At 40.9% G+C, this 72,089-nt stretch overlaps 1 pseudogene across 1 annotated transcript; it reads right to left on the bottom strand.

Moving 5' to 3' along the window:
- Window positions 1-20,251: 20,251 nt before the first annotated feature.
- On the bottom strand, window positions 20,252-65,345 carry LOC308496041 (transcription initiation factor TFIID subunit 8-like; annotated as a pseudogene). The gene is made up of 2 exons: window positions 65,220-65,345; window positions 20,252-20,931 (listed from the first exon to the last, which is right to left on the bottom strand). The product of its transcript is annotated as a transcription initiation factor TFIID subunit 8-like (transcript).
- Window positions 65,346-72,089: the final 6,744 nt, after the last annotated feature.

The raw sequence follows: 72,089 nt of genomic DNA, 5'->3' as shown, positions 1-72,089 counted from the left end.
AGAGAAAATACAATGAAATAACTTCAAGCACTTTGGGTCTCATTCTACACGGGGGTAGGAGGTGTGTATATCCCTGGGGAGGGGAAGGTGGGATGGTCAAGATGGAGAACATTTGCTCTTGGAAGTAATGTTTCTTTCAAGTAATTTCTCTGAAAATCCCCTTCTCCCATTGGCAATCACTTCATTTCAGGAGGAAATACACAGAACTCTGCAAGGACTTAAGTTGAAGGAGCCAGGTCTACTTTTAAGTTCTGTTGAACAGATTCCATGCTGCTGTTGGTGAGTTTTAAGGAAGAAACCAAGTCTCTGTAACTTGCTCATTATAACATTTAATGGTTAAGAGTCACCAAGGCAATAGGACTCTCGAATGGCTAAAACTGCCTCACAATATTGTAGTCAACAAGTAGCTGGTTTTCTTAGGGTGCTGTAGACATTCCTCAATTAACCAAGGCTATTGACCCCTATCCTCATGGGTCCCTCCCAACAGAGATTCTAGGGATTATAAATTATCTGATAAAAATAATCTTGAGATTATTGCTATTGTGTGAATGAATGGAGTCATTCTGTTGAACTGTCAGTGTAGTTGATTCAAGACTAAACTGGAGTGTTTCATAATCACAGAAAACGTTATATCCGTAGACAGTATTAATCAAGGTGCATAAACATGAACAGAAAAGCATGTCAGTGATTAAAATGGAAATCATAAGTGAGAATGTGAAACGACCCAGAACAAAATTTTTCTCAAACCCATAAAATAATTCTAAGTTCAATGATATGGCAAGAATAGTAAATGGGAACAAATTTTGCTGGTAAAATAACCATATTGAGTTGGTTTTATTTCCATTATCCATTTAGCTTTTACAGTAACTTGGGTTGTATTTGATTTACACAATTACAAATGTAAGGGAAATACATTTAACTTGAAATTATCTTACTTCATCTAAAATGCAACCACTATTCTATAAAAGGTATATATTTATGATGAATTAGAATTCTAAAGATACTTCAGGTTTTGGCAAAACATTTAAAGGTATGAAAATATCGTGTGTGTGTGTGTGTGTCTATGTGTATACCCTAACTACTGTAGATACAAATATTTTTACTGATAAAACCTTAGACATGAGTGGCATCAAGATCCAAGAAACTCCATTTGAGATATCAAGATTATTAAAATGGGTTCCTACTGACATATAGCTAAAATCCATGTTATTTAACATTCTAATACAAAAAAATCCCAAGCTAAAAAAAGTACCCATGTAAATGAATAAGCCAAAAGGGAAACTGAGCCTCATTGATGAGGTTCATCTTAAGAATGTCAAGGTTATTGGTTGGCTTTTGTCAAGAATATCAAGACCTTAGACAGAACATAGTTTAATTCCTACCTAGAGCTGGCCTCTCTTCTCTATCATGAGCAGCACCTTTGGTTCCACTATTTTCGGTGGTAGACGCCTCACTCTGTGTGATGAGGACCGTCTCATCTCAACTCCATAGATCATGTACACATTGACCCAACCATATACACTCAGTTCTGGGTGTGGGATACAAAGAGGATGCAGTAGACATATAGCTTTGTCTATGGTGAGCTCTGATGGTCGGAGGACACGTCATTGTGTAGAACCAAACTTACTTTCTTGAATTGCCAATATGTGCAGCTCATTTGCCAGGCCCTGGTTATGAGACACAAAAAGCAAAGGTGACCAAGACCTAATGTCAGCTCCCTAAGTGGCCTCCAGTCCAACGGGACATGCAAGAGTGCATTCTCTGTTTTAGTATAAAGTACCATCAATCAAGAGCTGCCCAAGTGAGAAAGTGGGACATCATCTCTTCTAGACCCTCACAGCCCACAGCCTTCCAGGTCATAAAATTCATCCATTTTCCTATCCTGTTCTGACCATCTAGTTCAGCTCCTCAGCCTCTCTCCCCTGGATGACTGCAGCATCCCCCCAGCCTTATCCACACAGCTCATCTTCTTCACTGCAATCAGTGATTTCCATATCGTTGCTCTCCTAACGCAGTCTGCATTTTGATGCACCGGACAGATGTAAGGGTGTTTACAATTTCATCAACAGACATGAAAGTAAAACGTGGCCTCCAAGGAGCGCAGTGTGTAATCGCTGCTTTAAAAGCTCGTTTACACTACCAGTGTTTTGACCTGTGAACTGACCTGCTGTATCTTCCACAGAAGTTCTGTTTCTACCTTAATGCCATGTGTGTCTAACTAAAAATGGGTGTTATTAATTCAATGGTTTAAGAGAAACCGTTTTCAAGTACTTTTTCCATAATTTTAAGGGTGGAACCCTCCCCTACGATCCCACATTCCATAACAGTCTCTTACTATCAAAGGATGCAAAAGTAAAAGACGATCATGATATTGTTAAAACGCAATCGCTGAGAATGCATAAGTACCGGTAAAAATATAACTAAAAGTCTGCCATAATTGACACACTTTTAGAACATTATTCCCACTGAACTTACTTATCTCAAAATTACAGTCTGCGTTTCCTAAACACAGTGGGAGAACACACAAAATAATTTGTCCTGTTACATTATCAAAATACCATGCTAAAGATAAACCTCCAATCAAAAAGTTAATTAAGACCTACATGTAAGTATATTCAATTACCTCTCAACACTGTTTTTGTAATTCTGGGAATTCTGCCCTAAGAATGAGCTAAAGTTCAGTTCAGATTTTCTCTAAAACATTGACATAGGAGAGAGGGATGTTGCTATTAATATGCATGCTCTCATTTTCTTCCAAACCCTTCTCCTGGGCATTGCTGCAGCCAGATCCCACAACTCCCAGAGAAGAGGAGGGGTGACGGGCACGCCTACATGTATACAGGCAGATGTACACAGGACCCTTCCGGGGTCTGCTCGGGTGATGATTGTGTTAAGTGGAAAACAATTACAGCGTCTACATCCCTAATGTGGAAAACTAATGACAAGGAAAGACAGCAGGCATTTGGGCATTATGTCTGTCGGAAGGGACAGACAGATTGTTCTGTGATTCTTAGATCATAACAAAATTAATGAGGGGTAAACCTCCTAAGAGTTGGCACGATGAAACTGCAAGCTAGGAGCTCTAAATACCATTTTAAGTTATGCTTCCGATGTTTGCACTTTCAACCTTATACCCATCAAATAGAGAGAACAGTAGCTGTGGCTCTTTAAAAAATACCATGAAAAATAAATTTGAAGACAGCTCCAAATACTTCTTAAATATAAATTTCAACCATTCTGTTAGGTTACTAAGAGAGACAGCAAACAATTTCCTGAAAGGGAGATATCAGATCCATGTTTCTTCATCATTAATAAACGATGAGGATGTAAATGACATTAGCTCATTTTAAAGCTCATAATGGAAGGATGCAAGGATTACAAGCCAACACAGGCCTATGTTTTGTGAGCACTGTCTCTCCATCTGCATCCCAGGGGCAAGGCATCATGTGAGGTCTCAATCCAGACTTGAACACTTTCTGGGTCTTTCTCATGCATTCCCTCCTATTTTGAGTATATTCACCCACCCATCCTTCAAAGCCTAGCTCAATTTAAAATGCTTTCAAAAGGCGCTGTCCCCAATATGTCCCTATGGCAATAGCATCTATTATACCCCCCTCAATGGTGTATTTGCTGAGGTCAATTGCACAGTACCCCAGATGAACTGGATCAGACAGATTGACAGAGTACGAAGAATAATAATGATAATTACTACACGTTTTCCGAAATGTGAAAGGCTAGATTCCAAACACAGACAAACAGATGAAAGAAACACATGAAACACCGATAATTCACATTCTCATTAATTAAAATTCTTTAATTCAGAACATAGTCTCCAGACTCAAATGGTGGTCAAAGGAAAACAATTTGCTTTCATTGAATTACTTGAGAAAAATAAGTCAAATTGTCGTTTACTCCAAGAGCTATTTTTTAAAGGTTGACAAAAAAAAACATTGTATCAAGTAGTGAGTTTCAATTTTAAATTGGAGAAGGTTGTTAATCTAAAAAGAAAAATAGTTCTCAGTGGCATAAAATAATTTATTAGGAAAAATTCTATTTATGTAGTAGAAGAAATATTTCAGTGAAAATACATTACTTTTATTATATTAGTTATAAAATACTGTCATTTTAGGATTATCAAAATACTAAATCTGTTTTTTTCCAAAGGTTAAAGAGAATTGTCATCATTTAATGGAAAATAACAACCAAAAGCTATTTCTATATTATCTATGTTTGAAGTGGGATTTTACATAAATTGTTTCCTTCAATCTTCAAAAATAAGCTTGTAATTTAGCCCCTGTGTGTATTTTTAAATTTAAAGCTCTTCCTATATGTCATTCATTCTTCAAGAACAGCAATTTGAAAGGAATTCAGAATAATCACAATAGGAACTGTTGTTTCCAGCCTTACTTACAGCTCAGATTACTCTGAGTTAGTGACACTAACTACATTTTTGAATGTACATGTGTTGATCTACACATATTTGACTTGATCTGCATGACTTCCAGGTAAAAGATCACACCACAGCCACAGTCGTGCCATCTCCAGGGAGAAGTGGGCCGTGCAATGAGAATCAGGACCTTCCTATAACCCCAATGTTGTCACGGGGATAAAATGACATCCCCATGAGCACGTGCGATTGACATCTTTGTATGTACATCAACTGTCCTCTCTTAGGGTATGTCAGAGAATGTACATAAATTAAACGATTTAGATTTACTTGATGTTCTATGGTTGACTTTGAAGTTTCAGATTGCTGCCTCAATTTAATCTGTGTTGAAATATAAGGAAATGTGATTTACACAGACTAAGATACCAGGATTCAAAATTATGACTGATAAAATAATGCAGAAACCAAGATGGCATTTCGAAAGGAACCCATATAGTGTCACCTGTGAACCTCCCTTCAGCCTTATCCAAAATCAAATAAACAGCACAGTATCTGTAATGGAACACTATTTTTTATTTCATTGTAACTTATTGATAGGAGGCCTGAAGTAAAGTAGTTTTCTTTTTTTTTGTCTACTGCATCATCATATAAAATCATAACTATTGACTAAAGTCAGCTGACTTTGGTTCCAGACAAGATGGAGCAGCCCCACTCTTCTTATAACAAACCCTCCCTATAGCAAACCAACAAACAACAAAAAAATTCAAGTAATGTCAAACTGACCCTAAATGTTCTCTATGATTTATCTCATTCAAGAAGCCTAACTCAGTCCCTGGTGATTTCCATTTTACTAATTTTCTGATCATCTCTGTACAGTTTGTAAGACATGACCTTTAACTTGAATGCACATTCCCACAGTCGTTTGCATTTCTTTGCTTTTCGAACTTGACCATTATGCATTAAAAAAAAATCTACCATAAATTCACTTACTTCTTTTACAGATAATTACTCTTAACTATTCTGTGCAACTTATATTTACCAGATTATGCAAAAGTTTGAAAAAAGGTGTAAACTAAATGGATAATTTTTAGGACTTTAAAATAATCTATTTGGGATGTCATAGGAATGGCGGCAGAGGGGCGCACTTTCTGTGTTCTCCTCCGTATCTTATTACAAACGGGACATATAACCCATCAAAGAACTCTTTGCTCATCACGCAGAACAGCTAAGAGACTCGTGGAAGGATTACTTGAAGGTGCGCAAATTGGGCGAGCAGGGGAAGAAGGAAGGGAGAGGAGTGGAAACACGCGGCCCCGAGGTGGAATCCTGGCCAGCGGCCCGCAGCTCTAAAGACGCAGGGTCCCCAGGGCAGAACAGAGAATACAAAAGCAAGGAGGTGGGCTCTTTCCCTGCGTCCCACTGATGATTGCTCCCGGGGGAGGGAGGGCAGCTTGGTGGGCCCTAGGGCGGACAAAGAATACAGACTCCATACCTGGGCCTCTCACCCTCTCCCCACTCCTCCAATGCTACCCCCACCCTTCCAGACTTAAACTGGACTTAAACTTCCGGACTTAAGTCTGGACTTAAACTTCCGGACTTAAACTGGCCCCTGAACTGAGGAGTAGTGTCAGATTACAGAAAGGCCGTAGTGCTCAGGCTCTGGGAAGACTGACAGGCAACTCTGACCCAGGGAAGAGGCTAGGAAGAGAGTGATTTTGGCTGGACGAGGAGAGAAGAGACACCTCCACCCCCAGCCCCCACCCTTTCTGGCCTGCCTAGGGCGGGGCAACTGCAACTGCGGAGGCACTCCCGGAGATCAGCAGTAAGGGGCAGAGGCAGCTCCCTGCTTTCAGCAGCTCAGAAGTCTCCCGCCTGCCCCCCCACCCACCCACACACACAAACGGAAGAAGTGCCCTAAGACTCAGGAGTACTGGACACAGGGCTGGTGGTGCTACTCTCAGTGCGCATATGTGCAGGCAAGGGCAGAAACTGCACTGACTTTGTAAAAACTATCATCCAGACCCCCCAGCCCCACGCATTTAAATCTACAGTCCCAAAGTCACCCTGGGAACCAGGTGACCGGTTCTGCCTGCACAATAGGCAGGGGACTCTCTGGTACAGCAGAGGACACCTGGAGATTACTTGGTGGGCTTAAGCCAAGACTGGCGCTGCTTTTTGTTTAGCTTTGTTTTGTTTTGTTTTGTTTTGTTTTGTCTTTATATCTTTGATATCTTTGCCTGTGTTGAGTAGGGTTATCGGGTGTTTTTACAGGTGAATGTATTTGATTTTTTTCTTTGTTGTTGTTGTTGTTGTGCTTGGTGATTTGCTTTCTTCTGAAATTGCCCTACCAGGGCCCAGCTTAAGAGGCACAAGATTCAACATATCCAGAGGCCAACTCCAGACCAAACCAGAGTACTACCGTGTTTGACCTACAAGTCACACACCCAGAGGGAATTCTCTGCAGGCACAAGAGCCCACAGAGGCCAAACCACATTTAAGTGGTCAATCCTCATGCAGCAGAACACCCTGCGGTGGGCAGAGCCAAATCTCACAACTAGTCAGCCTAGGAGTTAACCCCACCTACTCACAAGCGAAAAGCAATTAAAGATCTTCTTTAACAGGACAATATTACACAACACAAGAGTCACATTTGGAGCACACGCAGAGGAGAAGAACGAAGTGGTGCAAGTCAAATATAAAGGACACATACTACATAAGATAACCCAGCAAGAACTAAGAACTCTAGGGGAGTTCTAACACATCGAAGCAAACACAGAGAGTCAGCCAGAATGGGGAGACAAAGAAACATGTCCCAAATAAAAGAACAGAAGAAACCTCCACAACTGGAACCAAATGAAGCAGAGGTAACCAACCTATCAGAGACAGAGTTCAGAACACTGGTGATAAGAATGTTTAAGGAGCTTAGAGAAGACATAAAGAAGGATGTAGAAATCATAACGAACAACCAGTTAGAACTAAAGAACACAATTACCAAAATAAAGAACTCACTTGAAGGAATTAACAGCAGGTTTGATGAAGCAGAAGATCAAATCAGCGACTTAGAAGACATGTTAACAGAGATCACCCAAACAGAACAACAGAAAGAAAAAAGAATAAAAAACAATGAAGATGGTTTAAGAGACCTCTGGGATAACATCAAGCGCAACAATATGCGCATCATAGGAATACCAGAAGGTGAAGAGAGGAAGCAAGGGATCGAGAACATATTTGAAGTAATAATGTCCGAAAAGTTCCCTAACCTGATGAAGGAAACCAACATACAAGCCCAGGAAGTGCAGAGAGTTCCAACCAGGATAAACCCAAACAGGTCCACACCAAGACACATTATAGTCAAAATGACAAAGCTTAAAGACAAAGAGAGAATCCTGAAAGCAGCAAGAGAAAGACAGAGGGTTACATACAAGGGAACTCCCATAAGACTATCAAATGACCTTTCTACAGAAACACTGAAGGCCAGGAGGGACTGGCAGGAGATACACAAAGTGATGGAAAACAAAGGCCTACAACCTAGATTGCTTTATCCAGCAAGGCTATCATTTAAAGTTGATGGAGAGATAAAGAGCTTCCCAGAAAAGAATAAGCTAAAGGAATGTATTACCACCAAGCCAGCATTGCAAAAAATACTAAAAGGACTACTGTAAATAGAAGAAAGATGAAAACAATCTAACTACAAATTTAAAAATGGCAATAACTATGTACCTATCAATAATCACTTTAAATGTAAATGGATTAAATGCTCCAAACAAGAGACATAGGGTGGCTCAGTGGATAAGAAAGCAAGACCTTTGTATATGCTGTATACAAGAGACTCCCCTCAGATCAAAAGACACACACAGGCTGAAAGTGAAGGGTTGGAGTGAGATATTTCATGCAAATGGAAATGAAAAAAAAAAGCTGGTGTTGCAATACTTATATCTGATAAAATAGACTTTAAAATGAAGAATATATTAAAAGATAAAGATGGGCACTGTATAATAACAAAGGGATCGATCTGACAAGAGGACATAACCCTAGTAAACATCTATGCACCCAACATAGGAACACCTAAATGTATAAAACAGGTGCTGACTGTTATAAAGACAGAGATCAACAGTAACACTATCATAGTAGGGGACTTCAACACACCTCTGACAACAAGGGACAGGTCTTCCAGACAGAAAATCAATATGAAAACAACAGCCTTAAATGATACATTGGACCACTTGGATTTAATTGATATTTTCAAAACATTTTACCCCAATGCTGCAAAATACACGTTTTTCTCAAGCACATGGAACACTTTCCAAGATAGACCATATGTTAGGCTACAAAACAAGTCATGATAAATTTTAAAAAATTGAAATCATCCCAATTGTCTTCTCTGACCACAGTGCTATGAAATTAGAAATGAACTACAGGAAAAAAACTGGAAGACACACCAATTCATGGAGGATGAATAACATGTTACTAAATAATGAATGGGTCAAGCAGGAGATCAAGGAAGAAATCAAAAGATATCTCGAGACAAACAAAAATGAAAACACGACGACCCAAAATCTATGGGATGCCGAGAAAGCAGTCATAAGAGGGAAATTCATAGCATTGCAAGCCTACCTAAAGAAACAAGAAACATCACTAATCAACAGTTTATCTTCACACTTTAGGGTTCTGGAAAAAGAACAGCAAAATAAGCCCAAAGGGAGCACAAGGGTGGAGATAATAAAGATCAGAGCAGAAATAAATGAAATAGAAACCAGAAAAACAATACAAAAGATCAATGAATCCAAGAGTTGGTTCTTAGAGAAGATAAACAAAATTGACAAACCGTTAGGCAGACTCATTAAAAAAAGGAGAGATAGGACCCAAATTAATAAAATCAGAAATGAAATAGGAGAAGTGACAACAGACACCACAGAAATACAAAAAAAATTTAGAAAATACTATGAGCAACTATATGCCAACAAATTTGACAATCTGGAAGAAATGGACAATTTTCTACAGGCGTACAACCATCCAAGCCTAACTCAAGAAGAAACAGAAAACCTGAATAGACTGATTACCACCAGGGAAATTGAATCAGTAATCAACAATCTCCCAAAAAAACAAAAGCCCTGGACCAGATGGCTTTACAGGTGAATTTTACAAAACATTCAAAGAATTATCACCTATTCTCCTCAAGCTCTTCCAAAAAATCCAGAAGGAGGGAAGACTCCCAAACACTTTTTATGAAGCCACTATCACCCTGATCTCAAAATCAGACAAAGACACTACAAAAAAAGAAAACTACAGGCCGATATCTCTAATTAACATAGATGCAAAAATCCTCAACAAAATATTAGCGAACAGAATTCAGCAATACATTAAAAAGATCATACACCACGATCAAATGGGATTCATCCCTGGTATGCAAGGATGGTTCAACATCCACAAATCAATTAATGTGATACACCACATTAGCAAAATGAAAAATAAAAATCACATGATCATATCAATAGATGCAGAGAAAGCATTTGATAAAATACAGCAACCTTTTATGATAAAAACCCTTAAGAAAGTGGGAATAGAGGGATCATATCTCAACATAATAAAGGCCATATATGACAAACCCACAGCTAACATCATACTCAACGGGGAAAAGCTAAAACCATTCCCCCTAAGATCAGGAACAAGGCAAGGTTGCCCACTTTCTCCACTTTTATTCAATATCGTGCTGGAAGTTCTAGCCACAGCAATCAGACAAGAAAAATAAATAAAGACATCCAAATTAATAAGGAGGAAGTAAAATTATCATTATATGCAGATGACATGATACTATATAGAGAGAACCCTAAAGACTCCACCAAGAAACTATTAGAGCTGATAGATGAATTTAGTAAAGTAGCAGGATACAAAATTAATATTCAGAAATCAGTTGCATTTGTATATACCAATAAAAAACATCAGTAGGAGAAATTAAAAAAAAAACAATCCCATTTACAATTGCTCCAAAGACTATAAAATACCTGGGAATAAATTTAACCAACAAAGTAAAAGATCTGTACTCAGAAAATTATAAGACACTGAAGAAAGAAATGAAAGAAGATATAAATAGATGGAAACACATACCATGTTCATGGATAGGAAGAATTAATATAGTTAAAATGTCCATACTGCCTAAGGCAATAAACATATTCAACGCAATTCCTATCAAACTACCAACGACGTTTTTCACAGAAATAGAACATAGAATCCTAAAATTTATATGAGACCATAAAAGACCCCAGATAGCCTCAGCAATCTTGAGAAATAAGAACACAGTGGGAGGTATAACAATACCTGACATCAGATTATACTACAATGCTACAGTAATCAAAACAGCATGGTACTGGCATAAAAAACAGACACATAGATCAATGGAGCAGAATAGAGAGTCCAGAAATAAATCCATGCCTATATGGCCATTTAATCTACGACAATGGAAGCAAGAATGTACGATTGGGTAAAGACAGTCTATTCAATAAATGGTGCTGGGAAACCTGGACAGACACATGCAAAAAAATGAAGCTGGACCACCTCCTTATACCATATACAAAAATAAATTCAAAATGGCTTAAAGACTTAAATGTAAGATCTGAAACCATAAAATACCTAAAAGAAAATATAGGAAGAAACTTCACAGACATTACCTGGAGTAAGATTTTTACTGATATATCCTCTTGTGCAAGGGAAGTAAGAGAAAAAATAAACACGTGTGATTACATCAAACTAAAAAGTTTTTTTTCACAGCAAAGGAAACCATCAATAAAACAAAAAGGGAACCTACTGAATGGGAAAATATATTTGCCAATGATATATCTGATAAGGGGTCAATGTCACAAATCTATAAAAAAAACTCACTCAACTTAACTCCAATAAAAGAAACAACCCAATTAAAAAATGGGCAGAGGAGATGAAGAAACATTTTTCTAAAAAGGACATACAGATGGCAAACAGACATATGAAGAAATTCTCAACCTCACTTACCATCAGAGAAATGCAAATAAAACCACAATGAGATACCACCTCACCCCAGTCAAAATGGCTATCATCAATAAATCAACAAACAACAAGTGCTGGCCAGGATGTGGAGAAAAGGGAACCCTTGTGCACTGTTGGTGGGATTGCAGATTGGTGCAGCCACTATGGAAAACAGTATGGAGGTATCTCAAAAATCTGAAAATGGAACTACCCTATGATCCAGTATGATCCACTCCTAGGTATCTATCCGGAGAAACCCAAAACTCCAATTCAAAAATCTTTATGCACTCCTATGTTTATTGCAGCACTATACACAATAGCCAAGACATAGAAACAACCAAAATGCCCATCGGTAGATGACTGGATTAAGACACTGTGGTACATTCATACAATGGAGTATTAGGCAGGCATAAAGAAGAAAGAAATCTTACCATTTGCAACAACATGGATGGATCTAGAGAATATTATGCTAAGTGAAATAAGTCAGACAGAGAAAGACAAGTACCATATGATCTCACTTATATGCAGAATCTAAAGAAGAGAATAAGTGAATGAACTAATCAGAAACAGTTTTAGAGACAGAGGAAAAACTGAGTGTTGTTAGATGGGTCGCGGGGTGGGGATAAGGGGGAAGGTGAGGGGATTAGAAAACAGTCGGTAACCACAAGATGGCCATGGGGTTTTGAAAATTAATTTGGAAAACGTAATCAATAATGTTGTAAAGATTTTGTAGGGTATCCGATGGACACGTGTCCCATTTGGGAGACCACCTCAGGGAAGATGTAGATGCCTGATCACTGCAATGTACCCCTGAAGCTGAACAATAATGAATGCCAACTATAATTTTATATATATATACATATATATGTATATATATATATACATATATATGTATACATATGTATGTATATACTTACAAGAGGTGGAGTACAGCATTGGGAGTGGAGACAGTGGAAATGTGATGTCTCAGTGCGATGTCAGAGAGATAATGGATGGGGGTGGTCCATAGTGTGAGGTATATAAATGATAAACGTCTAAGTATTACTTTGTCTTGTGCACCTAAAACTAATAAAAAAAAATTATAAATCTGGGATGAAAGGTTTTCTTATTGTTTTACTATGCATCTCTTGATTTCCAGCGAGCATTTCTCATGTGTTTGTTGGCCATTAAAGTTTCCTGGTTTTTAAAAAAAAACAAAAAAGAAAACCAAAAAAAAAAAAACCCATAATCTATTTAAGGAGAATAAAATGCTAAAATTCCAGGTAGTACTAGTTGAATAAAAATTATTGTTCAGAATATAACTAATGTGCCTGCTGCATTAAGTGTGGTTTATATAGAAGACGTTTGATAAAACTTTATTGAATAAACTTAAAACAAGGTAAAGTACACATGTATCACAGATTAATAAAAGCCAGTGAAATGTATTATTTATTTCATGAACTCATCAGAATAACAGAATAAGAAAGTGGCTAAATGTTTTTAAGTAGAATTACAAATATTAGGAAAATTTTAGATTATTGAGCTTCAAAGGAGAAAAAACCCTGGAATCACTTTAAAATAGTCATCAAACATATGAAGAGTTATATCACATTTGAATATTATCTGTAGTGCAGAGGTTAGAGATTAATTTTTAAAATGTATTTTTTATCAATATATTTTGTTCAAGGATTCCTCGCGATGGTATCATCATTTTCATTTGCATTCCAACAAAAAGAGTCAGTGTATTTTTAAATCTAAAAACATTAAAATTAAATAGTATTGGTCTCCAATTATAAGTAGCTCAGTGCTTGAAAACCTTTATATTAAAAAAACTTGAACAAATTAATTTCTATGGATGTTACCATTTAAAAAAAACATTTTATTTTTCATTCTGCAGCATAAATAATGTTCAGTAATGTGGATGGTTAGGATAATTACGTCATTCATATATTCCCCTAAGTTTTGTTATTCAGCACACCACACTGGCTTACGCTGGCATTATAAGTATCCTGCAGCCTTCTCTTTAAATAGCCAGCCTTCAGCCACGCCCGATTTCTGCTCTACCCACTGCAGAAGTCCCAGGATGCTCTACCATGACCCCACCTGGAGCATCTCACCTGAGCTTTCTGCTTCCCAACCTTCTCCATCGCCATGGGGTCTGCCCATTCCACACGTTCAGCCCACGACACAGGAAGCTAAGGCCTGGAGCACAGTGCCCCACGTTGTGCAGTGGTAGCTGATGGACCCACCATGGGGAAGGTAATCTGGGTGGCTTTCTCATTACTTCTCAGACGTTCTGGCCCCCTTTGCTCACATCAGCCGTACACTTAATTTGGGTTTCCACAGAACATCACGGCTGTTCTACCACGTGGATAACTTCATACTAATCAGCCATGGGTAACAAACTAAAACTTGCCTGATGTTTCATTGAAGACCCGTCTCTGATTATTTGTAGTATTTTCTATTTGTTGGTTTGTTTTTCACCCCACTCTCTGGCAAGAAAATGCCTTGGAAGGGCATTCAGAGCACTTGACGTCGTCTATTACACAAAGGCAATTCATCTAGGTGTTTAAGGAGTGTGGTTACCACTTAGAAGAGCCCTGTGGGAAGGGGAGCTGAGAAGAATCGAACGCTAGGTGAGAAGTCATAAAGAAACCAGGAAGGAAGAACAGAAGCCAAATGCTGAGATGGACAAAGAAAAAAATTAAAGTATGGTAGAACATACGCAATGTCAAAGGTGACGTATTAACAATTTGAATTTTGAGGACAATATCATTCACTGACATAAGAATCTTAAAATAGCTTCTGATAAATTGTGCCTCATGCCAGAAAGCTTACCTGTTGTATATATATAAAATGGTATTAATTATATGCAGCTTGATTTTAAAACACACAGTCATAGTAACCAAGATACTACCAAAAGCACTTCTTTATACATGAAAACCAGAGGGTCCATATAGTACGTATGAAAAAGCAGTAAAAGTAGTTGGTTTTATTTACTGATTCAAAATACAATGACTGCATGAGAATTCATTTCCTACAATTTAACAATGAAACTATAAACAGAGCACATTACTAATATTTACCCTTCCAAACTTTGTAATACAATTTTCACACTTTCCCATTAACTTGTTTATGATACAATTTTCACACTTTCTTATTAACCTGTTTGTAATACAATTTTCACACTTTCTCATTAATCTGTTATTACTAAGTGAGACTCAGTATAACTGTACAGAGATGAATTAAAATATCACAGCTGAATAAGTCAAATGAATATGACCTACACAGATGGCGTTAGTAATCTACATTTTCAGAAAAAAACATAAACATTTCAGAAGATGAATGTACAAGGAACAATTTTAAACGACAATTATCAAGGCTGGCATCCATCATCGCATTTAACTGTTACTATTTAAAATATGTCTTCAATAAATTTGGAGGTAATTTTTTAGCAGTTGAATCACTTACTGAAAAAAAAATCTACATCTGAACATAGTTTCCTTGGTGAGATGGCACTTTCTGTAAAGCCTTCTCTTTATTATTCTCAGTAAGGAAATGACTGCTACATTTAAAACATGTACATTTGTTTAACAAACCAACCACAGACTAAATTAAATTTTACAACTACTTTTGATTGTAAGGGTTGAGCAGATCACTGCGGTGGAGAGTAGAAATTGTAATAAATCGCCCTTAGGCTTAAGGAACTTGTAATCTAATTAACAGAGAAAGACCAGTTATTTTCAATTACAAAGAGGTGCCTCAAGTCGTCCAGGCTTGTTTATTCCATCCTTATTCCTCTGCATTTTTTAATTAAATTTATTGGATGACATTATTTAATAACATTACATAGGTTTCCGGTGGACACTTCTGTAACACATCATCTGTATATTGCGTTGTGTGCTCACCACCCAGAGTCTAGTCTCCTGTCACCATTTATTTGACTGAACCTGTTCACCCTTTTCATCCTCTCCCAAACTCCTTTCCCCTCTGGTAACCATGTCACTGTTGTCTGTTTCTGTAACTTTGTTTTGTTTGTTCATGTATTGTTTTATGTTTTATATCCCATGAATCTTTTGTCAACAATGCTATAAACTCCAGTGAAAATATTTCTAGCACTTGCTGGAAACCCTGCCCACTCTAGTTTCCTGCTCACACAGACTAGGCTTTTCTTTCAGTTTTCTTTCTCCTTTACATTATAATTTCAAGGTGTCTACATTTGTACTGCAAAGAGGAACCAGATTTCATCCAGGACATCTGATATTATTCTGCGTCTGTTTCATGGCGCCAGTTCCGTTCCAGGATGGGGAGCCATCTGCTTAGATCCATTGACTGAATCATCCATTCATTACATTTCAGACGCTATTTCCACTGTTAGCCAGGACTCTCTTTTTACTGCTGTCCTTATAATTTCTACTAATGTTTCTTTTTTGCTTTTTAGATTTTAAATGTTCTTCACTGGTTATAAATTATAAAAGTACTACATGAAACTGTAAATAAAAATGTAAAAAAAATTGTAGAGTAAAAGGTATTGTCCTCTTCATGCAATCCTCATCATATCTGCACATGTAAATCTACACAAAAAGACACACACACACACACACACACACACACACACACTGTTCTCATTTTTATTTCTTGTGTGATCATACTTATATTGTTTGGTCACATGCATTTTTCTCAACTATCATAAAAAAATCTTTCCATTATAAAATGTATCTAAACAATGTCTTTTATGGCATCATACTTTTCCTTAGAATTTATTTATTTTTTAATTACTAAATTTATTGGGGTGACATTTGTTAGTAAAATTATATAGGTTTCAAGTGTACAATTCTGTAATACATCATCTATATATCACATTTTGTGTTCACCACCCAGAGTCAGTTCTCCTTCTATCAATATATATTAGACCCCCTTTACCCTCTTCTACCACCCTCTCCCCCACTTACCCTCTGGTAACCACTAAACTGTTGTCTGTGTCTATGAGTTTTTGTTTGTTTGTCTTGTTTGTTTGTTGCTTTCAGTTGTATATCCCACATGAGTGAAGTCATATGGTCTTGACTTTTTCTTTCTGACATATTTCGCTTAGCATGGTAATCTCAACAAAGATACAATAATCAAAACAGCATGGTATTGGCAGAAAAGCAGACAAAAAGACAAATGGAATAGAATTGAGAACCAGTAAATAAACTCACATATATATGAGCAGATAATTTTTGACAAAGAAGCCAAATACATACAATGGAGAAAAAAACCTCTTCAATAAAAGGTGCTAGAAAAATTGGAAAGCCACTTGTGAAAAGAGTGAAGCTAGACTGCTATCTGTCACCATGTACCAAAATTAACTCAAAATGGATCAAAGACCTAACCGTAAGGTCTGAAACAATAAATCACATAGAAGAAAGCATAGGTACTAAACATATGGACCTTGGTCTTAGAGAGGATTTTATGAATTTAATCTCAAAGGCAAGAGAAGTAAAAGCAAAAATAAATGAATGGGACTATATCCAAGTAAAAGTTTCTGCACAGCAAAAGAAACCCTCAATAAAATAATGAGGAAAACTGAATGGGAGAAGATATCAGCAAACAATGCTTCTGATAAGAGGCTAATATCCAAAATATATAAAGAACTCATACAACTCAACAACAACAAAAAATAAACAATCCCATTAAAAATGGACAGAGGACCTGAACAGAAACTTTTCCCAAGAAGGCAAACGTCCAACAGATGTATGAAAAAATGCTCAACTTCACTAATTATTAGGGAAAAGCATATCAAAACCACAATGAGATATCACCTCACACCCATTAGAATCACCAAGACATATAATAACAAGTGTTGGAGAGGCTGTGGAGAAAAAGGAACCCTCATACATTGTTGGTGGGAATGCAGACTGGTGCAGCCGTTAAGAAAGGCAGTGTGGAGGTTCCTCAAAACATTAAGAATAGAATTACCATATGACCCAGCAATCCCTCTCCTGGGTATCTACCCAAAAAATCTGAAAGCATTGATCCGTAAAGATATATGTACCCCTATGTTCACTGCAGTTTTATTTACAGTGGCCAAGACATGGAAACAACCAAAATGTCCTCTGATAGATGAATGGATAAAGAAGTTGTGGTATATATACACAATGGAATGCTACTCAGCCATAAGAAAAGATGAAATGGGACCATTTGTGACAACATGGATGGAGCTTGGGATTCATGCCAAGAAAATTTCTACTAAGTTTTCATCCTTTAGTTTGCTGAGAAAAAACTAAATAATTTCTTCTGAAGTGATGAGTGTAAAGTAAAGTCTTACTCCATAGATATCTGCTAATATCTCACTGACCATGACAGCTTGGGATAGACCTCTTGGCTCACATTTTCCCACAGAACTTTCAATGGAAAACATTAACATCCAATAGATTTCTCACCACAGTTTCAAAATTGAAGTCACTGGAAATCAATTTTGGTTCTGTTGTGTTCACTGCACTACATGACTGCCAGGGTCTAAACAGTTATATATTATATATCAGCTGTTCAATAAACATTTGTTGAATAAATGAATCAATATTTATGTGCTAACACTGAGGGTAGTATAAAAAACAGAAGAAAAGTACCTATGGGAAATAAGCAGCAATCAATAGTAAAAGAATAAGTCAAATCAATTATCGTTCTAAACTTTTTTCATCAATTGTACATATTCCTACCATGTTAAAAGCCATATAAATATATAGAGGCCAGATATTCTTTCTTCCCTTATTTTTCTTTTTTTCTTTCTTTCTTTCTTTCTTGCTTTCTTTCTTTCTTTCTTTCTTTCTTTCTTTCTTTCTTTCTTTCTTTCTTTCTTTCTTTCTCTCTCTCTCTCTCTCTCTCTCTCTCTCTCTCTCTCTCTCTCTCTCTCTCTCTCTCTCTCTCTCTCTCTCTCTCTCTCTCTCTCTCTCTCTCTCTCCTTCCTCCCTCCCTCTCTCCCTCCTTCCTTCCTTTCTCTTTTTGAAGTTTTTCTTATAACCTTTTATTAAAAACTCGTAAATCACATTCTTAATCTGGCCGTTTTCCCTCTAAGAATTTCCCCAAAGTTATAAAAAATAGAAATTTATAAATATGCTGAGAAGTATGCACAGTTTTTACACAATAACAACAGTTGGGTCAATGTTTCAAGTTGCCTCACCATCTCCCAGTGTCTCTCATCCAGAACAGAATTACAGCAGTACAGCCTCTGAAATTCTCGCAGCAGAAATGCGAGCCGGGGAGGTTTCCGCCTGGACCTGCCATGGCTCAAACGTGGCACTGGAGTTAAGTAACTGAACAGGCCCAGCACCGCCGGGAGCCGAATCATACATGGCTGGGGGCCAGCACAGGCTCACCTGACTGCTTTCAACGAGAAGAGTTTCAGGTCACTACAAACCTGAAAAACTCTTAATGTGGTCCAGAGCTGGAGAATCTAGATTTCTCACTAGCAACCCCTCTCCCCATGCCCGCCCCTTCAGTTACTACTGATAAGTAGCTCTTTCCGTCCAGGAGATGGGATGGAATGCCCTAGAGAACAGTGAGGCCGGAGGAACATGGAGCCTGCTGTCCAGTCACCAAAGTTTTTGAGTTTTCAAGTCCCAAGAGCCGGAAGATTAAGAGATGACTGTGGAAGCCGAGTATAAGGAAAGTTCAGTATGGACTTGAAGATGCTAACCCAGGGAACTTCTGTGTTAACTTCCTGGTGTCACTGGCATTTTTCTTCCTTAGACTTGGTTTTTAAAGCTCTTCCTCCAGACACCAGCCAAAGAGTATCAGCTTGCCCAATATCTTCCTTAAACACTTGTTTGGTTTGTTGGGTACATCAAAAACGAAATCTTCTCCTCCCAGGAGGCAAAGACGTTGAACAAATTCAGACCTGCTTCTGGAAAACACCTTGGCCTGGCCTGCAGGCTGCTCTCAGCCCACTTCCACCATAAAGTGGGAGCATAGCCCTCTGTCTGTGCCAGCCTTCCAGGTGACTGACCAGGCTTCTCAGCTCTCAAAATACAAGGCCAGATCAAGCCCTTAAAATGTCATCACCCACACCCCGACCCCTCATCAGATTCTTTTTCTGTTGATTAGAATCGGTGATTCCTGTCAGGTCACAGCATAATAGACCCACGGATCTAGGCAAGCTCTTGTCAGAGAGAACTCTTTTCCCAGCATGGGGTAGGACTTGGTGGTTCCCAAGCATACATTCCACAGAGGGATAGAAACGACAAATCTCTCAGGAGACAGTGTGGCCCTGCTTCAGGAAGTTCATCAGATGCTCATGAGAATCAACACGGCCCTTACACATCACTCTCCTCCACATTTCCTATCTGCTCAGGCCCCCTGACTCCTGCCAGCGTCGATCAAGGAGTGTGATGTGTGGGCCTCCTGCTTCCAACGTGGTGCGGGAGGACCAAGTTACCATTGGTCAGCTCAACAGGGCACCTGGAGCCCAGATAAGGACAGGAACAAGAAGGAGGTCCTAGGAAGATAAATTGGTGCCACAGATTGTCTGAATGTCAATCAAAGGGATCTGGATATTCTGAAATAGAAACTAGGCAAACAGTCTTTCTCTCCTGCCATCTCCCCGGCCTTCCAAGTTCCAAAGGAATCAAGTCCTGTGACAACAGATGAAGTCACCAGTTGTTCCCATGCCCCGTAGGATGGCCTGCTTGACTCAGAAAGCCTCTTTATTACTATCGTGTCTTACTCAACCCAAACATCCAGTGAAAATAGGTAACCTTAATATAGAGTTTGCTATTAAAATCATGCCAGGTCACACCCAGGCAGCCTCGGCTGGACCACAAGGAAGCCACACTCTCTTCTTCTTCGAATGGCTTTAACTCCCCCAGGAAGGTGGTGTCCACGTCTCTGTACAAGGCAGGCTTCCTTTTCAGCTCAGGAGAGGGACTCCTGCCTGCGGATCTTGGATTTCTTCACAGGTTGCTGGCAGGCATTATTGATGATGTTCTCCTCTCCATTCCGGCTTCCTGGCAAGGAGGGGTTCTGCTGCACGACAGAGTTGTTCTCCTTCTCAGCTCCAGAATCATCCGTGCTGATATGAAGAGGGAGGTTCTCGGTGTCTGTCTGTTCATCCTACTCTGAGGAATCTGTCTCTAGCTGTCAGGTAGGGGATGGTGAAAGGTCCAACAGCAATCAATGGAAACATGCTGACATCATCTTTGAAAAGACTCTGGGTCTTGCCTGTCTTGAATGCCGGTGAGTGCCGGCTCTACATCTCATTTCTGGGATGCAGCCTTCTCCCGCAGGACCTGGTAGTCCCATAGAGGCTCCTGGCACATTGGAGTTTTGATGTATGTATGGGGGTCAGGGAACTCTGGAAAATGTCTGGGGGTGTGCAGTGGGAGGGGTCGGTTCTGCCCTGCAATCAGGGCCTTGGGCGTCACCGGATGATTGGTCACTAGAGAGGCAGTGATGACCCTTTTGCATAAGCAGGAAACGTGTCCACATTGGAACATATATCAGCAAGTGTGACCACGATACCTGCCAGCGTGGGCTGGGTCCTGGCTGTGTGCTCACAGTGACTTGGCACTCCTCCCAATTTCTGAAATGTCGTTCTATGAGGTGCAAATTATCATCCCATTTCACGAATGAGGAAATTAAGGTTCAGGATGTTTAGTGCCTTGCCCAAAGTATTTATTTTCCTTTCTTTATCTTTAAAATGTAAAAATAAAAGGGGATCAGAATAATCTTAAGAAAATGGAAAAAAAAATTCTCAATATGCCTAAAATCAGTATAGTGTGATTTTATTGCAAATGTAGCAATGAAACATCTGAAAGAATTTCTATTACATATATAAAGTTATTATATACAAGCAGCACTTAGCTATTTTCCTGTCACAATCCTGAGGGTAGCTTCTGTCAATTTTTACTGAGGGCAAAATTTATTCCATGGAAGGAATGTGTTCCCCTGAAGGGCAGCAAACAAGAAGGAAGTAATCTTTTGGAGACATATGGAGAATTTTTTTGTGCATTAAGAAATAATTATTGGTAAGAGCAAAGAATTCAGAAAACTTACTAGCTTCAAACCCAATGTTCATGATATTTTATTGCTGATTTAGAGGTAATACCATCACTCAGAAATGTGACAGAGAGAGAAGGAAGAAAGGGAAGAAGAAAGTGACTATTATACTACTACCATTGCCTAAATGGCTTCATAAAACCAATGTAAACTTTTCAAAACATAGTTTTTTTTAAATCTCTCACTCTTTGGGTTGAAAAATACCATCTCTTGAAAGTGACAATGACTGTCATCGTTCGTTAAACCCTGAGTTCCTATTAGTACCTTGTAGTGTCTCTCCACACACTGTACGCATAGCTGGGTGTTGACCAAATCGTAACAACTCGATGAAATTCACCTTGTGAAGAATCTGAGCTATTTCAGAGGCTACACAATAAGCTGAGAAAGATCATTCATTCCAGGGGATTTATATTTCCTGAGAATTAAAAAGGATGTTAGCAACTTCTTGCATGTAAAGGAAATTTTGAATATATTTTATTCTTAGTATTTTCCTAAATTTGAAAGTTTTCCATTTAGGAGAAAGTTTATGGCTCTATCCTGATGTTCATCCACGATGTCTATAATCTCTATGACTTTGCATTTCATTATTTATTTTTAAGTTGTTTTTTTAAGTAATCTTCTCATAGCTCCCGAGACGTGCAGTTTTGATACCGTGCATGCCCTTTGCACATGCTTCTTTATCTAACTGAAAAGTGTGTTCAAATCTCTGTAGCAGAATCCTAACAGGATGTCTCTGGTAGACCTTAAACCACAGAGAAATAGGGTACATGAATTAAGAAAACTGAATTCAAATACTAAATTTGAAAGTGGAGTCTTCACACTATCTACCAGCATGAGGTTTTCATCAGTATTAGAAGCACAGGTCTCCCTGCTCCTTTGTATCCAACTTCCCCAGGTCTCACACACACAGTCTCGTGGAGCCCTATGTGGATAAAAGCCCTTCCCATGTGCCTCCTGGATTTACACTGAATGGGGGATGAACAGATTGTGCCATTAAGTTAACTGTGTTCATTATGAGAACTCCAAAATAAAGGCTGTCTCCATGAGCCAGTGCAAAAGCTTATTGTTAAGTCGTGTTTGCTTACAGTAGTAACCTCTTTGAAATGCTAGATAGTCATAAGTGTGCTCTAGGTGGGGGCAGGAAGGTGGCAGAGTGGAGCTCCTTGTCCTGTCACCAGATTGTGCAGGACCCTGGATGTGAAAGACCTGGGAGATGAACTTCTCGAAGACATTCAGTGGTCAAGTCCACACTCCCGAACAGCATTCTCATCCGCAGGACAAGATGCTGATGTGCAGCTTTTTAAGAGAATGAGGACTAGATACTGTGGGAAGCATCAGGTTAGAAGGCACAATCACACTTCTGTTTGGAGGTAGTGCCATGGACTGAATATCTCCAGCTCTGGTGCTGGCCCCTCTTCTCTGAAATGGGGTGATCACGAAGGACCCTTCAAGCTGGTGCCTTCACTTCCAAGAGCTCACCACGACAGTGCCCTTGGGTTGCCTCCTGGAGCCTGACGCCTTGCTCTCACCCATAACGTTTGCAGTAGCCTACCTGGTCTCTAGTCTAGCTATTTTACAGACTGGAAAAACTCGGATACAAACTAGCAAAAAGAGGTGAATGCTGGCAGATGGCTCCTGTGGAGCTGTTCTGATCCCTGTTTCAGAGAAGTCATCTGCATGTCATGACTCTCAGTCGTTTTAAGCTGATAATCAGCCACAGAGGCAGAACACAGCGCACAGAAATGCTGCTATTCCTTGTTTCATATGACTTTCACTGTAGGCTAAACGAAGGCACTAAATGGTGAGTGAATTTTTTTCTTTGCTGCTCTCCTTTCCTGGGGAACACAGTGTCATCATTAACACTGATGGATTAACACTGATAGGAGCTTTACAAGGTTGGACAACTAAATTCCCAAATTTGTTGCAACGATGTTGCTAACTTTTTTTGATATCAGAGGGATTATTCAATATGAATTTGTACCAACTGGACAAACAGTTAACCAAATTTACTATTTGGAAGTGCTGAAAAGGCTGCATGAAAAAGTTAGATTCCCTGACCTTTTCGCCAACAATTAATTCATGGTTCTTGCATCAGGACAATGCACCACCTCACACGGCACTGTCTGTGAGGGAGTTTTTAGCCAGTAAACAAATAACTGTATTGGAACACCCTCCCTACTCACCTGATCTGGCCCCCAATGACTTCTTTCTTTACCCGAAGATAAAGGAAATATTGGAAGGAAGACATTTTGATGACATTCAGGACATAAAGGGTAATATGATGACAGCTCTGATGGCCATTCCAGAAAAAGAGTTCCAAAACTGCTTTGAAGGGTGGACTAGGCACTGGCGTTGGTGCATAGCTTCCCAAGGGGAGTACTTTGAAGGTGGCCATGGTGATATCCAGCAGTGAGGTATGTAGCACTTGTTCCAAGACGAGTTTGCAAACTTAATTGTCAGACTTCATATGGCAGTTGCCAACTACAAAGCACTAATGTGTTTTTATTCTTTTATTTCCTTTTTATTCTTTCCAACTTCACAAACACATTGTGCTTAATTCCCTGGATTTGATATTTCTTTAAGGTCTGTTCTTAACTGGATGCATTCATCCTGCCTCTGAAGGGGAGACTTATCCAAGCTTCCAGGTGACGTCACTGAAGACCAAGCGGCCTTAGCACATATTGGGTTAAAGGAATAAGAGGAAGTCCCACTTCAGAATGATGGCCTGGGGATCACTGTGAGTCCAGACCCAGTAAGACAACCATAACTGGTAAAAAAATAATAATAATTAACAAACAAACAACACTTAAACTCTCTGGAAATTGTCCAAAGGTCAATACAGCAAATGAGGAAACAAGACAATCTACTAAAGCTTAGTAAGTCAATGAGAGCCTGGTCGGCCTGGAGCCACGACTTCTCCCCAAGTGCCCCCTTCCCAGCTGAGCGTGACAGAAGCTCCGCTCCCAGTGGGAAGAAGGGACAATAAAATGGGACCCGTCTCTGATCAGCTCCCAATCAAAGGATATGGAATCCCACAAGGAGGGGCAGACCGCCAGCATTTCTCATCTTCTCACTCTCGGCTGAGAGGTAGAGGCTTCCTTCCCCCACCCACCCACACATGGGGTGGAAGCTCTACTCCAGGTCAAGAGCAGTAGGGTACTGGCAGTCTTTGTCCCTGTACACTCGCAAGACAGGTTCCAGGCCAGGAGAGAGAGGCCAGCAAAGCAAGATGCCACTTTGAGATCAGAAAGCTCTAATGCTCTCCCTAAAAGTACTGACTATATTTGAAACAGAGTCTGGGAAAGTTGAAGCCCAAGGGTATTCTTGAAAACAATGGTGATTTTGGTGGTAAGCAATTAAAGAGAGGCTTGGAGCTCAATGAGAACAATAAGATAAACCATATACAGGTGAGTTGACAGTGAGAACTGATAAAAAACACTGTCTTCATAAAGTATCTGTGGGGACAGAGCCCCAGAGAGCAGTGTGGGGACAGAGCCCCAGAAAGCAGTTTCCAGGCTCTCGGCCTCATGTGAAGAGGTGCTGGCTCAGATAGTGGATGGCCGTCAGCTGTGGCCATTAAGCCATTGGTCACTGATATAACTGCCGCGGTTACGGAGGGGAGCCGAGGAGAGTGAAGGAGGAGACTGAAGGAGAGTAAGGAGAGTCGAGGAGAGTCGGCCGGTTGGCAGCAAAGCGGACAGCAGGTCGCACGTCGTGTAAACCCAGCCTCCAGTGAGACCATAGTGGTATGACTTCCCTACCTATGGCTCCGTGGGTGTTCCTTTTTGGCCTCACCATGTCCTGCGTTCTTGTGGGGACAAAGACCCAAAAAGCAGTTTCCAGGCTCTCGGCCTCACATAGAAAGGTGCTGGCTCGGGTAGTAAATGGTCATCACCTGTGATCAGATGGCCAGCAGATGTGGCTAGTTGGCCGTCAGCTGTAACCCGTAGGCCATTGGCCACTAATATAACAGCTGTGGCTACACTAGCAGAAGAAATGAGGGGCTAGAAAGAAGATGGTGGCTGGCAAGCGCGGACTGCTGTTAGGACGGCGGGTTGCAGATTATGTGGCTCCTGCCTCCTGTGTCTCCAGCCCAGCCGCCAGCGAGAACATATTGGTTTGACTCCCCTATCTATGGCTCCGTGGGTGTTCCTTCTTGGCCTCACCGTATCCTGCGTTCTTATGTAGGGAGCGGGACCAGAGACCCTGCATGACACCCTGCATGACAGTTCTTATATGGGGAGCGGGAGCAGAGACCTCGCAGGAGACCCCGAACAACAAATGGTGCAGCGATCAGGGTATGGTGTCGGCCAAAACTTTCCAGAAGGTACTGGAGCAGTTTACACGTATAAAAGCTCAGTTTCGAAAGCAGGGTATGGTGCCGGCCAAAACCTATGGAAGCATGGTGGAGCGGTTTGTGTGTGTGAGAGCCCGGCTTCGGGAGGCCCGTGAGGAGCGACACCGGGAACGGGAGACGTGGTCTGCCTGGGAGACTCAAGTCTCCAGCTGGCACACCATGGAAGGCATTGCCCTTATTGGCCATGGAAGGCGTTGCCCTTATTTTGGTGATCTGCTGCGGCCTTAAGCTCCGAGGCTTGTGGATATCTTCTGCGGAGGCCTCCACCCACTCAGACACCTGGCACAATGAGCAAGACTCCGACCAGGTAGGAATGGAGTCTGACTCTGGGCAGGAGGACATGTGGCCCCCACACACTGTGTGGTGTCCGGTGGCCACTGTTCTCAGGAGCTGGACCCCAAAGGAGGGGTGGGAGGACATGGACGGCTCTCCGGCCAGCGTGGAGAGGGCCCTGCAGGCTCTGGCTGAGCGGTTGCCAGAGGAGAAGGCTACAGCCGGCCGCGTGGGCTGGATGTTCCTCACGGCCTTGAGTCTCAACACGGAAAATGCGCTTAATGAAATGGCCCAGGTGCCGGACCAGGTGTCCCGGTTGGAGGCGCTGGAAGCCCGGGTCCGCCTGCTAGAAGAGGGGCCCCATGGTGGAGACAATGTAGCTCCCAACCCCCAAGCATGGCCAATCTTGAAGCAAAGGGTAAAATGTGAGCAACCTTTGGGCCCCGGGGGCGTTGCTGCTGGCAACCCAGCAGTGACTGAGTTCACGACCTACACCCCTTACACTCCCACTGAGTTACAGGAGCTGGGGAGGCGGTACAGACAGCACCCTGGAGAGCCAGTCTCGGCTTGGCTGCTACGTTTATGGGATAAGGGAGCAGACAACATTCTCTGTTCCCCAGGCGAGATGGAAAAGCTAGCCTTTGTGACAGTGCATCCATCCCTGCGACAGAGGTTACAGAACTGCCATAGGTTGGCCCACGACCAGGGCAACCACTCTCTAATGGAGTGGCTCACTGCTGTGGTATGCACAGTATGGGGACAGGCTAGTGAACTGCCAGACACTGTGAGTCAATGGCAGTCATATACGGAACTTACGCAAATCATCCGTGAAATGGGTATGAGAAATGCTATTTTCAACCCTAATATGCAGGGGCCGGATGACGAGCTTTTTACAGCCAGCATGAGAGATCTGGTTTTGGATAATGCACCTGCGAGTGCTTTTGGATCCTTGGTTGCTATTCTTACATCTTATGTATGGCGACAGATCCATGAAGTTACAACTGCCATGGCCACCCTAGGGGATGTTGAAAACCAGAAGCGAAGAAAGTTAAAACAGGAGGTCCACACAGTTGAGACGTGGAAGCCCAAACCAAAGGTAAAGGGGCGAGGTCGTGGGCCTCAGAGAGTAACACACGCACAGATATGGCGTGATCTCGTGGCAGCAGGGGTCGATTGGGAGAAAATAGACCAACAACCCAATGCACTGCTGCTGGAACTTTGGAAACAGCTGCGTCCGGAACAACAATTCCAGAGAAGCCTAAAGGAGAAGTCTGGGAAAGCACGATCCGTGTCCCTCCAGGACTTCACGCAGTCGCTTGAGGCAGACTCCTTTCAGCTTGATTAGGGGCGGGGCCAAGGTACCAGGTCAGAGGGGACCAGCAGGGACCGGAGGCCCCACGTGGAAGTGTCCATACATTGGTCCCCTTCTAATGTGCAGAGGGTTTTGGCCCTAGATGACACTGGCGCAGACTGCAGTCTTGTTTATGGGAACCCAGAACTGTTCCCCAGATCAGCAATCTGCATCGATGGCTATGGGGGAAAGACTGTGACTGTGAAAGCCGTTTCCTTACCACTGGGAATAGGAAGGCTTCCCCCTCGTACCTACAAGGTTTATGTCTCCCCCGTTCCGGAGTATATTCTAGGGGTGGACGTGCTACATGGCCTCAGCTTACAGACGTCAGTAGGAGAGTTCCGTCTCCGGATACAGGTGGTGAAAGCAGTGACACGCGGGCATGCTCACCACCCTCCTCAAGTGTTGCCACAGTCCTGGCGCATGGTCACAGTGCGACAGTACTGCCTGCCAGGAGGGCAGGAGGAGATTGGTCGTACAATATTGGAGTTGGAGAAGGCACATATTGTGAGGCCAATGCACAGTCCCTTTAACTCCCTAGTATGGCCTGTCAAGAAGCCAGATGGGACCTGGCGAATGACTGTGAACTATAGGGAGTTAAATAAAGTGACACCACCCTTGCACGCTGCAGTGCCTTCAGTACATGATTTGATGGATTGTCTGACTGTCAGCCTGGGGACATATCACTATCTAGTGGACTTGGCCAATGCTTTTTTCTCCATTGACATTGCACCCAAGTGTCAAGAGCAGTTTGCTTTTACTTGGGACGGGCGTCAGTAGACTTTTCAAGTCCTTCCGCGAGGATACTTGCACAGCCCCACTATCTGCCACAGGCTCGTGGCCCAGGATTTGGCTCAGTGGGATCGCCCGTCCTCTGTGGCCTTGTTTCATTATGTTGATGATATTCTGTTAACATCAGATTCTCTTTCTGATTTAGAGCAAGCAGCTCCCTCTCTTCTCCGCCACCTGAAGTCACGCGGCTGGGCGGTGAATGAGGAAAAGGTCCAAGGCCCTGGCTTATCCGTCAAGTTTTTGGGTGTCGTGTGGTCGGGTAAGACAAAGGTTATACCCGAGGCGATTATTGATAAGATACAAGCCTTTCCCCGGCCGACCAAGGTCTCCCAACTGCAGACGTATTTGGGTCTGCTAGGATATTGGAGGGCGTTTGTACCCTATTTAGGACAAATGGCAAGGCCCTTGTATAATATGATTAAAAAGGGGGCCTCATGGCATTGGACAGAGGCTATAGAGCAAGCCTTCATTGCCACGAAACGGGCAATGCAGCAGGCACAGGCTCTGCAAGTAGTGGACCCTGGCCGCCCATTTGAACTTGATGTTCACGTAACCCAAGAGGGGTACTGATGGGGCCTCTGGCAACGGCAGGAGCGTCTCCGGTGCCAGTGGGATTTTGGTCCCAATTATGGAAAGGAGCGGAGGTCCGCTACTCTCTGATAGAGAAACAGCTGGCCGCTGTGTATGCAGCCCTAGTGGCCACAGAAGCCATCACAGGAACGGCACGGGTAGTGGTTCGAACAACCTATCCTGTCCAGGGGTGGGTGCGTACGTGGACCCAGGGACCAAAAACGGGGGTGGCACAGACCACGACCCTCGCCAAGTGGGGTGCCTACTTGGAGCAACGTAGCACCCTTAGCTCAAGCCCTTTGAGCACAGAGCTACAACAGGTCCTGGGGCCTTGAAGCTTGTGACCCAGGCTGAGCCAAGCACTCTGCATAGAAGGGAGGACTTGGAGCCCTCGCCCTACAAAGAAGGACAGTCCCCAGTACCTGAGGATGCCTGGTTTACCGATGGTTCTAGCCGAGGGGTTGCAGCTGTTTGGACGGCCATTGGTGTGCAGCCCAAAACAGACACCATTTGGTTTGATACTGGGATGGGCCAGAGTATCCAGTGGGCTGATCTACAGGCTGTGTAGTAATGTGATGTGATGGTAATCAGCCACTAGCCTGGGCCCCTAGTTATTTGTACTGACAGCTGGGCGATGTTCCGGGGCCTAACGTTGTGGCTCCCTACATGGAAACACCAAAACTGGTTGGCAGGACACCGTCCACTGTGGGGTCAAGCCATGTGGCAGGACCTCTGGGACCTAGGACACAGAAAGGAGGTGACCCTAATGCATGTCACAGGTCACTCCCCCTTAGTATCCCCAGGTAATGATGAAGCAGATGCCCTAGCACGAGTCCGATGGTTAGAACGGGCTCCTGTCACTGATGTGGCCCATTGGCTACACAGGAAATTGCAGCACGTTGGAAGCCGAACCATGTGGCGGGTGAGCAGACGCTGGGGTCTGCCTTTGAAATGGCAGGAGATAGCAGATGCCTGCTATGACTGTGCCGTCTGTGCCCAGGACAGTCCCCAAAGGCGGAGGCTCCCCTGGGAGACACAGCAGATAACGCGAGGGAGGGTGCCCCTCACTAGCTGGCAAGTGGATTACACTGGACCCCTGCCTAAGGCCCGCAATGCGATATACGCATTCACAGCAGTGGACACGGCTACGGGGTTGATGTTTGCTTGGCCGTGTCCGGCTGCGGATCAGCGGCATACAGTGGTCGCTCTTACATGGCTGTGCGCCCTCTATGGACGCCCCCGAGTCATTGAAAGTGACAGGTGTACCCATTTTATGGGGCAAGAGGTGCAGCGCTGGGCTGCCAGGATGGACGTGCAATGGTTGTTTCATGCTCCGTATAACCCACAAGCAGCTGGCATGATTGAACGTTATAATGGCCTTTTGAAGCAAGGTCTCCTGGTGTCAAAACACCCTCCCATGATGCGTGACTGGGCCTCGCGTTTATGGGACGTCCTGAAAGTCCTGAATGAGAGACCACGGAAGGGAGGACCGGCACCAATAGAAGCTCTGCTACATCGAACGGCCGCTCCCATTCAATTACAAGTTACCACCAGTGAGACTCTGTTAAAGCCAGGCTACGGCAGGAATGGAAACATTTTGCTGCCAGCACCTACATGCTTGAGAGCAGGGGAACGGCAGCAATGGCCTTGGCCCTGGCAGGTCAAAAGCTCCCACTGTCGATCGTTAGGTCTGATAGCCCCATGGGGGGCCGGTTTGACTCATGATTTGCAAGTGACGCCAGGGGTGGTAGCTGAGTGGCCACCGCGACTGTAGTATACGGAGGTCCCGATATTTTGATGATTTTGTGGGGAAACTATGTGCTCTCACTATGGCCGATTATGGGGTCACCTGTTCTGTTACATGTTGAAACTATGCAAGGACCCCAAGCACTGCCATAAAGGTCTGGTACCACAAACAGGGAAAGGTGCCAGTGGCAACAACCCTCCTTTCCCAGGACAAAAAGCTAGCATGTATCCTCCCAGATGGAAGGGATTTGCCATTGTTGGTTCCTAAGACTACCGTTTCTTTTTGTCCATAGGTGTCAATAGTCTAATATGGCACAGGGACCCTGGTGGAAGATGCTTGTCACGTAGATTATGAGGTGAGACCCTGTAGGGGTAGAGTTTGGGGACAGAGCCCCAGAAAGCAGTTTCCAGGCTCTTGGCCTCATGTGGAGAGGTGCTGGCTCAGATAGTAGATGGCTGTCAGCTGTGGCTGGTTGGCCATCAGCTGTAACCATTGAGCCACTGGCCACTGATATAACTGCTGCGGTTATGGAGGGAAGCTTAGGAGAGTGGAGGAGAGGAAAGGAGAGTCGGTCAGTTGGCAGCAAAGCGGACAGCAGGTTGCACGTCGTGTGAACCCAGCCTCCAGTGAGACCATAGTGGTATGACTTCCCTATCTATGGCTTCGTGGGTGTTCCTTTTTGGCCTCACCATGTCCTGTGTTCTTGTGTGGGGAGCGGGAGCAGAGACCCCGCAGGCCGCACCGCACGACACTCCCATCCTGGAGCACGAATACCAGGAAGAGGAGCCCCCACAACATCTGGTTGTGAAACACAGTGGGCATTCCAACCATCTGGGTGGGACGGAAGCGGCAGGAAACCCAGGCGTCCTCTTGAATTGCCCGCTCACAGACTCACTCAATCACAGGCATTCACCTTGGGGTCCAGCTGAGGGATAGTGACTCAGGGGCCCTGGAGATATGCGGGGAGCAGACTGGGGTGTGTGGTTTCAAGGAGAAGGCTGGAGGACAATCAGCATTTTCCCTGTGTGGCGTCTTCCTTTTGTGTAGCAGGGGGCCAGCAGGCAGGCACCATCTTCCTTGTGTTGAGTCCACCCCCTCATGGCTCAAATCTGAATCTGATTCATCTGGAAAGCTTTGCTGTTCTGATCTGCTGACTCACTGGCACCCAGCCCTACCCAACTCCCCCAGTGCCAGAGGCACTTTTTCAAGAGCAGCCAGCCTCGCCCACCCACATTGCACTCTTTCTTAGAAAACTGTCAGAGTCCACAGGCCCTATGGGGAGGCAACTGGTCTCAGTGGACTCAGAGGCTTTTGCTGAGTAGCTCCAGGCTCAGCACTGGCACCAAACCTGGTGACCACAACTCTTCCCACTGTAGTGACTTCTTGAGACACTGCCTCACCCAACTTGTGTATTGCACAAAGCTTTATCAGTGGCTGAACCTTATGGGAGGTGACAGGTGGTAACAGGCCTTGGGGTGTCCTGGAATTTTGCAGAGCTACCCCAGGCCTGGTACTGGTGACAGCCATTCTTGCTTCTCAGTGTGGCGTCTCCCACATGCCTCCAGGTTTATGACAGGCAGTGAACAACCATAGATCACTTTGTAGCTCCTACCAGATAGTCTCTGGCCAGTCAGAGGCAGTGGCTGACCTGGGCCTACATCAGAGGCCCTCCTAAGAGGCCCCAGAAACAGAATACTTGGAGGTTGGCCTCAGACCACAGCAGAGCACTGCCCAATTAGCCCCATGAGTAGCACACTGAAAGGACAGTCTCAACAGGCACCAGAGCCCACTGGGGAAAATCCCACTCAGTGGGGTAAGCCCCCTGCACAGCAGTCTGTAAGCTGTGGATGTGGCCAAAACCCACTGCCAGTCAGCCTGAGGGTCAGTCCCACCCACTGATGTGCCAATAACAATCAAGGCTCAACTATAACAGGAGGGCACACACAACCCACACAATGAACACTCTCAGAGCTCCCAGAGCAGGTGACCAGGGAGACTGTGCCACTGGGCCCCATACAGCACTTACTACATAAGTCTATCTGGCTAAGACTGGGAGACATAGTAGATCTGCTTAATACATAGAAACACAGAGAGGCAGCCAAAATGAGGGAGCTAAGAAATGTGTCCCAAATGAAAGACCAGGAAAAAAAATCCAGTAAAAGAACTAAATGAAACAGGCAAGCAACCTACATGAGACAGAGTTCAAAACACTGGTTATGAGTTTGCTGAAGGAATTTAGTGAGAACTTCAACAGAGAGATAGCAAGCATAAAAAATAACATAGGAACCATAAAAAAGGACCAGTCAGAAATGAAGAATACAATAACTGAAATGAAGAATGCACTAGAAGGAATCACCAGCAGACTAGATGAAACAAAGGATCGAATCAGCGACTTGGAAGACAAGGTAACAGAAAACACCCAATCAGAACACAAAAAGAATCCAAAAAATGAGGACAATTTAAGAGACTTCTGAGACAACATCAAGTGTAAAAACATTTACATCATAGGGATAACAGAAAGAGAAAAGAGAAAGCAAGGGATTGAGAACCTATAGAAAAAATAACTGAAAACTTCCCTAAACTGGTGAAAAAAACAGACATACAAGCCCAGGAAGCACAGAGTTCCAAACAACTTGAACCCAAACAGGTTTACACCGAGACACATTATAATTAAAATGGCAGGGGTTAAAGACAAAGAGAGAATTCTAAAAGGAACAAGAGAAAGGCAACTAGTAATTTATACGGGATCTTCCATAAGATTGTCAGCTGATTTCTCAACGAAAACTTTGCAGGCCAGAAGGGATTGGCAGGAAATATTCAATGTGTGAAAAATACCATATTGAGCATACAACCAAGACTACTCTACTCAACAAAGCTATCATTTAAAATCAAAGGACAGATAAAGATTTTCCCAGACAAGAAAAAGCTCAAGGAGTTCATCAACACCACACCAGTATTACAAGGAATGTTAGAGGGATTTCTATAAGACAAATAATAATATTAGTAATAATAATCAAAATTATTAACAATAAAATGGCAATATCCACATATGTATCAACAATTACTTTCAATGTAAATGGATTAAATGCCCCAATCAAAAGCCACTGGAGGGCTGAATGGATAATAAAACCCAAAACCCTTACATATGCTACCTACAGGAGACTCACTTCAGATTGAAAAACACACACAGACAGGAAGTAAAGAGATGGAAAAAACATACAATGGAGAAAAGAAAACCTCTTCAATAAATGGTGTTGAGAGAATTGGATAGCCACGTGCAAAAGAATGAAACTGGACTGCTATCTGTCACCGTGTATGAAAATTAACTCAAATGGATTAAACCCCTAAATATAAGAGATGAAACAATAAACTGCTTAGAAGAACACATAGGTACTAAACTTGTGGGACTTGGGTTCAAAGAGAATTTTGTGAATTCAACCTCAAAGGAAAGGGAAGTAAAAGCTAAAATAAATGAATGGGACTATATCAAACTAAAAAACTTCTGCACAGCAAAAGAAACCATCGACAAAATAAAGAGGTCACCACTGAATGGGAGAAGATTTTTGCAAACAGTGCCTTCAATAAGGGACTAATATCCAAAATATATAAGGAACTCACACAATTTAACCCCCCCAAAAAAACGAAAAAAAACACCAAAAACAAAAACCCAAAACAATCCAATTAAAAAATGAGCAGACGACCTGAAGAGACATTTCTCCAAAGAGGACATACAAATGGCAAGTAGACACATGAAAAAATGCTCAACATCACTAATCATCAGAGAAATGCAAATGATATCACCTCACCCCTGTCAGAATGGCTATCATCAACAAGACAAATAGCAACAAATGTTGGAGAGGCTGTGGAGAAAAAGGAACCCTCATACACTGTTGGTGGGAATGCAGACTGGTGCAGCCATTATGGAAGGCAGTGTGGAGGTTCCTCAAAAAATTACAAATAGAATTACCATATGACCCAGCAATTCCTCTTCTGGGTATCTACCCAAAGAATTTGAAATCATTTATACATAAAGACACGTGTGCTCCAATGTTCATTGCAGCTTTATTTACAGTGGCCAAGACATGGAAACAACCTAAGTGTCCTTCGATAGATGAATGGATAAAGAAGATGTGGTATATATACACAATGGAATGCTACTCTGCTATAAGAAAATATGAAATAGTGTCATTTGCAACAAAATGGATGGACTTGAAATTATTATGCTAAGCGAAATAAGTCACACGGAAAAAGTTGAGAACCATATGATTTCATTGATATGTGGGATATAAAACTGAAAGCAACAAAAGAAAAAGGCAAACAAATAAAGAACCAAAAACTCATAGACACAGACAATAGTTTAGTGGTTACCAGAGGGTAAGGAGGTGGGGGGTGAGAGATGAGAGTAAGGGGGATCACATATATGGTGATGGAAGGAGAACTGACTCTGGGTGGTGAACACAGTGGGATTTATAGATGATGTAATACAGAATTGCATACCTGAAATCTATGTAACTTTACTAACAATTGTCACCCCAATAAACTTAAAAAAAAAAGATATTTCATGAAAATGGAAATGGGGAAAAAAGCTGGGGTAGCAATACTTATACCAGACAAAATAGACTTTAAAACAAAGACTATAACAAGAGACAAAGTGATCCCACTTCTGGGTATTTATCCAAAGAAACCCAAAACGCTACTTCTGGGGAATGTGTGCATCCACATGTTTATTGCAACATTGTTTATAATGCCAAAAGTGGAGGCGGCCTGGGTGTCCATTGATGGATGAGTGGATAAAGAGGAGGAGGTACAATATACAATGGAATATTGCTTGGCCATGGAAGGGAATGGGTTCTTGCCATCTGTGGCAGCATGGATGGACCTGGAAGATATTGTGCTGAGTGGAGTGTAAAATAGATGTGATTTCACTTACATATGGAATGTAAAGAACAAAACAAACAAACAAACCAAAAAAAAAAAAATCCATAGGTACAGAGAATATTTGATGGTTGCCAGATGGGAGGGGATTTTGGGGGTGGGTAAAAAAAAGGAAGGGATTAAGAAATACAAACTGATTGTTACAAAGTAGTCATGGGGATGTAGGGTACAGCATAAGGAATATAGTCAATAATATTGTAATAACTATGTATGGTGTCAGATGGGTACTAGATCTATCAAGGTGATAGATGGGAGGGGATTGGGGTCAAAGTGAAAAAAGGTGAAGAATTAAGAAGTACAAATTAGTAGTTACAAAGTAGTCATGCGGATGTAAAGTAAAACTTAGGGAATATAGCCAATAATATGGTAATAACTATGGTAAGTATAGTGCCAGGTGGGTACTAGACTAGCCAGGGGAATCACTGCTTAAATTATATAAATGTCTGATCACTAAGCTGTCACTTGAAATTAATATAAAATAATATTGAATGGTCAACTATAATTGACAAATTTAAAAAGATGGGGAAAAGGGAATTAGTGGTCCAAATCTCCAGGTATAAAACAAATGATTCATGGGGATGTAATGTACAGCATGGGGAATATAGTCAATAATATTGTGACAGCGTGTGACAGTGTCAGATGGTTGATAGACTTATCATGGTGATCACTTCTTTAGGTATATAAATGTTGAATAACTATTGTGTACTCCTGAAACTAGTGTAATATTGTATGTTAGCTATATTTTTAATAAAAATCTTTAAAAAAGACAAAAACACAAAACTGACATTTACTTTCAGTTTATCTTTAGATTTGAAAAATGTCAGGGATTCATAAAATAATGTTGATTGAAACATTTCTAGTGAAAAGAATATTTTTTTTCTGAAATTTTAAGGCCCAGACTGACTAAACTTAGTGAGTTTTTAACAGTTGAGTAATGACTTGTAATTATCCATACTTTTCTAAAATAGTATTTCCTGAGTGAGAATATTCATATTTCAAAATGTTTGAAACATTAATTTTATAAGCAGTCATGAAAACATCTCAGGATTTGATTTGTTTCTTACAACAAAGAAATTATGAAGGCATAGGTCTCAGGAATATAAGAAAGAATTAAAATACTTATTAAATATGGAAATGGGAGAATTAAGCTATAAAGTAGAAATATTATTACTTTTTAAAATACAATGAAGCATCATATACCACCAGACTAGTAAATACTAAAAGTTACAGGTTAGTCAGAGACACTGGAAATAAGGAATTGCTTTGGGGGAAAATCCTATATTTTATAGTCTCCTCTCCCTTTCTACTCAACAAATAATTTCTGATTTTCTTTGTAGCACCACAGAGCTGGAATACTGTAAAAATCACGACTGAAACACAAGTATTTCTTCTCAAGTCCCAAGATTCCAGAGAAGGCATGAGAATGAGACAAAGGGACACATTATTGTAATACAAACAGTGTTTAATCAGCTATGTAATATCTCAGAAGGGGAAAATAATGGGAAGATCTTGTAGGTATCTAGGGCTCAGGCTGGGTGATTAAAAGGTTATGATCTGAGATGGAGGATCCATTTGGATTCGAGGTTTATGATAACGACTTTGGTCGGCTGGCAAAGCAAGGTGAAATCTTGAGCTGAGTACCGATGAGCAAGATGTTAGTCCTGAAAAGTGAGCCATTTCAGTGGTTTCACATTCTTGTCTCCCTGTAGCAGTATTTCCCAGAACAGAGAGCTAATTACGCTACATTTACCTGATCACACAGGTGCTTAGATAACATTAGGAAGCAGCCTTCACCCCAGAATTTTTTTATTACAGGGCATAAATGTATGGGGAGCCCAGAACTACTTCACTCAGAGATAGTCAGTTATGCTGCTTAAGTTCTCAAAGTTAAGTCCCACTCACTGTCCTCACAGATACTGGCATACAATCTTAATCTTTCATGTATTCCAGAAAGGCCACAGCAATAAATCCAGGGTAGGAGATAAATAGAGAAAAAGATAGAGGTAAGATTCTTGACAGTGGCATAATGCCAGCTGGCACTGATAAAAGCTGATGAAATGAACAGACATTGAACAACTGAGCATAAACAACATTGAAAGCTGCCTACATGTGTCAGTCATACCTCTTCAGTCAACAGGTAAGGAACTGCAGGTGACCTTCCCCCCTGAGACAGTTCTGATCTTCCTCACTGGCTACTGCTGATGATCGAGAAGGGAGTTTCTCTGGGACAGCAGGTCTTCAGCAAGAACACTCTGCTGAGACCAAACAACCAGATGTTTGCTAAAGCCATGGCGACCTCAACCCTAAGATGTGAGGATCTGCAAAGCTCTCGATAATTCATACTGAAAGAAGGAGAGGCTCTGGAAGTCTAGATACCATACAGGTGAGATCCATACAGAAATGGGTAAATATAGTCATGCAGGGTATTGGGAAACAGGTCAGAAAACTCTGGAGTTACATTTATGCCAAAAGAATTGAACCCTGACTCAGGTTATAGGCAACATGTGTTATATACTGTCTCTCATGAATGGAGTTTAGCCTTAAAAACTGGTGATCTAGATTTCTAGCATAGACTCCTAATAATAAAATAATAAAAAAACAAAGTGTTAGAAATTAATGACATTCCTTGGTCAACAGTATAAACACAAGGAAAAGTAGATAGAAATTCGACTGCTAATATATTCCAGAAATATAGTTATGCCTAAAACAATATTTAAGGCTCTGAGAGTATATAAATGTTGTGAAGAAAGTGTAATCAGTGGTTCATTAAAGGTTCTGACCAGTCTCTCTCTCTCTCTCTCTCTCTCTCTCTCTCTCTCTCTCTCTCTCTCTCTCTCTCTCTCTCTCTCTCTCTCTCTCTCTCTCTCATCACCAAGCAGATACATAGATACAAAAATGCCCTTCAAACAGAGATAAAAATAGGTATTTTGAAAAATGTCCTTACATGATTTTAACATGTTCTCTCATCCTCCCTCTCTCTGTTATTTCATTGCAAATCACTGGTAGGTAGAGACGAAGAAGAGGAGGAAAATGAAGGAGGAAGAGGAGGGGAAGGAGGCAGAGGTGGAGGGGGAAGTGGAGGGGGGAGGAGGGGAAAGAAGTTAATATTTTCATGCATTCAAATTTGGGAAGTGTTGACATTTTCAATTATGACAAAGCCCACAAGATACCAGTGCCTGAGACGAGGTGAGGGACACATGCTGAGAAGCTGTTCATAGGAGCAAACGAAGAGAAATGTATAAAACCTAGTGAACAGCTTCTGAATTTGCCAATGACAAACTCAAATGTGATGAACAAAGATTCAGCTCATGTAACCTGGGAGAAGGGCCAGAAGGTTTTGTATTTAGTGAATGTAGTGGGTTGAAAAGGATCTCCCAAAACACTAATATATGCTCACCTCGACCCTCAGAATGAGACCTGTTCCTCAGAAGGTGGACTAAGGGTCTTTGCAGACGTTCCAGTGAGGGCCTAGAGAAGAGATCCTCCGGATTAGGCTGGACCATAAACCTGATGACAAGTGTCCTTATAAGAGACCCAGAAGGGACACAGAGAGAGAGGAAGAGAGGGAGGTGCTGTGAAGACATGGGCAGCGATTGAAGTGACATACGAAAGGACGCCGAGGATTGTGGGTAGCCACCAGAAACTAGGAGGCAAGCATGGGGCAGACTTTCCCTCTGAGCATCTAGAAGGAATCGACCCTAAGACAGCTTTATTTTGGACTTTGGTTTTCAGGACTGTGAGAAAGTAAATTTCTATTGTTGAAAGCCACCCAGTGTGTGGTAATTTGTGACTTAATGGTGCGTGTGTGACAGTGGGATGGGGTGGGGATGATTGTGATACAGGAGACTTAGCCTGTCCCTAGGGAGACAGGGAGGTCCCTGGTGGAATAAACAAGACAGCCATATCCTAAAACTTCAGGTTTTGAAATCACCCCTTCGCTCCAGGACATAATGTAACAAGGCCTTGAGGTTAATCATAAAATTCCTTTTGGCCTGACAAAGGGAGCAGATCTGATAGATAAGAGTGGGTTACTTTGCTAATTCCTTTAGGATGGACAAGCAGAACAAACCTGGTAGACGAATTTCATTAGAAGGTGCCAGTTCCCTTCTTCAGACAAGTTCCCTTCTTTAAACAGCTCCCCTTCCCCAAGCAGGCAAGGGAAGGTACAAAAGTAGGAATGTTTGCCTCAGTTATGGGGCCACCTCCCATTTGGGACCCTCTCCTGCTCAGGAGTGCAACCTCTTCTCCTGCCTCTAATAAACTATCCTCTTTTTAAAACTTTTTGCCTCTCCCTGGACCGTGTTTCCATTCTTCTGCTTCACGAGACACAATCCCAGCCCACACTCAGAAACTGCCTGCAGATCCAACATCACGTACATCACTTGTAGAGTAGAGGACTTGATCTGTAACAGGAATCCAGCTATGGGAACAAGGAGGCGTGGTCCCCTGTCATTGTTGCCACTAATAAAGAAAATGCTTGGTGTTTCACCTGTTCATTTCTTACAATGTCTGCTTGGTATCACTCTGTTCCAGAGTAACATTGTGTACAACAGCTATTTATTCTAAGAGCTGAAGGTGCCAAAAGTAATTAGCAATGCATTTGTCAAAAAATTTGGCAGAGGTCCTGGGATTACGGTGTTTTGTAAAAATGTGCTGTTGTGTGTCAGAAAACACATCGACAATGTTTCAGTTTTAAATTGTTTCCATTTCAGAGGGGGAAAAAAAACACATCTGAATGTCTGAAGCTGGCCAGTCACTGCCTGTTCTCTGTTACTGTACGTAGCACAGGCCACCTGCACTACCCTGATTTACTTCTGAGGACACTCGGAACAGAAGCGAAGTCTACACAGGTCCAACACGTTTCCCACGACCCTTCTCCTGCAGCCTAGCCACCACGTACAGCACCCTCTCTCTCAGGGGCCGCTCCCACATTCTTTCCTTCCTTCCTTTCTTCCTTCCTTTCTTCCTTCCTTCCTTCCTTCCTTCCTTCCTTCCTTCCTTCCTTCCTTCCTTCCTTCCTTCCTTCCTTTCCTTCCCTCCTCCCTTCTCTCTTCTCTCTCTCTCTCTCTCTCTCTCTCTCTCTCTCTCTCTCTCTCTCTCTCTCTCGTCTTCTTTAATTTTTGGTTTTGGATTTTTCCTCCAAAATTTTTCCTTGGTTGTCATTCTTCTGGGGAACATTGGCGTCAGCAGTAATGCTTGTTCTGCCTCTTTATAGGAACCCCAGTTTTCTCTAAACGTGGCTATTTCATACTAACATTTACCTTGTCCAGGTCCTGCCCCAGCACAGACATCAGCCTTTCTCAGAAATGTAGGGTATCTCAGAGGCAGCCAAATAACCACTCATTTTCCAAGCGAGGTGGCTACAGCCCGGGGAACATTATCTGGTACAGTCCCAAGCTCTGACTTCAGGTCCCACTCAACTCCAACTAGGGCCAGGACTGCCCTACAAGTCAAACTGCAGGTTTCCTTCTGTGTCTTCAAATCAATCATTTTGCTAAGAAAAGTCTCCAAATAAATGAAAATGAGATAATTTACAGCAGTGCATTCTAGGCAGAGCACAGAGAATTTAAGCATCTTTTCCCTGGTTCCATTCCCTGTCCCACCTGTATCTTTATTACAGGTACAAATGATGCTAATCTGACGGTTGTGATTCAGCCCACGAAAACGTGTCTTCTGGAGCAAGAACAAGTTAACCATTGACCTTAAGGCCCATCTGCAAAGCACAGCTTTCGTTTTGTTAAGCAGACAGCGGTGAGAGAGGCAAAGGGGTCTTTTTCTGCTAATGACAAAACCGAGACAGACTGCACAGGAAAAGCATCTAGATATGCGTGGAGGTGAACTGTGCTTCTTTGAGAAGCTAGATGAGGAATAAGATTTACTTGTTTCAGAAAGTATGTCAGACATGCGGGACAGGCCCATTATCAGAGACCCCCAATGTGTCACTATTCCCGGGGTTCAATAATGCTTTGCTCATTCCAGCTACGACAGCTGCGTGCCTAATAGTCACACTACTTCCACTTTTTAAGACAAGGGACAAAGATAATTTGGGAGTGCAGGGAGAGATGGAGAAGGCGACAACCAGAATTAAGCATTTCGTGGAAGGGATACAAAGGAACCAGTGTCGGAGGAGGAAGAAGGCAGACCTTTCTGGTAGATGAATTCTGACTGACAAGACACCAACTGGTATTTGTGATTGACAATCAGGCTGGGGCACAGATGAACAGGTAATTGCAGCTGTGTATTATCTTTTCATAAACACTGATGCTATAAATAGGCCTGCCAGCATACAGAAACCTAGCCTCAGCAGACAGATGCTCCTTGGGACCCCACCCACTGCTTTCAGGGTGCTTTACTATCACCCCATAGAGATGAGGCCACACCCCAAATTGCTGCCCACTGCATAGACACCATCACATTCCCTGGGGTGCACATTTCCTTTGCAGGCAGAAGGCCAGAGGCAGTTCCAGACTCACCACTTCTCCACAGTAGGTATTAGATGCTGAATCTTAACCCTATCATGCTTAAAATAGGATTAAAATACTGACCCTCCATAATGCACGCAGTTTGGGGTTCACGTGAGAACCATATAAGATTGCAAATAGGGATAGGTTTGCACCCTTGTTATTGCTGCTGCATTCCAAATTTTACCCAAATACTTCCCACATTGTGTTAGAAACGGTATGTTTATTCAACTGACTGCTTACTTAGGCTGTGAGTTTCTTAAGGAGAACACAGCCAAGCCTTGTGACTACATATGGATTTAGCACAGTGCACAAAAAAGCTGGAGATTAGCAGAGTGTGTTAAATGAATAAATTCCCATAGTTGTTCTAAATGCACTTTGGAAACCTGGGATAGCTTCTAAAACTATAAAAACATGTATGGATTGGTCAATAAGGACCAGTGGGTAACTCTTGGGCCAAATCCTTTCTTAAACAGTATGACAATTTATCTCAATTATGAACACAGAGTGGTAAAGCAGGTAACAACTGCAGTGCACATTGCAACCAAGATTATAATACTCAGAAAGTGGACTCTCCCAGAAAGCGCCACTGAGGCATTTTCCAGCCGAGAGACACATTCCCTTGTGCTGCATGCGCTTTCCTCTGTGACAGCCCCAGGGGCCGCCTTTGAAAGATTTGTAGTAGGGGACTACATTTCTTGGTGCCCCCACTATGCAACATTTAGTGGGGAAAGGTCACTAAAATAAACCATAAAATCAGTGTGAAAGCTGAGAAGAATGAGAAGGTTCCCAGAAGAGCTGCTGGCCACTGGAAATGTAGACACTCAGTTCCCGGTGAGGAGACCCACGCTTCCTCCTTGATCCCGTGTCTCTTGATCCCACCTTCCTCTCACCACAGTGGGTTTCCTACAACACTGGGCAACCTTGTCTGGAGTTTGCCACAAGGACAAATCTGCCCCCAACCCTCAGCCCGAGAATCACTGGAACTGATATTTAAACTGAGGAGTCCTGGGTTCTATTCCATGTCCACATAACAAATGCAGGGATTGGCATCTAAACTCCTTTGCAGGTAACTGACAGGCCCTTGCAAATGTGACAGCTTAAGCATGAGCTCCAACCACCACTTTGGTCACTGTTTCTTGGCGCAGGTGGCAGACTCTTTTTCTCGGTAACCGCCTCCCATGTGTCCAACACCCAGACGTACACCAGCTCTCCACAGCCTGATAAAATGGACTCAATTCCCCCCAGCTCGGAGACTTGCCACCACATCATGGAGAAACATGGAGAAATGGAGTCAAACCAGAACCAGTGAAGTATGAAGACACCAACATCCTGAGTGTGAACAACACCCAATCAGAAAGACTACTCGGAATATGTGACCAAGACTTCCGTGTCCTCCAAAGCGGGCTTTCACTTCTGGTCAAAGTCATTTGTCTGGTTGGGCTGTCAGCCTCATATCAGCAGTGCAGGTACTGGAGTAAGCAGGACCCCCTCCTCTAGGATGACGATATGAGAATGTCACATTGAATCAACCCACGGATTTCAAGAGAGCATTTCTAACATAATCTACATGTGTTATCAATGAAGGGATTATTGCTACATCAGGATCAGTGGTGAGTTAAAAATTAAAAAATGATTTTGTCTCACCCTCTCCACCTTCATTTTACATCATTAAGTCCATGAATTTCCTGGAAATTTTTATTTAAAATGCAAAATTATGAAGAGGACACCTATTAGGGAAAAAAATGGAAGTATTCCCCTGTATATATTGGAATTTCGTTATTAAATCTCAAATGTGTGTTGTGAGCCTGCACACATTCTCTCCCACTTTTTACATTCTCTCTCTTTCTCTCCTCTCTCTCTCTCTCTCTCTCTCTCTCTCTCTCTCTCTCTCTCTCTCTCTCTCTCTCTCTCTCTCTTCTTTCTGTCTCTCCCCCTCTCTCTTTTTCCTTTTTCTCTTACCTAAATACAAAGGCAGTTTTACCTCAAACAATCTTTAGTTTAAAAATAATCCACAAAAAAAATTTTTTAGCAGATTAATTTATCCTGATGAAGAGAGAACAAAATTTATTCAATGCCTTTAAAACCTATCACTGTTTCCATGCAGACATTCTTTTCCTTGGTGAAAACTAAACAATAAACAAAGTTTAGCTGATCAAGGAGCAGTTATACATGAGTTCCAAAGAGGTACTTCCTGAGTTTAGGAGTTTGGGAATATTACTAAACTATTCAGTCATATTGATAATCCTTGAGCAGATGAACCATTTTTTCAGATTCATAGTCCTAAAAACTATGCAATAAAGTAAATTTGTGAAAAAAGTTACAATCAGCAAAGGTGAGTACATGTTAATAATCATTTACTGTTTGGAGTTTTACAAAAACCAGCAGATATTATATCGTGTTTTCCTGAAAATAAGACCTAGCTGGATCATCAGCTCTAATGCATCTTTTGGAACAAAAATTAATATAAGATGTGGTCTTATTTTAATATAAGACTGGGTCTTATATAATATAAGACTGGGTACACTATAATATAATATGATATAATATTAGGTCTTGTATTAATTTTTGAGGCTCCAAAAGATGCATTAGAGCTGATGGTCTGGCTAGGTCTTTTCTTCAGGGAAACATGGTACCATTTGGAACATTTCCTGCGACTGTTATATTTGTACCTGTCTACATGCAACTAACTAGCCATCCACCTACTAGGAAATTAAGTGACTTTCAACTAACATATGTTAAAATGTTTTAAGTAAGTATTAGGTGGATTCAGGAGTCCTCTTCTAACACACCTGAGTGCTATCTAACCAAGAGCAAGGAATCTGAGGACCTGAATTGAAGGACATCAGCATTCTAACTGAATAACTCAGTGGTTCATTCAGATGCAGTTGAGGTCCTGAGCAAATACAGCATGAATTGGTTTGGCTAAAAACAATCAGGGTTGGGGCCCGTGCATGTAGACCTGGACTCAGACTGTAGGTGTGCCCATCACCAACCCAGGTCCCCTTGGATGGGACGAGGGTGCTGCCTGTATTCCCTGCAAAGCCTACCAGAGACGTTATGCTTCCTGTTGAGCAGGAAGAAGTGGCCTCAGAGTCTTCTCAGCCCATGTCCACGCCCCGCCCACCAAGCACACCTGCTCAGCAGAGACACTTGCTGCCACCACAGACAGAAAGCCACGGGACCACGTAGCCCGCAAGCCCACTAGGGTTCCACAGGCTTTATTCTAGTGCCTGAAAAATGAAGAACTCAGTTTAAAAAAAATGTTTAAGTAATAACAGGCTGTTTTCACATATCACTACATTTTTCTCCATTTCTTCAGTTTTTGTGATTTTTTTTACATTATAAAATGTTATTGGTGTAAATCGATCCTTAACTATTACATGCATTTTACCTGCATGCATTTCATGCTGTACTACATTTTTGTTAATTTTTATTTTATTTTACTTTTTAAAAAATGTGTGATTTTAGTTAATGAAGATTTGGCTGGTGATGAAACTGCCCTGGCTAAATGGTTAGGGAAATGTTAATGCTTTTTCTCCTTCCTCAACCTGGTATGGCTTAAGAGACATTCTGCTTGAGTGTGGGGTAACACATTCTTTATCATTCCCGAGTGACACTCCTGGTCACACGCGTCTCCACATTAGGCAAATAAATTATCACACAAGACGGGAAATGGAGAAGCTGACCTAAATTTTGTTTCCAAAATGACAGCATGAGCGACACTAATTCCTCACAGTAGAGGGACAGAAAGGTGACGTGTCATTAGACTATAATTACAGCTCTTCTGAGTTAAGAGGAATTTCACCTGGAAATGACAAAAAAGACTGGCCTTGTCATAGAGAATGGAACTGGGATGTCCTGTTCACGATTAACCATTACACGACTTCTATTCACAGTACAGTGCTCTGTTGAAATTTGGACCGCAGCATTAGGTCTGGTTGAAATCTCTCATCTACTCCACATTCACTGACTGACTCTGGGCACTCATTTCCTCCTGAATAAAAGGGAGACAATAGTGATAATATGTACCTCACAGTGTTTTGTGAGGATTAAAGCCAAGGGATTTCCTATACTTCCTACAAACTCATCGTAAGTGTTCAACAATGTATTTACATCTGCTTGAGGCTAAATACTGTTGTCACTGAAAACATAAAACTAGTTCATAGCTAATCTTCATTAAAGAGCACAGTATTCTGTGCACTGCCCTTGTAAGTACCAGGCTTACTTCCATGCACAATTTTGAAAAAGTGAACTTTACAATACAATTGAAATTAATATACTGGAAAATGCAATGAATACGTTGTAATATCATTATTTCTGTTTGCATATATGCTTCGTAATTCTTCTGTAAACATTTAACTGCATTTTTATAGTAAAAATATGAAGGTTCACTATGGATTGACTACAGCTCTTAGCTGATGAACACCTGGTACGTACAATGGCTTGTAACCTTGGACACAGCGCTGTGCTCACTCCCATGTGTCTGGCTCTGTCCATCAAGCATATCAAGGTGACGTGCGCTGGAGAGTGGCCGCTGCTGCCCTGCGTGTGCGGAGTAACTCCAGGTGCGGGAGCGGAGGTCCGGAAACCGCGCGGAGGCTCGTCGATAGCCATCCACAGCTCGAGCACATTATTTAAAAATAGTTATGACATTCCAGTTAATTGTTTTAACTGGGGCCAACCAGACACCATCGCCTCTGTGTATAGACGGGGAGAAGGGTGGAGACCACGTGACCCATATACCGGGCTTTAGAGCACTTGTCCCTGTGAGTTTTTCCGGAGGTAAACGAAGAGAAGAATTTTCCTCCTGATAAAGGAAAATAACCTGGGAAACTGGTCTTTCTTTTCAAACAATCAAAAGATCCATTAGATAGACTTCCTGTGCAATTAACAAAACACTTTGGGCTACACATGGCTTGGTACTTAGTTAGGAAAGAAGATCCATGACAGTGTTTTGTCCTTGCTTTAGTATAACCAAAAACTGCTGATATGAAAATGGTAAATATCAATTCAGGGAAATAGTGTCAACGGATGAAATGTGAAGTTTTGTTTTAAAATAACTTTACTATCAAGAAAAACAAAGATCACAGCTTTTAATGCTTATAATGAGCACCGATGTGTGATACCAGAGGTTTATCAATCAAGCAGCATTTTGTGAAGGGACATTTTTGTTTTCAAATGCTATCATGTGCGTCTAACCTCCTTTGACAGTGTTTTCTTCAGAAGTCGCCTTCCACTAGTGTCTACAATGCCCCCTCAATGAGGTTGGACAATCCATGAACACTGAATGACTAAACGACAGGATGAAACGTGTCCTTTGTAATCTCTGTGCCTGGTTAAATCTCACCCAATTATACTACTGACCACTTGTACAGGAAATCTATCAAACCTGTTGAAACATTTATAATGACATTTTAACTCCCTTCCATTGAAAATGCATTGAAAAGTATTCTGTAAGTGCAGTATTTAGAAGCAAGCTATTATTTCGAAGAGGAGCCAAATGCCTGAACCTGCTGTTTCAAAATTGCTTCCCAAATTCGAGGAAACATTTTACAAAGGAGGCTCATAATGGAGTCTGAGCTGGGCCCAGGGGACATGAATGCCGTGTCCCGTATTGTGTCACCTATTGACCCTCAGAAGGTTGATAAAATGGGAGGCAGATGGCAGTGGCCGTGTATGTGTTTACGTATCAAGCTGGCCCATAGCTTTCACCAGAACCAGAAATCATTTATTGTCAGTGCTGTCCAGAATATATCCTGACAGTTTCGTGGGAGTTTCACTGCCATTTATTTTCAAATCAATACTCAATTACGAAGAGGAAGATTCACTCCCTTGCCCATTTTCAAGATGAAATTATGGAGTAAAGCAATAACACTTAACTCAAGGCAAACCACCGACCATTAACTCGTGATGGCACCGAAGACCAGCCAAATACTTTACTAAACGTCACTCCCTCTCGCTCTCCCTTTTTGGCTTTTAATTAATCATTGCGAAAAAGGCCCTTCACATTGTGACTGATGACCAGAGAAAACAATTTTCTCCTAACTGCCTTTTAATTTCAACTCTGGGAGAGCGCATTGACCGGCTCTCACAACAACCCATCAATGCTAGTTTTTAATGTGGTTTCTCCTTTGTTATTGAGAAGAATGGAGTGACGATGGCGCCCTGTGCCGCTCTTCATAACTCACGTGATTGATTTGGTAACTGCTGCACATTTGCTGCAGGATAAAGAGTGCTGTCAATGAAGATACTGGGGACTATATAAATTACTCCATTAACGAGAAATAAAGCTATTTATGGTTTTTAGAGGAAAATGCAGCTGGTACTAAAAGAAAAAGAGAGAGAGAGACAGAATACAATGGCAGGATTGCGTGCACTTTCTCCCCTGTATGTACGCTATGCCCTGGTCCTGCTCTTGTGCTTATGTGGAAAATAATTCGAATCACACAAAAATAAAGACTGGATGATGACAATAAAAAGCTTTACTTAACAGTAGTAAATCTGAAAGGCCAGATGGCAAGTGTGAAGTTCAACTTTTTAGGCTCCGACCCTAAATAGTTTTCACTTAGTTTTAGGTTAGTGCATACAGACATATCCAGCAAAATCTTTCAAATGTATTTATTTCATAGAAACCTCTGAACATTGGTGCTAGCAGCACTGCAAAAAAATCAAACAACTGAGTGGTGGTGGTGAACACACAATGTGATATATAGATAATGTATTACAGAATTCCACTGTATACTGAAAACTATGTAATTTTACTAACCGTTATCACCCCAATAAATTTTAATTACCAAAACCTGGTAAGGATAATACAAAAAAAGAAAGTTACAGACCAATATCTCTGATGAATACAGATGCAATAAATAAATAAATAAATAAATAAATAATAACATACAACAAAAAACAAAAAATTAAAACTCAATTTCAAAGAATAGTCTTTTTCTAGTAGTCAAAATTCAGTACCGCAAATTATGACTTCAGGTACTTGCCACATGGTTGTCACTGGAAGGGCTTAACAGCTGAGGGAGAGATTTTTTTGTCTGCATCTTGGTTTTACATTTAATGAGAGACTCTTAAAAGGCAGTAGAAATGATCCAGGTGAGAGGGAGAGGTTACATATATTAATATCAAGAAGGAATAATCAATGGGGCAAGATTCTTCCATAAGAAAGACAGCAGATAAAAAGAGGAGGTCAGAGAGTAGGGTGTGGGCCAGTGCGGGTAGTTTGCAGACGTGATGGTTTGTGGGGTTTTTCTATAAAATGGAAAAGTGAGGTTGTGTGGGGAGTTATGCAGATGGGGACATGGAAAGGCATATGGAGAGGGTGAAGAACATTGAAAGGTGCCACTTTGTGCTGAATCAGTGAGGGGGCAACTTCTAGGAATGTGCTGGTGCATTGTACATGTGTGAGCCTGGGAGATAACTCCACTACTTCTGCCAAAAATGGACACTGAAGCCAAAGTGGTTAAGCAATTGTTATGGACTGAATGTTTGCATCCCAAAAAATCCATATGCTGACACCTAACCCCCAAGGTGATGGTATTCAGAGGTGAGGTCTTTGGGAGGTCATGAGGTCATGAGGATGGAACCCTCATGATGGGATTAGTGCCTTTTTAAAAGAGACCCCTCACCCCTCACACCATGTGAGGACACAGGAGAAGATGTCGTCTATGAACAAAGAAGCAGGCCCTCACCAGACACTGGTACACCTTGATCTTGGACTTCCAGTCTCCAGACTGAGAAACACATATGTGCTGTTCATAAGCCCCCTAGTCAGTGGTGCTGTGTTAGAGAAACTGGAGCTAGGATAGCAGTAACCAGCTCTTCTGGAAAAAGCAAACACGAGGTTGGGCAGTAACCAACGCCCCTAAACTCTCAGGAAGACTCCTCCAGTGACTTCTGTGATGAATAAAATGTGTGGTGAGTCTCTTCCCATAACAGAATCTACTCAGAATCTGAACAAACTTAAACTGTGAATGTTCCAACTATTATTACTATCATATTGCTATGGCGATCCTTGGAAGACATTGGGAATCACTCATCTCCAAGAAGAACTTGGTCAAATGTTTCTGATTTGCTGAGCTTCATCTAAAAAATGTAGAATTAATAAATGAAATATCCATAAAATATGGCTAGAGAAAACCTGAGTGCTGGTCTGTGTTCCGTAGACACACTTCCCTAGCTGACATTACTTCATCAAGCATTATGTTTGCTTATTCTGAGAGAAAAATTACCACCTGAAAGTATTATTTAAAAATCGAATTCACTTGACCAAGCAAAATGAAATAGATATGGTACATGATGTTCCTGGTGCTTATTGTAATTACTAGCTTTCAGGTTCCTGATTACAAGTTTCTAAGTATAAAAGTACTCAGTACTTAATCAGCTCTGCCTGCTTCATGTGCCCACACATTGCATTCTTGTTACCACCAATTTGCAAGTATTTGTTTACTTTTGTTCTTAACTTTGACCAAGTCCTGTGTAACTTAACTCTTCTCTTTTTTTAGTGTATGAGGTGTGATCAAACAATATAGCAAATGTTTAAATAAATAAAAAATTATTATGGTAAAAGACACATTGCCATTAATCTCCCTCAAAATACTCCCCTTTGCTTCAAACACTTCTTTCCACTTTCTGAAGCAATTCTGGTAGTTCTTTTTCGTAAGTGTCTTTAGTTGCACTGTCATGGCTGCCTCAATGTCCGGAATCAATTCAAAACATTTACCTTTCATGGTCAGTTTGACTTGGAGGAAGACCTATAAGTCGCATGGTGTCAGATCATGGATGAGGACACACCATCATGTTTTTATTTGACAGAAATTGCCATACCAGAAGCGATGTGTGACAACAGAGAGCATTGTCATGATAGAGGATGATTTATGGCACACTTTAGAACATACCTTCTCTCAACCATAGCTCACACTCAACTCACTTCCCTGAAGAAGTTAAAACTTGTCATATACTATTACTAAGTTTCTATGTACCACTTCCTGTATTGAAGATCCCTGCCTGTCCAATGGATGGCACTCAGCAGCAGCATTCTCCATCTTTAGTGATCATAAGAGAAAGGCTCCGTGTCACACATCGCTTCTGATAGGGCAATTTATACCAAATAAAAATGTCACGGTGTGTCCTCATCCACCTTATTCACCAGATCTGGCACTATGCAACTTCTGGCTCTTCCCCAAAGTCAAAATGACCATGAAAGGTAAACATTTTGAATTGATTCAAAACATCAAGGCAGCCACAACAGCACAACTCAAGACTCTCATGAAAGAGGACTTCCAGAACTGCTTCAGAAAGTGGCAAGAATGGTGGGATAAGTATGTTTGAAGCAAGAGGGAGTATTTTGAGGGGGATTAATGGCAATGTGTCTTTTACTGTAATAATTTTTTTGATTTAAGCATTCACCATAGTTTTTTATCACACCTCCTATAAAGAACCCACATGAACCAATGCTATGGCAGAAATTCAGAGGACAGAAATGAGAACTATTCTCAAAGGATTACTTCTAAGATATTCATATTTGGGAAAATAGCTCAATCTACTCATGCCATAGTTTCATGTGAAAAAAAATAATAAACTTTTCCAAGATGTAATTACAAAATACCATGCATTCATGAAATGTTTTAGAGAACTGAAGAAAAAAAACTCTAAAAACATTTGACAGGAAAATGGGAAGAAGATACGGGTTTTTGGTACAGATATTATATAATTTTCTACCCTACTAATTCAAATGTAGTGTGTCTCAGAATGTTTTTTAAAAAATCAAGTAAAAAACGATGCAAGGCTCAAACTCACCAAATCAGTCAGATCATTGGAAGGAGAAATGACCTCCAGCTCCCAAACATGACGTGTGAAATGCTGGTGAATGATGTGTAAGTGACAAGACACGTTCTAGAATGTGTGTGGTTTGGATATGTTAGTAAAGAACATTCCATTAAATGTTTATTACTAAATGCCCTGCTGATAAATTAATTTTCCGTCATTCACTGAGAAATTGTGCAGCAATCAAGGTCCTTTGTTTCTTAATAACCATTGCATCAGCAATCTCTAGTAGTGTGTGTAACTACTGGAAAGTGCTCACGTGAACTCTAAAGCACTTTTTTTTAGTACTCTGTGTCTCTTCTCTTCATTTCTGTTATTTAAAATCACACCATGTCAAAATAGAATGTTCTGGAAACAGGCTTTTTTTGTCTATTTTTTTTTCATTTAAAAATACATTAATGTTGTTTTCCCCATTTGATGAGTAAAAGTGAAGTATTAATTTCCAACTGAAGTAGACTGAGTATTAAGTGATAGATGCACTGGATAATTTAAAATCAGATTGTTCGGGAGAATAAAGGCACAATTGCACCCTTTGTGTTGTGTCCCTCCTGACCTCGTTCTTTACAGCTCAGTGCAAATTTTGCATCTAGACAGAAAACTGCTCCTTTTTAAAAACAAAATTACTGATCAAAGCCCATGGAATAATAAGAAAATGTCCTGGGGATATTCCACTTTATGGCAAAAGTCATCATCAAGTTTTATATCCAACGATATTTTGTCATAATGCATTGTGTTTTGGTTGGCGGAGAGGCAAACATCATGGTGTTTTTTGCTTATTGAGAGCTGATCCTCTCCTTGATTTCAGTTTTGTTCATATCACATATATAGTTTGTTTTTATTTTTTTGTTTGTTTGTTTTTAAATTCAAGAAGAAGCAAACCAGTCAGAGAAAACACAACTTCAATTTAGTAGAGAAGTTGGGAGAGAAAAGTAGGAAATGGCCAAATTGACTCAGCTTCTTTTAATCAGGTCCTCCCACTGTGGCATAATTGCTATCTGATTTGTAGTAACTGAAGATTTCATTACCGGACATGTTCCTTACTGGTTTTTCATTGTTTGTTTTTTTTGTGTGTTTTTTTAATCATAATGTTTTAAAGCCAAATTATTTTTCTTTATTTTTTCATCAAACCCATATAAGCATAAAACTAGAAAGATAGTATCAGAATATGAATTTTTACAATAAATTATTTCTGTTCATAATTATTATCTTACAAAACTGGATTGTACTAGGTTATAAAAAAAATAGAGGAATAAGTAAAATTATTCGATTCTATTTCAAAAATGAAGGGAGATTCAATACCTGTTTCTCTCTAACTCATTTTTATATGTAACTTAAACATAATAAAGGATAAGAAGAGAAGAGGATGCAAAGCCATTGACAGCAAAAATGTCCTTCTCAAAAAAAAATAAAAAAAGAAACAAAAGAAAGAAAGAAAAAACCTGGATTCTTTTCTTTATTGGGTCAAAGGAAATAAGTCTGTGGCCCAAGACGTCTGGAGGTATCTCTGTCTGTCTAATCTGTCATCTATCTATCTATCTATCTATCTATCTATCTATCTATTTTATCTATCTATCTATCTATCTATCTATCTATCATCTATCTATCCATCTATGTATCTATCAATCATCATCTATCTGTCTCTGTCTCTACGTCCGTCTCCATCTCTGTCCTTACAGCTTGAATGCAACATAGACAGCACCTAGATTGTTTCAGAATCTTTATTTGTGTAAAGATCTCACAGGTGAAGAGCACAGATTCCATTTGCATAAACCAGTAAGGGAAATACAGTTTTTCCCATCTTTACAGGAGAGCAAACTGAGGAGTCATAGGAACCTGCACTAGATCACCCAGCCATGAGGTGGCAACATGAAATATAAGTTCTGATGCTGAGGCTGGGGTGTGCAGGCTTTTATCTTCCATGAGCCTGCTGTCCCACTGGCTTTGGGCTTATTGTTAGGTGTCAGCACTCTCACGGGAGACTGTAGGTGGCCATCTCTGGTCTGGAAGATCTCCACTTGAGAGGGATTTTTGGATGAGTCAGGTGGGGATGGTAGCCTGAGAGAGATGTCTCAGGAAGATCACTGTGGGAAAGATAAAGGGTGTGCGGTGGGGGGAGGATTGAAAACTGTGGGTGATGAAAAGGTTTAGGGATTGAAATAGGTCTTATAGAAACGTCATCAAAATGGCGGCGTGAGGTGAGCCTCTGGAAATCTCCCCTGGAATTTACAACAAATTGAAAAACTATAACTCCACAAAGGACTCTATGCACAGCAGACAGGCAAGACGAAGAGGTCCACTCCTGAATTCACCTAAAGGTGGGAAAATTGTCCGAAAAGGGGAGGAGGGAGGGGAGAAGTGCGGAGAAAGAACCGCGCGGGCACAGGACGCAGACCTAGCTCAGTGCTCCAAGCTCGCTGCTCCCGGAACTACCACAGCTGGGTGACAGGGAAGAACTCGGACTGCTAGGGCTCTGCTTATGGCCCACAGGGCTGAGGGGACAGCACTTAAAATGACTGAACCCAATGCTCACGGCAGAGACCTCGGAGCAAAAACTGAGGTAAAAAGTCTCAAAACGGTGGTATGAACCCTCACTGGGCCGAGCAGAGAATGGAAGCCTTAGGCACTGAGACGAGCCGCCTCCTCCCTACCCTCCCAGAGCTCGCCCGCACCCACCTGCCCAGTGCTAGAAGTGGAACACTAGCAGTCTCAGATCAAAGGAACAGACTATTTGCAGTTCAGAAAACTGGGGTCTGCAGACACAGATTCGCAGCCGAACTAGTTCCGGCAAAGGGGAGGGAGCTGTGAAAGCAGCACTGGCTGTGGTGCTGGTCGCAGCCATTGCTCTGGGCCAATTCTCACAACTCATCCTGCCCCTGTCCCCAAATATCTGGGCGGATCCCTGCAGGAGTAAACAGAACTGCTGAAACATACGGGCTCTGAATCTGGTGCAGGAAGAGCTTTAGAACTTCAAAAGCTCTCTGCATCCCCACATGGACACTGAGCCCTATGACCCAGATGAACTGTTAACAGAGGAGAAGCCTGCCTCCTAGAGAATCCCCCCATTGTGTGAGAAGCTGGAATAATGCAGAGAAAACATATCACTACAGTGTGAGAGAAAAAAAAAAGACTGCAGTCAGAGAGAAAATATAACATTCTACCAACAAGTACTATAAAACAAAAGACATTTTCCTATCAACCTGGAGTAGAACCCACTCCTGTAGATGTTCAGGAAGAGAAATAATAAATCATTAACTGCCATGAATAACCAAGGCAACAAGACAGCTCAAAAAGAAAGTGAAGAGTCTCCAGAAAAGGAACTTAAATGTATAGAAATATGTGACAGAGAATTCAAGATTGCAGTTCTGAAAAAACTCAATGAGATGCAAGAAAACACAGAAAGGCAGTTTAATGAACTCAGACACACAATCAAAGAAAAACATGAACATTTTACCAAAGAGATTGAAATTTTGAAGAAGAACCTAATAGAATTTCTGGAGATTAATAACTGAATAGAAGAAATGAAGAATGAAATATCCAGCTTACGTAGTAGAGTTGACCAGATGGAGAAAAGAATCTGTGACATCAAAGATAGAAACATGGAAATTGCACAGATGGAAGAGGAAAAAGACTTGAAACTTAAAAGAAATGAAGGCATTCTACAAGAACTTTCTGACGCCATCAGAAAGAGCAATATAAGAATAATGGGCATACCAGAAGGAGAAGAAAGAGAGAAGGGAACTGAGAGGGTATTCAAACAAATAGAACGTCCCAAATTTGTGGAAAGAACTGGATCCTCAAATCCAAGAAGAAAATAGAACACCTAATTACCTCAACCCCAATAAACCTTCTCCAAGGTGCATTGTATTGAAGCCGTCAAAAATCAATGACAAACAAAGGATCCTCAAGGCAGCCAGGGAAAAGAAGATGGTAACCTACAGAAAAAAAAAAAAAAAGCCCGTTAGATTATCATCAGATTTCTCAGCAGAAACTCTACGAGCCAGGAGGGAATGGAACCAAATATTCAAACTATTGAAAGAGAGAAATTATGAGCCAAGAATAATATACTCAGCAAAGACATCCTTTAGGTATGAAGGGGGAATAAAGACCTTTCCAGACATCCAGAAGCTGAGGGAATTTTCTAATACACGACCTGCACTACAATAAATACTACAGGAGGCTATTCAACCACCATCAACAGGGACAATTTTTTCGCAACCAAAAAATAAAAAGGGGGAGAGTAAAGGCCTGAACCGGAATATGGGAATGGAGAAAGTAGGCATGCTGAAGAAAATGGAATACTCTAAATATCAAACTTTCTTTTACATAAAATTAAGGGTAACCACTCAAAAAAAATCCAGAACTGAAATATGTATTGTAATAAAAGAAGAAACAGAGGGAAACATCATAGAATACCACCACACAGAAATGATATACAACAACAAAAAGGCAAAGAAACAATGGAGACACAGCCTTACCAGAAAACTAAAGATAGCATGACAGGAAATCCTCACGTATCAATAATCACCCTAAATGTAAATGGACTGAACTCACCAATAAAAAAACAGAGTAGCAGATTGGATCAAAAAACTAAACCCAACCATATGCTGTCTCCAAGAGACACGTCTCAGCTACAAGGACAAGCATAGACTCAAAGTGAAAGGGTGGCAATTGACACTCCATGCAAATGGTATCCAGGGAAAATCAGGTGTAGCTATACTAGTATCAGATGAAATAGACTTCAGGGTGAAAAAGGTAACAAGAGACAAAGATGGACATTATCTAATGGTAAAGGGGACCATACAACAAGAAGACATGACAGTCATCAATATTTATGCCCCTATACAGGGAGCACCAAAATATACCAAGCAACTACTAACAGAACTAAAGGGAGAAATTGACCAAAACACAATTATACTAGGGGACTTAAATACATCATTGACAGCTATGGATAGATCATCCAAATAGAAAACAAATAATGAAAGAGCAATCCTAAATAACACACTAGATGAAATGGACATAATTGACATTTATAGAGTACTTCATCCTAAAATATCAGACTATACATTTTTTTCTAGTGTACATGGAACATTCTCAAGGATAAACCATTTGTTGGGACGTAAAAGTAACCTCAGCAAATTTAAGAAGATTGAAATCATACCAAGCATATTCTCTGATCACAGGGTTTGAAATTGGATATCAACTGCAAAAAGAAAGCAGGAAAAAACACAAATACATGCAGATTAAACAACATAGTTTTAAAGAACGACCAGGTAAAAGTCGAAATTAAAGGAGAGATCAAAAGATACATAGAAACAAATGACAATGAAATTATGTTCTACCAAAATTTTTGGGATGCAGTGAAAGCAGTTTTAAGAGGAAAATTTATATCATTACAGGCCTATCTCAAGAAACAAGAAAAATCCCAAATAAATAACCTCACATTACACCTTAAAGAACTAGAAAAAGAAGAACAAATGAAATCCAAGGTCAGCAAAAGAAAGGAAATAATAAAAATCAGAGGAGAAATAAATGAAATAGAGAACAAAAAGACAATAGAAAAAAATTAATGTGACAAAGAGCTGGTTCTTTGAAAAGATTAACAAAATTGACAAACCCTTGGATAGGCTCACTAAGATAAACAGAGAAGACACTAATTAACAAAATCAGAAATGAAAAAGGGGAAGTTATCACGGACACCACAGAAATACAAAGGATCATGCAAGAATACTATGAAGAACTATATGCCACCAAATTCAATAACCTAGAAGAAACGGACAAGTTCTTACAAAACATATAGCCTTCCAAGGCTAAACCATGAAGAACTGGAAAATCTAAACAGACCGATCACCAGTAAAGAAATTGAATCAGTCATCCAAAACCTTTCAAAAGCAAAAGTCCTGGACCAGATGGCTTCACTAGTGAATTCTACCAAACCTTCAAACAGGATCTAATACCAATCCTGCTCAAATTTTTCCAAAAAATTGAAGAGACAGTACTCCCTAACTCATTTTATGAGGCCAACATTACCCTGATACCAAAACCTGGCAAGGACAACACAAAAAAAGAGAATTACACACCAATATCTCTGATGAATACAGATGCAAAAATCCTAAACAAAATTCTACCAAATCGAATACAACAATGCAATAAAAAGATTATTCATCACGACCAAGTGGGGTTCATGCCAGGGGCACAAAAATGGTTCTAGAAACACAAATCCATCAATGTGATACATCACATATACAAAATAAAGGACAAAAATCATATGATTATATCAATTTATGCAGAAAAAGTGTTTGACAAGATACAACATCCATTTATGATTAAAATAATAATAAAATAGGTATAGAAGGAAAATACCTGAACATAATAAAGGCCATGTATGACAAACCCTCAGGTAATCTCATAATTAATGGTGAAAAACTGAACACAACAGTGCTGTCCCCTGTCACCTCTGCTTTTCAAAATAGTGGTGGAAGTCCTCGCCAGAGCAATCAGGCAACAGAAAGAAATAAAAGGCATCCAAATTAGGAATGAGGAAGTTAAATTGTCACTCTTTGCAGATGACATGATGCTATATATAGAAAACCCTAAAGACTCCACCAAAAAGCTGTTAGAAACAATCAACGAATACAGTAAAGTTGCCGGCTACAAAATCAACCTACAAAAGTCCATTGCATTCCTATATACTAACAATGAAATCTCAGAAAAAGAAATATAAAAAAAAAAAAGCAATTCCTTTTGCAATTGCAGCAAAAAGAATGAAATACCTAGGAATAAACTTAACCAAGAATGTGAAAGACCTATATGCTGAAAACTACAAGACATTTTTAAAAGAAATTGAAGAAGACAAAAGCCATGGAAAGACATTCTGTGCCCATGGATTGAAGAATCAACATAGTTAAAATGTCCATATTACCCAAAGCAATATACAGATTCAATGTAATCCCCATCTAAATCCCAATGGCGTTTTTTAAAGAAATAGAACAAAAAATCATCAGATTTGTTTGGAACCACAAAAGACCCCGAATAGCCAAAGCAATCTTAAGAAAAAAGAACAATACTGGAGGTATCGCACTCCCTGACTTTAGCTTGTACTACAGGCCTACAATAATCAAAACAGCATGGTATTGGCAGAAAAACAGACACATAGACCAATGGAATAGAATTGAGAACTTAGAAATAAAACCACATAAATATGGACAGATAATTTTTGACAAAGAAGCAGAAAACATACAATGGAGAAAAGACCACCTCTTTAATAAATAGTACTGGGAGAATTAGAAAGCCATGTGCAAAAGAATGAAACTGGACTGCTATCTGTCACCATGTACCAAAATTAATTCAAAATGGATCAAAGACTTAAGCATAAGACCTGACACAATAAACTGCATAAAAGAAAACATAGGTGTTAAACTTATGGACCTTGGGTTCAAAGAGCGTTTTATGAATTTGACTCCAAAGGCAAGGGAAGTAAAAGCTAAAATAAACAAATGGGACTATATCAAACTTATAATTCTGCACAGCAACAGAAACTATCGACAAAATAAAGAGGCAACCAACTGAATGGGAGAAGATTTTTGCAAACAGTGCCTCCGATAAGGGGCTAATATCCAAAATATACAAGGAACTCATGAAACTCAACAACAAAAAAACAAACAACCCAACTGAAAAATGGGCAGAGGACCTGAAGAGACGTTTCTCCAAAGAGGACATACAAATGGCAAATAGACATATGAAATAATGCTCAACATCACTAATCATCAGAGAAATGCAAATAAAAACCACAATGAGATATCACCTCACCCCAGTCAGAATGGGTTTCATCAACAAGACAAATAGTAATAAGTGTTGGAGAGGCTGTGGAGAAAAAGGAACCCTCATACACTGTTGGTGGGAATGCAGACTGGTGCAGCCGCTATGGAAGGCAGTGTGCATGTTCCTCAAAAAATTACCATATGACCCAGCAATCCCTCTCCTGGGTATCTACCCAAAAAATCTGAAAACGTTTATCCATAAAGACACATGTGCTCCAATGTTCATTGCAGCTTTATTTACAGTGGCCAAGACATGGAAACAACCAAAATGTCCTTCGATAGATGAATGGATAAAGAAGTTGTGGTGTATATACACAATGGAATACTACTCGGCATTAAGGAAAGATGATATAGGAGCATTTGTGACAACATGGATGGATCTTGAGAGTATAATGCTAAGTGAAATATGTCAGACAGAAAAAGCAGAGATCCATATGATTTCACTGATATGTGGTATATAAACCAAAAACAACAAAAGAACAAGACAAACAAATGAGAAACAAAAACTCATAGACACAGACAATAGTTTAGTGGTTACCAGAGGGTAAAGGGGTGGTGGGAGGGAGATGAGGGTAAGGGGGATCAAATATATGGTGATGGAAGGAGAACTGACTCTGGGTGGTGAACACACAATAGGATTTATAGATGATGTAATACAGAATTGTACACCTGAAATCTATGTAATTTTACTAACAATTGTCACCCCAATAAACTTTAATTAAAAATAAGAAAAAAAAGAAATAGGTCTTAGTATGTTTTCCTTTTGGATAAGCCTGACCATGTCAGCACCAATCCTGTTCTCACTGGTGTCCAGGGCAGCCTAAGTCCTACCTGGAGATGACCTGGAATGACCAACAGGATGCTGGTAGACAAGCATGTGGGGAAGGCAGCTTGGAAAATTCACCAGTTTTCTGATATCTGATCGTAAAAACCTCTAAAGTTTGTAAAATTGTTTTACAAATTTAAAACAACCAATGAAATCTTAAATGATTAGAGTTAGCATTCTTAGTATGGATTCAGTAAGTATGTATATATGTATGCATTATCCATCCATCATCCATCCATCCGGTTATCCATTCATCTATCCATATACCTTTCAAATTATCATTTTAAAGGCTGTTAACCTTCCTCAGCCCTTATTAATTAATAAATTGAACACAACTTTTGAAATGTTCATTTTATGTGTTCATGAGAGCAATGAGTTAACCGTTTTGAAAACGAAGCTTTGTCAGGGAAGAGTACATCTGGCCTGTGCTCTTCTTTCCTCATTAGCCTCCACTGAGGTGCAGGTAACTCTTCCTGGGGCCCTCATTGTACTACTCCATGGACCTGGACCTTTGTGTCACAGCCACTAGATTTCTTGTCGGCTTCAAGGTCTCTTTGACCACTGTTGGCCAATCTCCCCAAACTGTGTTGGGATGAAAAGATTTTCATTAAACTGTTGCCATTACTTTCCTCCAGGCATTCTAGGCACCCATCTAGTACTACTTCTCAGCAGTCATGATGCCAGCCTTTCTTAAGAGAATGTCTGTCCCTAGGATATACATAAGAAGTGAGGCACATGGCTTCCCTGTTTCCTCACCTTAAAACCTTCAGACATTTCTATCACCCTCCTCTACCTGGCTTCAGCCCAACATGCTGAGACACTGAACCCCCTCTCAGACCCAGGCTGTATCAAAGTTCCTATTACACCCCCTAGTGTATCCCAGTCAGACTGATGGTGGAACGTCACAGAATGGTTAGAAGTCTATGCTCTGAGTCCTCTGATTTTACTGCTGGTATTCTTAGCTGAGCTATTTTTAACTTGAAGATTAAAAAATTTCTTCTCAAGAGAGCCTGGCTCTTACAAATCAAAAGTGCTTTGACTTTCAGATGATTGTTCAGCTTTAGTTTTTAAAATGTCTAATTAGGAGCTCAAAAATCAAGAGGTAAATGTTTGTTAGGTCCCTTGTGTTCTCTTTCCTGAGGCAATAAAGTTTAGCTTCATAATGAGGAATTAATAGAGGAGAAGATGCAGGATTTCAAATATATGTAGCAGTAAACATATGTTGGGCACTCTTTCAAGATACTGTCCCACAAAAACGTATTAGGCAGAAAATGCCTGCTCCTCCCCCATCTGTGTCCACCCACCATCTTATTTATTTATATTAAAGGGGAGAAAACACTTCTTCTTCTACAAAATGACATGTCTAAACCTGAGTTTCTTTCCCTCCGAAACCAGGTCCTCCTTCGAGTTCCTCCACTCAGATACTGGCAGCTTATTTTCCTAGGAGAATAGGCGAAGAGCCTTCACTTTGTCCATTGACATTTTCCCTAGCCTTCCCCACATTTAGTCAATCAGAAGGTCATGTAGGGTCACTTCTTGTCCCTTCTTGTTCCATTTCCGTGGTGTGAACCATCACCATCAATCCATCAATCCTGTGCCTTATTTCAACAGTCTACCAACTGGAGCTCTCACCTCTGCCTCCCACGCCAAGGTCAGGACCATCTGTACAAGTGTAGACTCCATCATGTCTGCCCAGCCCATGGATATCCATCCTTTTCAATGTAAAGCCAACCTCTCTATGGAAACCTACAAAACGCTTCATTATCTGGGCACCTTTCTCCTCCTGACCCCATCTGGGATCTCTTGTTTGTGCTTTCCCCTCCAGCCACAACCTCCTGACCTCATCATTTCTCAAATATACCATCTCTACACTGCATGGGGGTCACTGCATCTTCTGTGAAAACTTCATCCCATATCACACAGCCAATTCCTTCCAATCTGGGCTCAGAGGTTGCCTTATTTGTATGCTACCCTCTGGAAATACCAACCTCCCCTCACCCTGACCTTCCCTACCCCCACCCGCTTTTTCTTCATTGTGATCTGTCACCAATATCTACCATGCTGACTTTTTACTCATTTATCTTTCTTATCGTCTTCCTCTCCAAACAGAATGCAAGCTTAATGTCTGCAGAGACAATATATCTGAATTTTGGAGCATTTTGCTTAATATTTTAGAACAGGTTTCCATGTTCACTGAATATTTTTGTGTCATTTATAACTATAATAAAGATATAAGGGCTTATATAAATGAACAAATAATTATTCTTCACTGTGGAGCTATAAAGTCAAACAAAGATGGTCTAATTTGTTTCCTATACTGTGGACATCATCTTCAACTAGGTTTTAACTGGAAAACACACATTTTTATTTATGTATTTTAGGTACACATACCCTTTATTACATGCTATTATACTTATTAATATTTAATTTATTCTTAAATCCACATTTTTCTACAAACAAACTCTTCAAATTCCATTGCAACTGAAACACATTTCGGTTTTGTGTATTTAATTCACCACATATCTTTTATATGAAGACACACACAGAAAAAAAAATCAACTCTTGAAAAGTTTCATTTTAAGGTCACATAACCACCCAGGACAACAATGTTCAAGTTTAACACAATTGGAAGGGATTGTCCCGATGGTTCACAATGCAATTTCAAAAGAACCCTTCAAGGAACGTGACAGCAGCTGTGCAATCTTGGAATTTCTCCCCTCTTCTCTATGACACCTTGATAAGGCAATTACAGCATAATTACCTTAACAAGTAGCATTACAGGAAATTATTGTCATTCTCCTGTTAAAATAACGCATAATCATCAGCAAGTGAATTTTAGAATTCCCAATCAGCATGTCATTACCTGCCGTTGGCCCTGAAATGAGTGTAATTGGTGGGCAATAACTGACAAGGTATTTGAGGGAAGAAAATATGAAAAAGGAGAGTTTGGAAAATCAACAGGAACAAAACCACATTAACCCCCAATGACCAAATTTGCCCTTCAACAGCAACATTTACTGGTCATTTGAAAACCTGGCAAACCTGGCATTCTCTTTGTTTTTCATAAACATGTTGGCTTCCCTGGCCTGCCATCTTGATGTTTTCCAAGACAGTCATTCCTTCTATGAAGCAGCCAATTGTGACACTGTGTTCTTCTGTAAGTGGCACCATTCTCTATTGCGTGTCACTTCAATAAAAACATTTCTTTAAACGCTTCGTTTTTTGATACAATAATTTGCTTTCAGATGCAGTCCTAGTTTCACAACAGTAGACATACTTAAAAAATAGATCTTTATAAACCATTCCATGCCCCTTAAAGCCTAAATGTTTATCAAGGATCTTAAAGAAACACAATTGACAGACAGGCATGAAAAGACACTATTAGAAGATTTAAACCTTAATGACAAAGAACGTGGGGACTTGTGGGGATGTCCACAGGAAGCAGGAGATGCCCACTGAGCTCCCAGAGGGAGGGGAAGCCTCCAGGTCCCCAGGCTCCAGAGAGGGAATGTCCTGTGTAAAGTGAAGATTCTACCAGTTTGTCACTGCCTTTGCCAATATCTGAGTGTTTTTCACACCCTCTGATCTGACTGGTCACCCTCTGATCTGACTCCCCAGATGGTTGTGGCCACCTTCTAGCCAAAAGGAGCAAGGAGGACAACCAACCGCAGCACGCTACTGAGTAGTCACTGCAGGCCTTTCCCTTCCACATATCTCACCGCAAGTCTAGACTTGAAGCCTGCCCAAAGGCCACCTTTCCAAAGACTGTGAACAATGTAAACATGTGCACTTCTCAACATTTCATTTGGTGAAATAAAGGATCACATGACCATTAATACAGGGGACACAGAGACCCTGTCAACTATAATAAGGTGTTCCCTTCACTGTGTGTGCATTTCTTCCAGGTCAGCTATGATGCCATGAAAAAATAAAACCAGAAAAACAAGCTATGACATTGCATCTTAAATAGCCATTCTCCTTTATTTTGTTTACCGAGATCTCAGAGTAGCCCCACTAGTGGAAATTATCAAAGCATCTGAGAGATGGCTTGTCTGAGATTTCCATCTCTACCTGTGGCTGTGGGAACACACCTTCCCCCTCAGGTGACAGGGCACATTTAGGGTCACTTAGTCTACATTCACATTAAGCAACAATGAGCTACTTTGTGCTCCACCTGCTTCTCCAGAGTCCCTTGCAGCCGACATGCTGACGGAGTGCATCCAAATCTCCTTTTCACATTCACCTGCAGCCGTCGGGAGGTTTCGTTGTACAAGGACTGTCTCCTTTGTTCAAATAAAACCTCCATCTCGTGGGAAGTGAGGGAAGCCACCCTTTCAGGTATTTCTGGTAATTGTTTGTCTTCCTTTTCACGTCTTCTCATTTTAAATCCCTTTTCACTAAGGACATACAAAATCCTGTTGGTTCTGTTTCCTTTGTTTTACATGAAACAAGCTCTCCCATGAGAAACAAAGCTCATGCAAAATTAACACATGCAAATTCACAGAAAGCAAACGAATATGACGAATTGTGATGACTGTACACATCTGATCCTACAAAAATTGTGCTTTGGCCCCAAGGAGTGGTACCAGTTCCTGGGCTCTCTGCCCGGGTTCCTCCCCTCCCACACCACCCCTATCCCCATATGTGGAGCCACTTTCCTGCTTCCTGTCAGATGCACTTAGACTTTTCTTTCCTGTAGAAGACATTTTCTTCAACAGCAGCCACCTCCAAGAGAAAATAACCAAACTAAGCATCAACCCTTTTAAAAAAGCCTGTACAGTAGCTGAAAAATATAAAATTCACTTCTTCTGCTCAAAAGAAAATCGTCCTGGGAGGTAGTGTTCACACAGTTGGCGAGATACCTGCCCCACCAACACCTGCCTGCACACCATCTTTCGCAAGCTCTCCACTGCTCCACTCCCCACACGGCGGCGTCGGTCCACTTCCTGCATGACGTTACTGGCACCAACAGGGTCCCCGCTGGTCATTAGTTCCCAGTGGCTTTGACGGAAGGGAAAGCCCCTGGAATTCTCTTCTGAGGGTCTTGAGGACTAATGATTAACCAACAGAACACGTTTTAAAATATCATCAAGTTCCCTAAAGTTTTGGAAACAACATCTTGGTGACCTTATTAAGTAACTTATTATTGGAAAGAGAAAAAGACATTGTAAGTGTGGACAACATTCAAGAGAGGAGCAAGGTGGGTGAGCAGGCCCTGTTATGGTCTCCATGTGGACACCTGCCCTCCAACCCCACACCCTGCCCCTGGATGGTTCCTGCTGCGGAGGGCCGATCATGGTGGTTGAGGACCACATAGAATCCCCTCGTGCCCCTGGAACTAGCATGTCTGGACCCACTGAGGCACACACTTCCCCAGAGGGCCCAGGAGTTGGGGTCAGGCATCTAAGATATGCAGAGGGCTTTGCACCCTCAGAGAGAACACCTGGACAGGTGAGGAACCCAGGACACTCAAGGATCAATTGTCCTGTCTCTTTTCCAGAGGGATTCTCCCAAGACACAGCAGTTCATACAACCCATGTGAAGATGTCCCAGGAGACTGAGCCGTCAGCTGCTCTTGTGACCAAGGTGGCCAGCCTGGAAAGGTGTGCCTGCGTATCTTCTGTCCCCACTCGCTTGTCTCGTTTCCTCTTCCCCTCACCCGTGCTGCCCTGGGTTTCTGCTCCTCCATAAAGCGTCTGCTCATCAGTTTTGCCTCAGTCTCTATTTTCTGAGGCACCAAGTATAAGAAAGTAACATTTTTAAAGAGTTTTATTCTTCAAAGAAAAACAACTGGTCTTTTGAAAAATTCCATGAAATTACCCTAAACTTACTTATTTGTTAAATGACAGGTTGAAGTTGGTACTTCAGAGTTTCTGAAGTGGTTCCCATAATAGGCACACTTTGAAAAGACATATAAATCATTGAAGCACTTTATTAGTCTATTGTTACTATGATAAGTTAATATTTACCACATAATTATTTACACCTTTGCTAATAGTATGGGAACTAATAGAAATCTTTGTGTAGGCAGAGTAATTGCATTGGGTCACTTTGAAAATTATATTATTAGTTGGCCTTCAGCAGGTGTTCGTTTCATCTGATTTAGATCATTTTTACTTACGTCTGTTATATTTCATCAAAGCATAGTAATTATGGCACATAGCAAAGTAAATTCTGCATAATATCATAAAATGATAATCATGGGCTTGGTGAATATATGAATAAGGTACTAGTCCTCTATTTCACAATGTAATAAATAAATAAATATCTGGGAACTCTTCTCTATAAGTATTAGAACAAAGACATTGGGAAATGTTAAATACATAATACATATAAATAGAAAATACTTTTTATTATAATGCTAACTTGAAAAATAAATTGTTCCATTTATCAACATAAAATCATTATCTTTAACCACTTACTTATCTAGGATGTGTGAAAGAAATCTTTTTCTTAAGCTTCATTTCAAATTGTCAGCTATGATTTTGCATGCTGTTTTTGTTCTCATTATTTAACACCAAACGTAATGTATTTCTGGGTAATAGTCTTGGAAAAATAAAACTTGCTACAGACGAGACACTTTGTAGATTTGATTTTTGCCCTATATTTTCAGCAATAGATTGTGATGAGAATAAAGGAGTTTTCCTTTCATATACAATTAGTTTTTGCTTGGATTTGGTGTTATTTTTTAAGTGGGTTGTGTTCGCATGCATCAAATTTTGGCAGTCGAGTGAAACAGGAAACCAGATTGTCCTATAGAACATCACTCCAAATTTGAAGCAACATTTTCATTCAAAAAATCAACAATTGTATATAAACCAAAACAACAAAAGAACAAGACAAACAAATGAGAAACAAAAACTCATAGACACAGACAGTAATTTAGTGGTTACCAGAGGGTAAGGGGGTGGGGGGTGGGTGATGAGGGTAAGGGGGTCAAATATATGGTGATGGAAGGAGAACTGACTCTGGGTGGTGAACACACAATGGGATTTATAGATGATATAATACAGTATTGTACACCTGAAATCTATGTAAATTTACTAACAATTGTCACTGCAATAAATCTAATTAAAAATAATAATAATATTAAAAAAAAAAAAAAAGAAAAAAAAATCAACAATTCCATGAAAAAAAAAAGGACTAGATTACATTGTACAACAGAAAACAGACTATAAATCATTGTTATTAAGTTAGTCAACGCAAAGATTTGTTTCCATAATCCACAGATCACTCATAAGACAGGAAAAAAAAATGAAATATCTCCCCCTTCAGTCTACCTAACTCTTCCATTTTACTGCATGAGATGTTTACTACTTTATAAAACAACAGGAAGCCTTTTTTTTTTTTTTTAATATACCACATTCTAGGAATACTTCATGTTCATGCTGGTATTTTTAAGTCAGGTCCCTCACTGAACTCCAACATGACCTTAAAACCTAAAGTAACAAACGAACAATACAAGCATAAACGGGATAAACTATACGGTGATGGAAAGAGAACTGACTCTAGATGGTGAACACAAAATGTGATATATAGATGATGTATTACAGAATTGTGCACTTGAAACCTATATAATTTATTAACCAATGTCACCCAATAATTTTAATAAAAATTTAAAAAAACACAAATTCTAAAGAATCTCCATTACTTGACTAATGTTTGGATGTGTTGAACAGTAAGTACAAATGTTCCCATCAGCATCTATGTGCCTTCACCCCAGTAGAAGTGAAGGAAAGATAAGAATATAGAAAAAGTCTCATATTTTGCAAAGCCTCAAAAAATGTTTTAAGTATTTGTATTTGTACATTAACATTGGGTTTTAACATTTTCTTAATTTAAATTTTCTACTTAAAAATAAAGTTTGTTTTTCAGGTTCCGCTATGCCTCCAATCACAGCCCTGGCCATGCATGCCGCATTCTCATTTACATACTTTCAGTTTTTTTTGTCCTGGAGAATACAGTCCAACTTTCAAGTGTTGTTTTTCAACTGACACATGACTTAACCTACTATTCAGACAGCGATTCCTTTTTTTCTTTCCTTTCACCAAGTTTTAGCAGAGTTAAACTACCCTTTTCACTTATACACTAAAAACATTATGCCTGAGTTGACATTTAAAATATTTTTTTAATTTATTGGGGTGACAATTGTTAGTGAAATTACATAGATTTCAGGTGTACAATTCTGTATTACATCATCTATAAATCCCATTGTGTGTTCACCACCCAGAGTCAGTTCTCCTTCCATCACCATATATTTGATCCCCCTTACCCTCATCTCCCTTCCCCCACCCCCTTACCCTCTGGTAACCTTTAAAATATTTAATAGAGATGGTGTTCAGGTGAACACACCAATCAGAGCACAAACCAGCCAGAATGGGAATAAAAAAGCATACACTGTCCCTACGCTGAGTCTCGACCTGTATGTCTTTCTCATAGCTCTATTGTGGACTCAGCATTTATGTCCTTCCAGATTTATACCTTGAAGTCCTACCCCCCAGGGTGATGATGTCAGGAGGTGGAGACTTTGGTAGGTCATGAGGATGGGGCCTCCATGATGGGGTTTGAGCCCTTATAAAGGAGACCCCAAGGAGTACCTCACCCTTCCCACCACGTGAGGCCACAGAGAAAAGACACCATCTGTAAACCAGGAAGCAAGCTCTTACAAGACACAGAACCTTCTAGCACACTGATCATGGACTTCCAGCATCCAGACTGTGAGAGATAATTGTCTAAGTCACCCAATCTATAGTCTTTTGTTATAGAAGCCCAAACTGATTAAGACAAGTTCCTATTATTTGCATATATTATAATTCCATTTGCTTGCTCAAATTCCTTCACATGAACTATAAATTCTTGAGGGGAGATTCGATACATGTTTCCCCTTTGTAATACCTAATATGCCTGCAATATGAGAGATAGAGACAGAAGGAAGACAAGAGAGAAAGTTTTGCATAAATATTTGCTAAATGAATGGACTAACATTCTTCTAGAAAATGCCATTGTGATTGAGATTTTGGTGATATTTCCATTTAAAAAGGAATGGTAGAAGCAAGTCTGATGAAAGAGTTCAGTTGTGTTTTAATGGTACTATTTTAGAAGAAAAGTTAATCAGAAATGTTTCTTGATATCTTGCAGAGAAAACAACCTGGGACCATTCTGTTATCTGATATAAAAGAAACTGAAGTGGACAAATACATCAGAAGTTCAGAGCTAGATAAAGTGACACATTAGTACTTTAGTGACCTAAAACAGTAACCATATACATCTTCTAGGCAAGGGTGATTTTATTTAGTGACAAATTTGGTCTCTAAATCTTTTTATTAAACTCCCAACTTGAAATGTGTGCTACCTCAATGGAATAGGAATTTCAGTAAAAGGGCCCCGTGTGGGATGGTTATGGCGATGGGATATACTGTGTCCCGACCGTGTGCCTGTCCAACCTAGTTGTGGAGCTTTGTCACAGATTTGCAAGATGTTGCCACTGAGGAAAATTGGAAGAAGGATAATCATATGACTTCAATTGAGTCTACAGTTATCACACACAAAAATAAAAAAAGAAATAAAAATTCTCTCTTTAATTTCCCAGTCTTTTCAAGTTGTTTCCATATTAAAACACTCGAAACCCTGAAGAGGTAAATGGCACTGCAGTTGGTCAGACACTAGTGTGACAGTGACCACTTTCCCTGGCATGAAATCCCTAATTAGCTGTCCGATACCAGTTGATAAATTAAGTCGTGATGTTCAAGTCCAGGTATGATACACAAGAAAAAATAAAACTGAAAAAAAAGCACAAAAAACAATAACAGACACATCCACCAGAGTCTGAGAGATAAGAGCGTCTGTTTATATTTACCCACTGAGGTGAGTTCCTCACTCTCCATCCTGACCCTCAGCTGCTGCTGTCACTATCTCAAGAAGCGCTGGGAACAGGGTGGGACAAACACACATCATTTTCCTCCATCACAACTTTGAGATCTCTCCTTTCAAGACAGACATTTGTGAGGCTGCACGCAGATGGCAGGCCTAAACAGGAAAGCAGGAAGCTCTAATGTAAATACCAATGTGATGAGATATACAGAAACAAAATTTAGCTTGATCCACAAGAACCAGCCCTCCCAACTATGCCACTCTTTCTCAGAATTATACAAGTTCAAAGTGGTCGCACGTTATGTGAGGTACAATACTGCAACATCGTTACTGTTCAAGACGTAATGTTTTAAAATCATTGTTTCTATCATTCACATTGAGACTTTGACATTTTGTACAGGACGCTTTCCCAAGGCCCCCTGGCCAGAGACCCTTTCCGAGTCCCCACAAGGTCTCAAGCTCATGGGAAAGAGGAGCTGTGCCTGTTTAGCTCACCTGCCTCTGCTCACCATTTCCCTCAGTTCCCAGCGCTTAGTGTGTTTACCACCGGCAATGGGTAATGGACGAACAACTCACAGAGGTCAGAGTGCTGTACCCAGTCCACAGCCTTTTAATTCTGACCATGTGTAGTGTTTAAGCTTCTGCTCCCATGCTCCCCTTTCACCCAAGAATGGACTTCCCCAGAAACCTGCACCTAGAGGAGCATACAGTGGAGCAGGGCGGCTACTGAAAAGGACCTGGAAAAGTCTGTCCTGTCTCAGAGCTAGGTCAGCGTTCTGCCGGAAACCAGACCCACCCAAATGTCTCTGTCCTCGGTTTTCCACCCAGGACATGCCAAGATGCTGAGAGGTTCACAGTTTGGATCAACATATGATAAAACACAAAATAGTCCTCTGTGCTCTACACAGAGAGAGAATAAATAACAGTCCCTGTCTACTCGGGAAATCTCCTTTGTTAGACTCTATAGGAAAATAAATGTGAGAATCACAACCCATCATTCACTCATAGAAAGTCATGACTCTTGCATTCGCAATCAATCACGGGTCTTGGGAGTCATGTTTGGGTCAGTGCAGAGAGAAAACATGTATCTGAAAAGGAGGTTGAGGAAAGCAAATTCATCCTGCCCTGATCATCCCATACCACTTCCTTTCGCTGTGCTTTCTCTTTCTTCACCACCACGGACCCAAAGCCTGTTCCTTCTCCCACTAAGAAGAGAGAAAATAATGCCCACATCAATAAAGAAAAGATTTTCACTGCAAATAAATAAATAAATAAATAGGAAGAAAGTTAACATCTTCTTGCCTAAGTTTCAGAATTTCCATTTTCACCTCATCAACTTTCTTCCCTATTAAAATGTGTTAGGCTGCAATCGATGAAACGACCTTCCACAACACAACTAGTGATCTTTCTCCTGGGGCAGAATCCCCATTAAGGCGCTTTGGTGGCCTCAGTAGCACAAACTGCACCATCTTGCGATTTGCAGGAGTGCCAACAGGACATGTTCAGGGTGTGGGCACACTGGGTTTTGGGGGGAAAGCATGTCAGCTCTTAGATGAGCAAGAAAAAAAGTCTAAACTATTTCCTACTTTGATCCACTTATATTTTAACGCAATGAGAATAACTGCTCTTGATCTCTGCTGCTTGACTGACTGACTGAGGTATTCTAGGACCCCAGTAACATTCTCAATACTTGTTTCTGCTGCTCCTGGTGGTCACACAATCAGGGTCACAAATAGAAAGTTCTCAACAAAGCGCATACTCTTGCAAAGAAAGCACTTTGCAAGGCTCAAAGTATGTGTTTTCCACAGTTAAAAACAAAGGAGGAAGCCAGTGCATTAGAGATGCATTGTAGGTGTGCAAAT

The sequence above is a fragment of the Rhinolophus hipposideros genome (assembly GCF_964194185.1).
Source record: "Rhinolophus hipposideros genome assembly, chromosome: 1".
Taxonomy (NCBI): Eukaryota; Metazoa; Chordata; class Mammalia; order Chiroptera; family Rhinolophidae; genus Rhinolophus; species Rhinolophus hipposideros.
Note: the sequence above shows the minus strand (reverse complement) of the source record. Positions and strands in the feature narration are given on the sequence as shown.